The 54027-nt window shown below is 32.9% G+C and overlaps 2 protein-coding genes and 1 long non-coding RNA gene across 3 annotated transcripts; 2 read left to right on the forward strand and 1 right to left on the reverse strand.

Annotated features, from left to right (window-relative positions):
* Window positions 1-2829: 2829 nt before the first annotated feature.
* On the reverse strand, window positions 2830-53239 carry LOC139513672 (glycoprotein-N-acetylgalactosamine 3-beta-galactosyltransferase 1-like). The gene is made up of 5 exons (XM_071302366.1): window positions 53124-53239; window positions 26077-26121; window positions 20492-20755; window positions 18535-19193; window positions 2830-3415 (listed from the first exon to the last, which is right to left on the reverse strand). Coding segments are annotated over exons 2-5 (1065 nt in total). The 5' UTR covers window positions 26078-26121; window positions 53124-53239; the 3' UTR covers window positions 2830-3274.
* LOC139513669 (uncharacterized) lies at window positions 4294-9101 on the forward strand. The gene is made up of 3 exons (XR_011662496.1): window positions 4294-4513; window positions 5599-5825; window positions 8996-9101. It is a non-coding gene; the product is annotated as an uncharacterized lncRNA (long non-coding RNA).
* LOC139510387 (uncharacterized) lies at window positions 4512-5575 on the forward strand (the record flags this gene model as incomplete). The annotated part of the gene is made up of 1 exon (XM_071296969.1): window positions 4512-5575. A coding segment is annotated over exon 1 (1035 nt), but the record flags the coding sequence as incomplete, so codon positions are not given.
* Window positions 53240-54027: the final 788 nt, after the last annotated feature.

Here is a 54027-nt window from a genome sequence, read left to right on the forward strand (position 1 = left end):
TGATGAGTCTTTTGTAGACGACACGTGCGTCTGGCGTATATACAAAATTTAGTCCTGGTATCTATGATGAGTTTATACAAACCGAAAAAAGATATATCCTATAAATCAAGTAATCAATTAGTTCTTGGTAATCTTTAATTTGTAATACTTGTAATTATTGATTCTCCGATACCCATTTCCCCTTTCCGACAGCCCTGACCTACAAATTTAAGAAATAAACTTTGACGATCAGTACACTCTTTAACTATAGGTTTAAATTTATGAAATTCTATAAGAGGTAAAATTTCCGACCCTCTTCAAATCATGTCTACTAGCCTTGTGGTTAATGTTTTCTGAGACAGGTCAATTGCTGTTAATTTATTTGAGATCTCCAAATTTTTGTTTTGTTTTGCTGAGACTATAACTTTTTGTGAAGTGTTTTGAGTATTATTGTTGATCTTTTCTACACTTTTCTTTATGACTGTGGTTCTGTCGTGTTAATTTTCAAATGATGATTTTTTTAATTTCAAAATGGTATTTTCTGTCTCGTTTTTCTGGTAAGCTTGCCTTATAATAAGCTTTTTGTGCCATCAAGATACTATTAACCGCTGTTGAATATATGTTTCACAGATGTACACAATTACTGTCCAGTTGTCGTTACTTTCATCCTTTCTTCTTATAGTTATACAAAATATTGAAGTTTTTATAGAAGGGAGACAATATTTACATATGCATTTGCGTGTTATTTGATAAGCTTTATAAACTTATCACCATAAAAATAAGGATGTCATTTCCAACAGACATATATAAAGCTATTTCAAAACAAATTCAGATCATAACATTTTTTCCTGATTTAAATCAATTACAACAAGTATTATCAAATAGTTCGTTTCTATGTATTTTGCAGTTTAGATTTTCTGTTGTTCTGCTGTTTTCCTCATAGCTGATGTGTCCCACTGTTTGTTTGTAACCTGATTTGTTTTCTCTGAACCGATTTTCGACTAAAACATTTAAAACAGCAGTATACTACTGTGGTCCTTATTATACAACAACAGTTGTCCAGTTACACACAGATAATGTTCCTCCACTAGAAAAATAGACTTTAGCGAAACTACCGCTAAGAAAAGGTAAAATGGCAATCAGAATCGAAATATTTGGTTTTTTTTTCAATTCAGTACATATCGTATTTCATTTGATATCCATAATCCCGGAAACGACAAACTACATTGTCCATGTTGTATAAAACTTAAGTTAATCCTCATTTAACATTTTGTAGTATTATCACTGTTTACCGATAACAGCTGTTTACTTATGTCGTGTTGATACTTTTATACTTGTTTGCTTTCTGACTATTTTGATATAAGCGTCTCTGTTGAGTCTTATGTAGATGAAACGCGTAGTCTTGCGTATCAAATTATAAGCCTGGTACCTTTGATAACTAAGATAAACTGTTTAATATTTATTTCTCTGTCCTGAATTTTCTTGCACTTATTAGTACTGTAGTCCTGTCATATAATGTCGTCATTTAAGTGTTATATTTAACATTGCTATAAAAGCGCGAGGTTAGGCTAGCCACAAAATCAGTTTTCTTAAAATGTCCTGTACAAAGTAAGGAAAATGGCATTTGTTATCTTATAGTTCGTTTCTGTGTGTGTTACATTATCGTTTGGTTTATTGTCGTCTGGCGTACTAAATTATAATTCTGGTACCTTTGATAACTATTTACACCACTAGGTCGATGCCACTGCTGGTGGACGTCTCGTCCCCTAGGGTATCACCAGCCTAGTAGTCAACACTTTGGTGTTGACATGAATATCAATAATGTGGTCATTTTCATAAATTTCCTGTTTACAAAACTTTGAATTTTTCAAAAAAATTAAGGATTTTCTTATCCCAGGCATAGATTACCTTAGCCGTATTTGGCACAACTTTTTGGAATTTTGGATCCTCAATGCTCTTCAACTTTGTACTTGTTTGGTTTATAAATATTTTGAAATGAGCGTCACTGATGAGTCTTATGTAGACGAAACGCGCGTCTGGCGTACTAAATTATAATCCTGGTACCTTTGATAACTATTTAGTGTTTCTGTAATTTCGTTGTTTCCCTCTTAAAGGTGATGTGTTTCCCTCGGTTTTATTTTGTAACCTGGATTTATTTTCTCTCAATCGATTTAAGACTTTATTTGATAATAATCGACGATTAGTTTCTGAACCGTAAAAAGGAAATGGCTTAAATGGACAATTAACAGACGGATGACATAAATTGGTATTTGTTTTCAAATTATAATAGGATCTACAACATGGTAGAAAATGGGATTTCTTTGTGGGAAACTAAGATCTTTCCTGTTTCTGTTTGTGTAGTTCAGTTTTTAAGTTTCTATTTTGTGTTTCTTACATTGTTGTTTGCATTTTTGGTCGTTTTCGGTTTTTACCATGGAGTTGTCTGTTTGTAACAGAATTATAAGTTGAATATCCATTTGTTAACCACTCTAGTTTGTGTATATTCTACACAAAACATGACTCGATGTGTGTTCTCTGGGACTTATTCTGGAATTGTCTGATATTATTTTCACATTAATACTTGATTTTCTTCACATTTAAAAAAAAATGTTTGATGTATACACAGGGTGAATCATGAACTTCTTTTAAATATATCTTCTACAATAATTATGTATTATGAAACAGAAGAAAAAGAAAACATGGTTCTTGTTCAGATGTTTCTTTCTAGTTACAGTGAAACTACCTTATTTATGAACTTTCGTCTTTAATGCATATAAGTAAGTACGTAAATAATGTGCAACCAAATACACATTTAAATAAAGATGTCCAATTTACTTCTCAATACGAAACAACACGAAATTATATGTAATTTATTGATATTTGCTTTCGTCGAATTTTCATACGCTTAAAATAAATACGAATTATAAATAACAGTCCATGTATCGTACAAAAAAATCATATGATCGATTTCAGCATTTAACAAATGTGGAATAATATATCCACATTCGATTAGGTTCATTGCATTTGTCTGTATATAGTGTAAACAGTTTGATTTATTTAAGATTTGTGGTTAAACCCCAAAATCAAATCCCGAAACTTCGGTCATGGTCGGTGAAGTGAACACTAAAAGCGGCTGTAAATTACTTCTGTTTGGTAACTACTTCGTTGGTAGACTCAATTGTATTAACTGAATACGACATTTTTACTTGACCAATGTTAAACTTTATATTATATATACAATTCCAAAACTTTTTGATTCAGGTCCGTAAAATTAACTCAGCTTTATAAATCCATGTCAGTTGTGCACATTCAGATGTTGATGTCCTGATTCTACTCCGTATGGACGTAAATGGTATATGTAAAACTCTAATGCGTACATTTCTCGTGGACGCACATAATGAAAAGATATGGCATAGTCACTTATACTCTCTAATCCCTGTAAAAGACCAGATAGATTATTAAAACCTCGTATAATACATTTTTAGGTGACAATTCTTCACTGTGTCTAAACCACACCGGCAAAATTTGCTCGGACTCGATGGTATCTAACATCCGGCACAATGACGGAACACCAATAGACAAAAGAAAGGTAGGTTTCTCCTTATTTTTTTATTTTTTTTTATGATATCGAAGAATATATATACATATACAACTATTTCTATTGTGAGATGCAATATTTTCTACAACCGTTCTATATTAACGGAGAAATAAGTCAAAATGCATGTCAAAATGACGAATTGAGTGAACCTTGCCTAGAAATTGTTTAATTTCTCGTTAAATTGTTCACATTGTACGGAAAGAAAGGTACGGGAAGATAGATATTGACACGGAGATTGCAAATTTAGTTATTATGAGCATCTCCATAATTGTATTTCTGTGTATGGAACGAAAGAAATGGGTCATGTCAAAATGGAACTGGCCGGTTTCGTCAATGTATACAACCCGGTTTCGTCATAGATTTTAAAATGCATAACCCGGTTTGGTCAAATAAAAAAAATCATAATCGCATTACATTATAATTGATTATTTAACTTCAGCGTTCAAAAGGAGTTTTGTGGGTCGCTGGAAAACAAGTTCGTTCACCGGACAACGGCAGATTCAAATAAATAATAAGCAAAAACTTGAATTCCTACTCTTATAGAACACAAATATTTTAATTTACTTTGCATTCCGAAATTTTTAACAGCATATTGAGATTAAAGCTCTCTAAATATGCGTTTTCTATATGAGTTATGGGAAAATATGTTAAACATGTTTAAACTTGAAATTAAAGTTTACGGTCTTAAAAATCGAAACACACAATTGATATTTGATTATATTTCTAAGATTTTCGTGAGATATAATAATGCATTGACCTTCAATTCTAATCAAATAACAGCTCTTTAAAGTACACCCCTGAATAAAAAATGTTACAATCCAGGTAATACCTTACTGCGCATGCCCATAGGTAACATCGTATACCTCGGGCTACAATAGATTGACTTTCAATTTAGCTCTCTTTGAGTAAAGACGTTTTTTTCCAAATTATTTAAAGGTTAGTGGGTTTATTATTTTAGTTAGCATGGCTAACGCCCAACTCAATGACATTCCGTTAGGGATGGCTACACCGTCTCGAGAGAGCGGTGCACTTGATTCGGAAGACCATAGGGTCATTGATGAAAATGTAAGTTTTACCGCAGTGGCGGTAGAAACTGATAAGGTAGTCGAGTCTTTGGGCTCTTCTCACAAGGCGAGGAGAAATATCTCTTCTCGTCAAGATGATGAAATGTCGTTAGTCGACGGGACAGAAGAAGATGTCAGACAGAGCTGCTCTGACCTAGATACCAAAAACCCTAAACGGAAACGGGACGACTCCGTACCTAGCAGAAAAGGTAAGATTAAACACAGGAAAGTTGTAAATCATTCTAGCAGTTCCTCTGAAAATACTAGTAGCAGTGAATCATCTTCTAGTAACTCTGAATCAGAGAGTTCAGAAGACAATGAAGCGTTTGACCCAGAACCTTCTTTGTCTAAAGATAAAAAAGAAAAAGTACCATCTCATGTAACCAAATATATAGAGAAGTATGCTCTAAAGGGTATAAGTAAAAAGACGAGACAAGATATGTCTTTAAATTGGCCTATTCCTTCGTCTAAAGGATTAAAGGCTCTTGAAACAGATAGATTTTTTAAGAAAAATTATTTTCAAGGTAGAAAATGGAATGCTAGATTAGAGAGAAGTAAAATTAACACACAGCTACGCATTCTAGATGTTATGGGTCCTCTGTCCCGTTTATGGTCTGAAGCACATAGGATTAAGAAAGATAATCAAGGTATGGACCCTTCTGATGTAATTCAGTTAACACAGAGGGCTATTGTGCTAGCAGGTAATGCTCACTATGTTTATAACACTGACAGGAGAAAAGCAATGTTAGTTAAAACAATGCCAGATAGTCTAGATTTTTTAAATGAGAAGAAAGGCAAGAAAGCTTTGGCAAAATCTAAGGGTCAACTTTTTGGTAATAAGTTTCTAAAGTCTTTGGCTAAAGAAAACAAGGATAACAAAGAACTTAGAGAAATGTTGTTGTTTTCTAACAAGAAAAAACATGCTGGTAAACCTCTTTTTAATAGAAAAATGATCAGTTTTTTCAGCAGGGGCCCACAAACAACCTGCAGTCTGTGGGCGGCAGACAAGCTCTCCATCCACAAGTTTCAGGGAAGAGACCTTGGCAGGGAAACCAGTCACAGAGCAGACAGGGGAACAGTTATGGTCAGCGCCAGAATCAGCGCCAGAACCAGACCCAGAACCAAATCCAGACTCAACCTCAGAACAACCAAGTGTTCAAGAAACCTGCAAACCGATAGAACGGGTAGGTCAAGAGCAAACTTTCAGTCATATACAAAACTATTTCCAATTACCAATGAATTGCATAATCAATCAAAATTCTATTCCTGTAGGGGGAAGAGTAAGTCTTTTCCTACAGAATTGGAACTCAATTACAAAAGATCCTTGGGTTCTCCAGTGTGTAAAAGGAATAAAATTAGATTTCTTAGCAACACCTTTCCAAAATCAAATACCAAATCAAGCCTTTTTCAATCAAGAGAATCAAGATTTGATAAACAAAGAAATAACAGGACTTTTGAACAAGAAGGCCATAACACAGTCTTTCCTAACAAAGGATTCGTTCATAAGCAACATTTTTCTGGTACCAAAGAAGGGAGGGGGTCAAAGACCTGTTATAAATCTAAAAGGCCTAAATGTTTTTTTACGTTACGAACATTTCAAAATGGAGGGAATTCATTTGTTAAAAGATCTTCTTTTGAAGAACGATTGGATGGTAAAAATAGACCTAACCGATGCATATTTGACATTGCAAATAGCAAAAGAACACAGAAAATACCTCAGATTTTTTTGGCAGGGAAAAATAATGGAATTCAGGTCCCTCCCGTTTGGGATTGCAGTAGCCCCAAGAATATTCACAAAACTGATGAAGGTTCCCATGACTTTATTGAGACGTTTAGGTGTACGTCTGATAGTTTACCTAGACGATATTCTAATAATGAATCAGTCAAATCAGAAAATTTTGTCAGATCTCTCAACAGTTTTGTCAATATTAAGGGGCTTAGGTTTTCTGATCAATACAAACAAGTCAGTAATGGAACCTTCACAAACAATGGAGTTTCTGGGTTATACAGTAAACTCAAAGTTGTTGACTTTGTCTCTCCCGAAAGAGAAGGTAGAGAAAATAAAGAACAGTTCAAAATTAATGCTAGAACACAAGAAAGTGTCAGCAAGAGATTTAGCTCAGTTGATAGGTCAGTTAACAGCAACAAATCAAGCTGTCCTTCCAGGTCCTCTGCATTATCGCAGTTTACAAATATTGAAATCAAAAGCCCTGCATTTGGGGGGCCATTACGATCACCAAATCCAGTTAAACGAGGAAGTTCAGAACGAGTTGCATTGGTGGGTAACCAAGCTGGGGTCTTGGAACGGGAAAGCGTTAATAAGACCAGAACCCCATTTAACCATTCAGTCGGATGCAAGTCTGTCGGGATGGGGAGCAACATGTCAACAGATAAGTATAGGTGGGCTTTGGATGGACGAGGAAAAATCCCTCCATATAAATCAACTCGAACTAAAAGCAGCAATGTTCGCAGTACAATCTTATGCCAAAAATCTACAAAACAAGCATATTCCTATACAAATGGACAACACAACAGCAATTGTATATGTAAACAAAATGGGGGGAACGGTGTCAAAAAGACTAAATTCCCTAACAAATCAGTTTTGGGATTGGTGTCTTCAAAGGCAATTAACAATCACTGCGGACTATATCCCAGGAAAAAGCAATGTTATAGCAGACTGGGAAAGCAGGCATTATGCGGATTTCGGCAATTGGCGGTTAAGTCCGATACTTTTCAAAAGTCTCATGAAACGCATAGGTCCTTGCAATGTAGATCTGTTTGCAGACAGGTCAAATACTCACCTGAATCAATATTTCAGCTGGAAGCCAGATCCCCAAGCGAAAGCGGTAGATGCCCTTCTCCAATCCTGGAGAGAGATAAAGGGTTATGCTTTTCCCCCGTTCTGTCTAATAAGTACGTGTCTGGCGAAAGTTCGGGAGGAAAACAGTCAGATAATTCTGATAACTCCAGTTTGGCAATCCCAGGCTTGGTACCCTCTGTTACTTCAAATGTCAGTAGATTATCAAGTGTTACTTCCCATGAGTCACAACACTGTATTGTCTCCCATGAAAGAGCCACACCCACTGATTCTGAACAAAACATTAAAACTAGCAGGGTGGACGGTCTCCGGAGATCATTTAACTCAATTGGAATTTCAGAGGAAACTAAAGAATTACTCCTTGGGTCTTGGAAATCGGGAACAAGATCTTCTTACGACAGTGCCTGGAATAAGTGGTCTAGCTGGTGTAGCTCACGGGAAATTGATCCCTTTTCAGCACCTTTGGCCGCTATCTTAGATTTTTTGACTTGGATGTATAAAGAGGGGTATCAATACAGAACTTTAAATGTTCACCGTTCGGCCATATCTTCAGTCCTGCCATATATCGATGGTGTCCCAATTGGTCAATTACCTATAGTAAAACAATTAATGAAAGGTGTTCTACAAAATAATCCACCTTTACCAAAATACCAATTTTCATGGGATTTGGATATTGTTCTTAAATATTTATCCGCTTTACCAATAAACAAAAAACTTGATTTTTCAGTTTTAGGTAAAAAATTATCAATTTTATTGGCTTTGGCAGCGCCAAAAAGGATATCTGAAATTGCAAGGTTAGACAGAAGATTCATGTCCAGAAACAAAAGTAGTATAATTTTTCATTTACCGGGTCTGTCTAAAACACAAAAAGATTGCAATAACAGATCAGTGAAATACTGCAAATTTTCAAAGAAAAAATTATGTGTTATTTCTTGTATACATGAATATGAATTGAGAACGGAACATTTAAGGCCTGTTAGTAAACATGAACCTGATCCTTTATTAAGGTCAACTAAGAAACCTTTTAAAGGTCTATCTTCGCAGACAGTTGGAAATTGGATTAAATGTGTTATGAAGGAGGCAGGAATCGACATCTCATTGTTTCAAGCACATTCTTGTCGCATGGTCTCAACTAGCAAGGCAGCGATGAGTGGCATCAGTATGGATGATATTATGTCCATGGCAGATTGGTCCAACACTAGAACGTTTAATAAATTTTATTTTAGGACTAATGAAAAAGCGGGTTTTGCAGATAAAGTTTTAGAAATGGTAAGCTTGCTTTAAACGTGCATTATTATATCTCACGAAAATCTAAGATTAGAGTGAGATATAATAATGCATTTCCCACCCATCCCACCCAAATGCATTATTATAGAGAAATTAAATACATTGCAAATAGATGTGGTATGATAACAATAAGACGACTCTTGATCTAAGTATTTCTAAACAGTATTCAATAAAATATGAAATATTACACAGAATGTTTATTCTAGAATGCAAACTTGAAATATACATCTATATCATTAAATTTTTCAGAAAGGATAGAGTTGGATGGACTTGAATATGACTGGTATTCCAAACAATAATTGCAGTTTGTAGCAGTGTGGCGGAATATGATATAGAACATTCGTATGCAGTTTTTTCGTGGACTATAAAGAAATTACTGACTTTAACATTTATACTCTGTGAAATATTTTGATGTACATTTGATAATACAAATGATTATTTTCTGTAGTTATTTTTTTTTTTTAAGTAACCGCCTTATATCTATTCAGTCCAAACAGTTCAGTATTCAGATGTTTGGTCAGATGTTGGATTTTGCTTTTTGCTTAGTGGTCTGATAATTAGTATTTTGGGTGTCAATTTGTTTATAATTCATTATCCAGATGCATAGAAATATGTCTATGGTGAACTATATCCATTGTTTACTGAATCGGTTACTTTCGTATCAGATCTTTTGAACAAGAATATGATATTTTATTGGTTCAGGTATTGGTTTTGTTGTTTTATATCAAACATAATTGTTTGAGGTTTAAGGTTTGGCTTCATTGAAAGTCAATCTATTGTAGCCCGAGGTATACGATGTTACCTATGGGCATGCGCAGTAAGGTATTACCTGGATTGTAACATTTTTTATTCAGGGGTGTACTTTAAAGAGCTGTTATTTGATTAGAATTGAAGGTCAATGCATTATTATATCTCACTCTAATCTTATCATATAATCAATATTTCATTTCGGGCGCTTTGCGCCCTCATAAAATCTGAAATTTTCTCGCACAAAAGGATGGACACCTTTATAAGTAATCTAATCATTCTATGTATGTAATCTTTTCTACAATCGTTAAAAATAAATCTTCTTAAGGATATACGTTGATAATAAGACAACTGTATATGCATGCATAATCGACATAGAAAATGAATGTAGGATTACAACTACCATGCATTAAAATAAATTTTGTTATCCCTTATTGTAACTATACTGCTATGTACAAATTAGTATAATAGTCTCAGGTCATCGACAAAATTCAATAATAATTATTTTGTTAACATTACTAAAAAAAAACCGAGTCTGTACTGTCGCCGTTGTGTTATGATGACCGTACACTGACGTTGGTCAATATATTTTGACAATATATACGGACAGACGGATTCAGTTTATTTCAAAGTGGACGTAATTCGAACAACTTTTACATACCGCCGAGCGTAGCGAGTCGAACAATATTTTGATTATTTTTTGCTTTACAAAATCGTTAAATACAGGAATCAATATAGTTTTGGCAACCAAAGGTGGGGTCGGGGCGTGCAAATAGTTATCAAAAGTACCAGGATTATAATTTTATACGCCAGACGCGCGTTTCGTCTACATAAGACTCATCAGTGACGCTCAGATCAAAATAGTTAAAAAGCCAAACAAATACAAAGTTGAAGAGCATTGAGGATCCAAAATTCCAAAAAGTTGTGCCAAATACGGCTAAGGTAATCTACTCCTGGGGTAAGAAAATCCTTAGTTTTTTCGAAAATCCAAAGTCGGGGCGTGCAACTAATACGTCATCTAGATTCGCCACTTATCTTATAATAAAATTAACGGTACCAATTTTCTTGCACCAGATGCGCATTTCGACAATACATGTCTCTTTAGTGATGCTCGTGGTCAAAATATTTGAAATCCAAAGCTTATATAAAAGATGAAGAGCTATAATCCAAAAGGTCCAAAAAGTATAGCCAAATCCGTGAAAGGAATCAGAGCTTTGCATGAGGGAGATACATTCCTTAATTTATAATAATTTCTAATATTTTGTAACAGCAAATTTTAATAACACAAAAAATTATAAAGTGTATACCGAATTAAAATATTGTAAGAAATGAGAAAACAGGGACACCCGGGAAATCGGATTATGTGAGTTGGATTATGTTTATTATAATCAATGCCGAATATCAAGTTCTTTTTATCTATTTCTATACATTTTTTTCAAATATATTTAAAAGTTATATAGAAAAAATGATAAGGCAGACAAATATACAAATAAATCGACTTGGCCGATATCCTAATAAAACTTATTGACCTTTAATTACGAGTTTTTTTTCATTCCTTTGCGTTTTTACACGCCCGTCCCAATTTTGACAGGACATATTATTGTATACACCCGTCTGTCCGTCCGTCCTTCCATCCGTCCGTTTCTCCATCTATCAGTCATTCGGTCCGTCCGTCTGTCCGTCTATCTATCCGTCTGTCCAGCATAAACATGTCGCACCGTAACTTCAGGACAGCTTATCTTATTTTCTTAAAATTTAACATAGTTATTTCTTATAATGGTCAAACGATCTGCAAACCTTTGAGTGAAAATCAAATTAAATCTTTTTGAGTTACAGAAAACGTAAGTGAAACAGGAATGTGGGTTTTTTTTAACATGTCGCGCCATATCTCAAAAACGAAGTATTATAACGGCATTAAACTTTATACACTTCTTAGTTATATAAATATTTTAAACTTCTGTTTACTTTTTGGTGATGTTTAAAATTTTGGTTTAGAGTGATTGAATTTATTTTTGGTAAAACAAAAAGGGGGGGGGGTCACTTATAGCGAAGTATCTCAAAACCTATTTATGATTATTGTTTAAATTTTACTCACTTTTTATTAATATTAATCTTAAGATCTCTATACTTTTTGGTGATTATTCAAACTTTTATTTTGGAGTTATTGAGTTTTTTGTAAAAAAGAATAGCGGTTTTCACATGGTGCTCCCCATCTCAGAACTATTTCTGATTATTGCATATTACTTCACACATAAAACGACGGGCGTATCATGCAGTCATGGCGCAGCTAATTATTGCCAATTATGGTACAAAATTCCCCCCTTTAACAAATTTGATTAAACTTTGCCATACGAATTATTTGGGTATCTGGTCTGAAAACCAACATGATCGGCCATTTATAAACTTTGTTTTTGTTTCAGGGTACTGATGGATGTTGCTTTACTGCATCATTGCACTTATTGTAATGCCAGCTTTTCACAATATTCCATTTAAAATTAGTTTGAAGTTAAGTGAAATAAGGGATACACCTTTCATTAGGAAAATGTGTATTATCATAACTAACTATGTCCAAAGGTGCCCGTTTAAAATAGATTTTAACACGCCAAGTTTACTTTACAATAAATATATATTTAAATTCTCGAAAGACAATGTTCAGATCCGTGCCAAAGTTTCTTTTCATAAATTGTTTGTTAAAAAAAACCAAAAAAAACCGGGTGATATATATAGACGAAACCGGGTGATTTTGTAGTAACAACATTGACGAAACCGGTTTATTCTAATTTGACATGACACTTTTCTTTCGTTCCATACACAAAAATACAATTATTGAGATGCTCATAATAACTAAATTTGCAATCTCCGTGTCAATATCTATCTTCCCGTACCTTTCTTTCCGTACAATGTGAACAATTTAACGAGAAATTAAACAATTTCGAGGCAAGGTCCACTCAATTCGTCATTTTGACATGCATTTTGACTTATTTCTCCGTTAATATAGAACGGTTGTAGAAAATATTGCATCTCACAATAGAAAATAGTTGTATATGTATATATATTATTCGATATCATAAAAAAATAAAAAAATAAGAAGAAACCTACCTTTCTTTTGTCTATTGGTGTTCCGTCATTGTGCCGGATGTTAGATACCATCGAGTCCGAGCAAATTTTGCCGGTGTGGTTTAGACACAGTGTTCTTGTTAGTCAGTTTTATGTCATTACATTTTCCAAGGCTACTTACCACAGAGAAGGAATCAGGATACTTACATGTATTTGTCGATCGCTTATTAGTTGCTTTCCCTAGAGGAATGGACGAGATATTGATTGATACATAGTTTGTTGGTTGCTCCTGTAAATTCCGGAGAGAAGTGAATGATATACTTTAAACGACCGTGCTAGGCTCTTATATGAAGTCAAAGTCGTTAAACACCTACTTGTAGAAGCACTATACCTGATAGGTTATTGGTTTTCTACTGTTGAGTAATGAAAATAAAACTTATAACAAGATCGTTGGTTGGGTGCTCACTAATTACTTGATAGTTAGTTTGTAGGCTATAATGTTAAACATGTGTCTTAGTTGTTTTGTCTGATACGTTACCATTTGCCTTAACAATTTGGCCAACTAAACTAGGTATTTTTTTAGTAAGAATGATAAGAATCAATAACAGGAGAAATAATGTCGAACTTCGGTTATACTTTTAACTTTCGGGACACACACATCCGTCTTTTAACAATATCACTGTCTTACTAGCATAACAAATGTCAAAGTAATTACTATTTAGCATATTATTACAATAATATCAGTATTTGATAAAATCAACAATATGGTGCCCTTTCCATTAATCGAAGAAATGGAGAAATAGTTAGTTCTAATTTATATAACTGATGATGCGACTAATTGATGCGACTGTCATACAAGTGAGAGGTTTAGCGCTATAAAACCAGGTTCAATCCACCATTTTCTACATTTAAAAATGCCTATACCAAGTCAGAAATAAGGGAGTTGTTGTCCATTCGTTTGATGTGTTTTATCATTTGATTTTGCAGTTTGATTATGGACTTTCCGTTTTGAATTTTCCTTGGAGTTCAGTATTTTTGTGATTTTACTTTTTAGATACATGTTTAGGAAAAATGAAAACAGTTATTGAAGTGTGGAATTTCAGAAATAAGGCAACAGAAGTATACATCTGTTCAATAGTCATTATTCGATAAAGCAAATACAATTCCGGGGATCAAATCATAACCGTGGGAAATACATCAACTATAATAGGAAAACAACCGAACACCAGAAATACATCAACCATAATAGGAAAACAACCGAACACCAGAAATACATCAACCATAATAGGAAAACAACCGAACACCAGAAATACATCAACCATATTAGGAAAACAACCGAACACCAGAAATACATCAACCATAATAGGAAAACAACAGAACACCCAGAAATACATCAACCATAATAGGAAAACAACAGAACACCAGAAATACATCAACCATAATAGGAAAACAGCAGAACACCAGAAATACATCAACCATAATAGGAAGACAACCGAACACCAGAAATACATCAACCATAATAGGAAAACAACAGAACACCCAGAAATACATCAACCATAATAGGAAAACAACAGAACACCAGAAATACATCAACCATAATAGGAAAACAGCAGAACACCAGAAATACATCAACCATAATAGGAAAACAACCGAACACCAGAAATGCATCAACCATAATAGGAAAACAACCGAACACCAGAAATACATCAACCATAACAGGAAGACAACCGAACACCAGAAATACATCAACCATAATAGGAAAACAGCAGAACACCAGAAATACATCAACCATAATAGGAAGACAATCGAACACCAGAAATACATCAACCATAATAGGAAGACAACCGAACACCAGAAATACATCAACCATAATAGGAAAACAACCGAACACCAGAAATACATCAACCATAATAGGAAAACAACCGAACACCAGAAATGCATCAACCATAATAGGAAAACAACCGAACACCAGAAATACATCAACCATAACAGGAAGACAATCGAACACCAGAAATACATCAACCATAATAGGAAAACAACCGAACACCAGAAATACATCAACCATAATAGGAAAACAACAGAACACCCAGAAATACATCAACCATAATAGGAAAACAACAGAACACCAGAAATACATCAACCATAATAGGAAAACAGCAGAACACCAGAAATACATCAACCATAATAGGAAGACAACCGAACACCAGAAATACATCAACCATAATAGGAAAACAACAGAACACCCAGAAATACATCAACCATAAAAGGAAAACAACAGAACACCAGAAATACATCAACCATAATAGGAAAACAGCAGAACACCAGAAATACATCAACCATAATAGGAAGACAACCGAACACCAGAAATACATCAACCATAATAGGAAAACAACCGAACACCAGAAATACATCAACCATAATAGGAAAACAACCGAACACCAGAAATACATCAACCATAATAGGAAAACAACCGAACACCAGAAATGCACCAACCATAATAGGAAAACAACCGAACACCAGAAATACATCAACCATAATAGGAAAACAACCGAACACCAGAAATACATCAACCATAATAGGGACACAACCGAACACCAGAAATACATCAACCATAATAGGGACACAACCGAACACCAGAAATACATCAACCATAATAGGAAGACAACCGAACACCAGAAATACATCAACCATAATAGGAAAACAACCGAACACCAGAAATACATCAACCATAATAGGAAAACAATCGAACACCAGAAATACATCAACCATAATAGGAAAACAACCGAACACCAGAAATACACCAACCATAATAGAAAAACAACCGAACACCAGAAATACATTAACCATAATAGGAAAACAACCGAACACCAGAAATACATCAACCATAATAGGAAAACAGCAGAACACCAGAAATACATCAACCATAATAGGAAGACAATCGAACACCAGAAATACATCAACCATAATAGGAAGACAACCGAACACCAGAAATACATCAACCATAATAGGAAAACAACCGAACACCAGAAATACATCAACCATAATAGGAAAACAACCGAACACCAGAAATGCATCAACCATAATAGGAAAACAACCGAACACCAGAAATACATCAACCATAACAGGAAGACAATCGAACACCAGAAATACATCAACCATAATAGGAAAACAACCGAACACCAGAAATACATCAACCATAATAGGAAAACAACAGAACACCCAGAAATACATCAACCATAATAGGAAAACAACAGAACACCAGAAATACATCAACCATAATAGGAAAACAGCAGAACACCAGAAATACATCAACCATAATAGGAAGACAACCGAACACCAGAAATACATCAACCATAATAGGAAAACAACAGAACACCCAGAAATACATCAACCATAATAGGAAAACAACAGAACACCAGAAATACATCAACCATAATAGGAAAACAGCAGAACACCAGAAATACATCAACCATAATAGGAAGACAACCGAACACCAGAAATACATCAACCATAATAGGAAAACAACCGAACACCAGAAATACATCAACCATAATAGGAAAACAACCGAACACCAGAAATACATCAACCATAATAGGAAAACAACCGAACACCAGAAATGCATCAACCATAATAGGAAAACAACCGAACACCAGAAATACATCAACCATAATAGGAAAACAACCGAATACCAGAAATACATCAACCATAATAGGGACACAACCGAACACCAGAAATACATCAACCATAATAGGGACACAACCGAACACCAGAAATACATCAACCATAATAGGAAGACAACCGAACACCAGAAATACATCAACCATAATAGGAAAACAACCGAACACCAGAAATACATCAACCATAATAGTAAAACAATCGAACACCAGAAATACATCAACCATAATAGGAAAACAACCGAACACCAGAAATACACCAACCATAATAGAAAAACAACCGAACACCAGAAATACATTAACCATAATAGGAAAACAACCGAACACCAGAAATACATCAACCATAATAGGAAAACAACCGAATACCAGAAATGCTACAAGAAAAGCACACGCACACATACATAAAAACAGACTGTAGGTAACGACTGCCACATTCATGACTTGATGCAGGATATTTATTTAGAAAAATTGATGGGTTAAACTTGATTTTACGGCTAGCAAAACCTCCCGCTAAAAAGGCAATGTTAACATTACTGCTAAAATGACAACACTATCTGACAGGAATACAGTAAATACAAACACATGAACACTCGGCACACAGGAATACAAAAGTAAATAAAATAATAGTACATTACAACATGTAAACCGTAGAATATCAACGAACAAAATAACATTACAAACGAAATATAAACTGTGCGTCATATGAATTGATCAACGCCACAAAACTTGGCGTATTTTTCTGACCTTTTTAATTATCACAGGAAAATTTCTAAAAATAAAATAGATTTGCTTTATTTATAGTCACAATAATATTAAATTTGGATTTAGTTTGTAATGGTGTTATTAGATGTATTTTATATCCATGAGATGAAAATTAAAATGCAGCTGTGCTTGTTATGGTGATATTATTTATGTTTTATAACCTTGTTGGATTTTCATCTAAATCGAAACTGTGTATAAACAATAAAATCCTATGCTAAATTTGCTTTAAACATATAATCAGAAACCTTTCCTTGATTGGTAAAACTGTGATTCTAAAATAAATTGCAATATCTTATCTAATTAATGTCATTTCAAATTCCATGTACTAACATCACTATGTAAATCTATAACTCCAGACCCTTTTGTTTTCAGCATAATAAATATTGCCAATAATTAACAAGATCCGGGTCGAATCCGATACCGATACAAATAGTATATTCAGCTATTACCTTATCTGTACGTTCCGCATTTGACAGGCGCACAATCAAATTGTGTATTTAGGATTTTGCTATATACACGGGTCATAATCAAAGGACTGACACTACTAAATTCAATCATTGTCAAATTGTTCCCTATTGTAGTTTTATTCAGCAATCAGCAAGACTTTCTAAGATAACTAATATAGGACAATGCTGTTGATTAAAAAATACTTCATTCCTGGATAGCCGGACCTTTTGTTTTCCAAAAAATTAATATTTCCAATAATTGATAAGTTCCAGGTCGACGGGTTCAAACAGAAAGATTTGAAAGCAGAGAAAACTGTATCTTATAATCGACATGGTGGCTACTTAGTTACAAATGTCAACAGTCAACTGGGCGGCTACTTAGTTACAAAATGTCAACAGTCGAATTGACGGTAGCTTACAAGAAAAATTGTAAATTAGAAATGGCAAATGTTTGGTTTTTCTAGCAGTTATTTAAGAAATAGTTTATGCAAGCAACAGATTTTTAAGAATTTTTTAAGTCGTTTGTAAAATTTCCAAAAAATCTATGTTCCCTGGAAAAAGTCAAATGTACGGAAACTTTGCCATGGGATGTCCACAAAAAGTCATCTCTTAAAAATGTCTAAATAAAATAAGTAACCCGCAATCCTTTCTAAAAAATGAATAGTAAGCATGGATAAATGTCAAACTGATCTAAAATAAAACAAAAGATATGATATTAAATTTTTAAGGATGTGAATTTTAACATGGATGCTATTTGGGTACTCCTCATTACAGAATCATGGATCGTTTTGAGGTCTGTTCAAATTCATTTTTTTCTACGAGTCAATAAGGATTGAAAAAGAGCCATATAATTAATAATGATACATCTACAAAATAATCATAGAATGAAAACTTCTATCTAGATCATAGATAAACGTAGGTGAAAAAAAAATCGTCAAAATTGGTGAAATTAGGCTAATCTCACGTTATATGTAACTGTGAATTATTCAACATTGCATAACATCTGCTTTTGCTTCCTTCGTCAATATAGTACAAGATCAACGAAAAAAAGCGAACAACACAATTCGAATAAGTTAGGAATTGTATGTGTATGATAACTTACCTTTTTAGGGCCATTGGCGTCATATTGGTAATACCAATCAGGATATCCACCGAATAAATGAGTTTCCGGATCAAAGCAATGGAATCGGCTTCTTCCTAATGCATCCGTTGAATTGACAGTTTTAACACCAAGATACTCCATACATTTCCCAAGTTCTACGTCCTCTGATCCACCGTCTTGACGACATACGCGTGGGTTGTTGCCCTTAGCTACTAATCTTGTCAAAGCTTCTTTACTCAATACATAACCGGCACCGCCGCTATAATAACCTTGTTTTACAATTATTTTAAAATGATGCCCAAAAAAAACTGGTTCACTAGGTTTGTAATCTTTCAAAAAATATCTAAGATTTTCTAGTATGACATATGTATCATCGTCTGCTTTCATAAACCAGTCAGCCTGGTCTTTATAATGTTCATATACATATCGAAAAGCTTGCATAGTTTTACCAGTTAGATGTTCCCGTCCCTCTGATATATTTAAACCAACAGTAGGGAAACTAGTATTTGTTACAGAACTTATGAAAATAAGAATGTTGCATCTTTTAGCCCATGTTTTTTTTACATGAATGGCTCTTTTATCTAAATTTTGTGGACCCGTCATGATCCAGCACAAAACTCGAATATTCTTTTCAAGATCCTTTGCTACCGAGTTATTATCTGAAATACAATAAATGATGTCAGAAAATGATATATAATTACAGAATAGCATGCAACTGTCAGAGTACAATTGGTATTTACTTCCCTTAGATGATTTTAGTAAAAACAAAATGCGACCTGTTGGAAAGCGGTCCTCTTTTGAGTGTTTCGTGAGAAAGTTTATCGAGGTAATCTGACTATAGATGTCTTTGTTATCGTCCGTGGGATGTTGTGTCTAATTGAAATATTCCAACATCTTTAATTACTATTGAATGCACAAAATCGTAAGTTTTATATTGATTAAACGTGATTAAACTTCGGACGAAAATTCAGTGAACACTAACGATAGCTTTTTCTTCTTTTTCGGGACAATCTGATGAGTCAAGCCAAGTGATTTTAAGTGTATTCTTTAGTTGTGTGTTTACAAATTAGGGAAGGTTGAACTCTAACAAACTTAGCTAACCCTGACGTATTCTCATATCGATAACTTTAGACAGACATACAAAACGTTATTTGAATATGGCATAGTACAAAACATAAGTTCTGATGAGCTCATTTAAGAATATAGATATACATAACAATTAAAACAAAGCATAATGCACATATATAACATACATACAACTACATATAGCCACACGTCAATCAAAATAGACAGATTTCTATAGGAACAGCCGGGGCGGATACAGACATTATTAAAATGGGGGTTCCCAACCCAGGATAAAGGGGGTGGGGGTACAACAATATGTTCCAATACAAATGTATTGATCGTCCCAAAGAAAGGAGGTTCCAACCCCAAAATCCCCCTTCTGGATCCCCAAAGAGGAAACTTTTATAAATATAGTATTAAACAGCCTGACCATTTGCAATTACATCGGATATGGAAAGCACCTCACTATATTTAGCTATCTGAGACAACCGACTGAAGAGGTTAAATTCGAAAAGTTTTTAAAACGTTCTAGAAAAAAACCATTCACAGAAGCTAATTATTTTAGTTATTAGTAATAAATATATTCAGTAAACAACTTAAAATATGCATTACAATTTATAATTTGATTCTTGAAATTTTGCATTATAATCACGAAGGAAATAAGAGGAACTTGAATTTAATAATTGTTTTTAGTAAAATGCGTTTAATACTACGAACGACAGTCTTTCAAAATAACGTCTTCCTCTCATCAAAAGGTCTCTAAATAACACATCGTGTTGCAAAGCATATATCTGAATGATGGTATTCAAATCTATATAGTAAGAGAGGTAAACACAGAAAGCAACCTATTAAAACCTTGTCTTTTAGATCAGCAGAAATAATATATACTAACCGTGATGAAAATGGCTATCATCAACTAGTACTTGCTTTATAGGTCTTAAGTTTTTATCCATTATATCGTGCATATCCTTTTGGTTTGTCGTCACCTGCATTAACGATCGAGTATCTAGAAACGATCTGAATGTGTTTGATGTATGGTCTATTGTCTTCCTGAATGATGTTAAAGACGTGAAACAGGCCAACAAGAATGATATACCTAATCCAAAGGCAAGGCCAAAGACAAAGGTGAGTCTGGATGACTGTGTTCCTCCAAACACTGAAAATACAATAATAAGTATAGTTTTTATCAGATTAAAGACTGAATGGCTGTTGCCTAACATCAATTAGACATCAGTGTTTTGATGGCCTATTCACCGGAATGGACGTCAAATTCAATTCTACAAGATGTCGGTTACAAGAATAATAATGATAAAAGTCTAATCAAATAACACATTTAAATCAATATATCCGAATAGTGTAACATTTATACAATAAATACTCCTTTTTTTTTTTATCTAAAATTTGATTTATTGCACTATTGCTGTTATAATGAATACCATGTCTACAGCATTTGACAGGGCACCCCTGTAGTGTTAGTTTTACTGAACAAACAGGGAGATTGTTCAGTAAATTAATAATAATAATAGAAGGTTAGATTTACATGTAACAATATTATGTAAACAGATTACTACAGAAATTAATTTCCGGAAAAATTACATTCGTGAACCGCTTTGACTCTGTATATATGCTAGTTGACCTGGTCACACGATGGAGGCAAATTAACATTCGAAGCAGTTTGTTATATATATTAATTATGTAGGTGTACATACTTGGTTGCGAATTGAAGTACATTATATAAGTTTATTTATTTATGAATATGTGATATATTACATGAAGGATGCTTCAAGAATAGTAGGGATTAAATCTTTTATCACTGTCGCTGATCATGATCATGACGAAGTCCACAGCACGTGGTTTTAAGATTAAATAATATTGAGACACATATATTGCTGCATAAATATAGCATATAACATATATGCAAGAATAATAATTATATGTACAAGCTTACTTCTTATAATACTCCTATAGTATAGAAAATGTTATCATACATGTTCCTAAAATGTGAACACGCTTGAAGATGTGTTAACCATGTTTGCTTAACTCTGAGATGCTAAAAGTTTTCCCAATCATGTTTACTCAGAGATTTGTGTCACTCAACATGCTCAAAGTTTGAAAATCATCTGTGCTTAGATATTTGTCAATCATGTATGCTTAAACTAGTTAATCATGTATGCTTAAAAATGTGTCAATCATGTATGCTTAAAGCTTTGTTAGTCATGTATGCTCTAACTTGTCAATCTTGTATGCTCAAAGATTTATCGATAATGTATGCTCAAAGATTTGTCGATGATGTATGCTCAAAGATTTACCAATCATGTATGCTCAAAACTTGGTCAATCATGTATGCTAAGGGGTTTGTCAATCATGTATATTTACAGCTTTATCTATCGTGTCTGCTAAAATATTTGTCAATCATCTATGCTTAGATATTTGCTAATCATGTTTCCTCAAAGATTTTCCAATCATATATGCTTTGTCCATCATGATTGCTCAGATATTTGTCAAGCATGTAAGGAAATCACGAATTCACCAACATTCCAACTGACTTCATTTTCAGAAAACGACATCTGTAACAAACATAAACTTTTAGCTACTTCTTTACAAGCAGAACCAAACACAATGAAAGTCCCAACTATGTACTGGCTTCCGAAGCTGCACAAAAAACCTTACAAATATAGATTTATTTCATCTTCTAGCCACTGTTCAACTACTAAATTGTCTGTTTTACTTACTAGTACACTTGGTACAATAAAAAACCTGATAATAAATTGTTCAAATAAGGCCTTTGAAAATAGTGGAATTAATTACTTTTGGAGTGTCAAAAACTCGTTGGAAGTACTTGATAAATTGCATGCATATATTGGTGATTTTGAATCTGTTCAAAGTTTTGATTTTTCTACCCTATATACCACTTTGCCTCAAATTCTTATTATGAAAAAATTCACATCCCTAATTAACTGGGCATTTAAAAAGTCGGAATGCGAGTACATATGTTCAAACTCTTTTAGATCATTTTTTAGTAGCAATAAACAAAAGAACTATGTCAATTGGACATGCTTTGATACTATTTATGCACTTGAATTTTTACTTGATAACATTTTTGTTCGCTTTGGAGATTCCGTATATCGTCAAGTTATTGGAATTCCAATGGGGACTAACTGTGCACCACTTATTGCGGACCTGTTTTTGTATTGTTATGAGTTACAATTTATGACTAAAATTAGCAAAGACCCATCAAAACAACATTTGATACAAAAATTTAACAATACTTTTAGATATTTGGATGATATATTGGCTCTAAATAATGACGACTTCAGTATGTATACTAAAGAAATGTATCCTGTAGAACTTACTTTAAATAAAGCTAATGATAACAATGACCACTGCCCTTTCCTCGATCTTGATATCTATATCATAAACGGGAAGCTTAATACAAAAATTTATGATAAAAGAGATGATTTTTCATTTCCTATTGTTAATTATCCATTTTTAGATGGTGACGTTCCCTTGTCACCATCTTATGGTGTTTATATATCTCAACTTGTACGATTCGCTCGTGTATGTAACAATGTATTAGATTTTAGCGAGAGAAATTTATGTATTACTGAAAAATTATTACACCAGGGTTTTCGATATCACAAACTGGTCAAAACATTTACTAAATTTTATCACCGGTATAAGGAAATAATTCGTAAATATAACTCAACATGCAGACATCTTATACGTTCAGGTATTTCACATCCAAAATTTTATGGAAATATTCTTTATAAAGCACAAAAATGTCAGTATTCTCCTCAGAAACTAACAAAATCTTTAAATAGACTTATTAAAAGGGGATATAGTTACGATACTGTTGTCAGGTCATTAAAGATTGCATATTTTGGCTTTAACATTGATTCACTGATAGGGTCTTTGCATCAGAACTAAACACATTTATTTCTAAAAAAACAGTTGTTGGCATGACACGGGTTATGTTCTTCTCATATATTTTATGATAGTATGATACTAAACCCCTAAAGGGAGGGATTGTACCTGATATTCATATGATGAAGACATAATCTTTCAATCAGTTTAATTGAGGTCTGGAGCTGGCATGTCAGTTAACTGCTAGTAGTCTGTTGTTATTTATGTATTATTGTCATTTTATTTATTTTCTTTTGTTACATCTTTTGACATCGGACTCGGACTTCTCTTGAACTGAATTTTAATGTGCGTATTGTTATTCTTTTACTTTTCTACATTGGCTAGAGGTATAGGGGGAGGGTTGAGATCTCATAAACATGTTTAACACCGCCGCAATTTTGCGCCTGTCCCAAGTCAGGAGCCTCTGGCCTTTGTTAGTCTTGTATGATTTTAAATTTTAGTTTCTTGTGTATAATTCGGAGTTTAGTATGACGTCCATTATCACTGTACTATTATGCATATTTTAGGGGCCAGCTGAAGGACACCTACGGGTGCGGGAATTCTCGCTACATTGAAGACCCATTGGTTGCCTTCGGCTGTTGTTTGCTCTATGGTCGGGTGGTTGTCGCTTTGACATATTCACCATTTCCTTTCTCAATTTTATGCTCAACACTTTGTTTATTCTGTAAGCTAAAGATTTGTCAGTCCTACATGCTCAAAGCTTTGTTAATCCTATATTCTAAAGATTTATCAGTCCTGCATGCTCAAAGCTTTGTCAATCCTGTATTCTAAGGATTTGTCAGTCCTACATGCTCAAAGCTTTGTTAATCCTGTATTCTAAAGATTTGTCAGTCCTACATGCTCAAAGCTTTGTCAATCCTGTATTCTAAAGATTTGTCAGTTCTGCATGCTCAAAGCTTTGTTAATCCTGTATTCTAAAAATTTGTCAGTCATACATGCTAAAAGTTTTGTTAATCCTGTATTCTAAAGATTTTTCAGTCCTACATGCTCAAAGCTTTGTCAATCCTGTATTCTAAAGATTTGTCAGTCCTACATGCTCAAAGATTTGTCAGTCCTGCATGCTCAAAGCTTTGTCAATCCTGTATTCTAAAGATTTGTCAGTCCTGCATGCTCAAAGCTTTGTCAATCCTGTATTCTAAAGATTTGTCAGTCCTACATGCTCAAAGATTTGTCAGTCCTGCATGCTCAAAGCTTTGCCAATCCTTTACATTTACACATTACTTCTTAACCTCGAGATGTTGAAGAATACAAGAAGGTACATGCTAGGGAATATTTAGGAAAATCAGAACATATTTACAATTAATTTCAAAAAACATTTTTCTAATTTTCATTTTCTGATGTGAGCTCAAAATTTTTTCAAGTATCATAATAAATGCTTAAAAATTTGTCAATCTTGTATGATCAACACTTTGTTAAACATGTATACTCAAAGATTTTTAAATACGTATGCTCAAAGATTTGTCATTCATATTTTTTCAAAACTTAACCGAAAACATCTATGCAAATATTGCTGTATACTGGGTTATTTTATGCGATGGTCATAATCTTATAGTACTACTGCCAAACACAAATCGTTCGCTTTAAGCAAAATTTTACACATCTATAAGACTGTGTATAATTTTGTTTTCCCTTATAAAACGTCATTATTTTATAGAAAAATCAACAATAATGGGAGGTTCTCCTTTAAAGAATGAAATCGCAAACACTGGACCATGTCTGAATGCAAAAGGCAAAACAATCATTATAGCAATTTGAGGTGTCAATTATAATGAAACTGCCTACGAAATATCGTTTACATTTCACTATCGGCTCAATAACGAAAACAAGCAATTTATTGTCGCTTCCATCGTAGTAAAGTCTCGTAAAGAGATTCTAGTTCAAGGTAAATGATGTTCATTTAATCTTAATTTTTGACTTGTTATTTTTTCATGATATGGTTCAAGTCATTATCATTATCTATCAGGTCCGAGACCACTATTGTTGTCCCTTGATTTTCGTTGTTCTTTTCGTTGTTTCACAAATATAGTCCCTAGTGTTGACAGTGGGTTACTTGCTATTAATTTTTATACCCCTTCCAAATTTATTTCTCCATGTTTAATGCCTCAAATTGCAAGTAGGGGTGAAATTACACTGTAAAGAAATTTGGGTCCAGAATGTTAAAGGAAAGTAGTGATTTGGTACAGCTGAAAAAGGTTTAAAATTAGCACTACGGAAGCTGTCAAAAGATTTCAAGACACCCTAAACATGAAATTGTCCATATTTTGAGTTAGAGCCGATGAAGTTTTTTAGAATTTTGATATAATTTGTCCCATAAGTAGTACAACACACTGTAAAAGTTTCTTTGAGAGAGCGCAGGTGGGATTTTTTTAAATTTTCATTTATGTTCTAAAAGAAATGCAATACGAAATAATTGTGGTCTCGGACTATCATATTAATCACGTTATAAATTTCAACGAGCAGTTTACTTAAAAAAAAATTCATATCGGAAAAGTATTTAGTAAAATATAATGTAAACGTATTTGATTTTCCAATTATTTAGTTAAAAATACATACTTGTTTGATTTACCAGGTCGAATGGTTGTTACGGTGTCAAGTCATCTGAAAAATAGGAATTGCTCATTAACATGGTCGGTTCTATGTTCATCTCATTTATCTTAATAATGATTAACAATAATTGTGTAATTTTAATAAAATAATGACATTTTATAGTTGAAAAGTCAATACGAACACAGTCTGTTGTCTTAGTTATATGTTTTTTTTTGTAACGTTTTATTAATTTCAACTTGTAAAATACTTCAAACATTGCCAGAACAGTAATTTTTCAATAAATCAATCGCTAGATTATCTTAAGTGGCTGAACCAAAAGAACAAATTTTAATGTTTGATTTATTGAAACAGTTCATGCATATTTTGACGAGAACTTTTATATTGAAAATGGTATACATTCATGGAAGAATGAATTGGTACTCGAATATATGAATGAACTTAATATATAACCTGGATTGTTTTTCTTACACAGAGATTTATGTAAAATTATTTTTTCGATTTTTATTCTCTTGTGCATCTTATTTTCTCAATGGTTAATTTAATCAAACAACTTTATTTCATATTTCAAAAAGAAAAAAATGGTCCATTACCATCTCAGTTAGGAGAAAGGAGTCCACAGCAGACAATCAATACACCAACAAAACATCGCTAAATTGTACAGGATAGAAAAAAAAATATAAATGGAAAAAAGAGCGGTATGTTTATAAAAAAATTAATTGGAAGTTTGATATGGTTATATTTATAAATTAACTGTTTACAAATTTTTTCAATTTTTGAAATACTAAGGCTTTTCTACCTCAGGCATAGATTACCTTAGCTGTATTTGGCAAAACTTTTATGAATTTTGGTCCTCAATGCCCTTCAACTTCGTACTTTATTTGGCCTTTTTAACTTTTTGCATGAACCCCCTGAGGGGTTCATGCTTATATATTGGCGAGTTTTGGATGTGTCTATGGGCCACTCGATATCTCTCGGCCGGAAGTCAGAATAAAATTCTAGGAACGTCTCTAGAGTTTTCGGTCATTTATACAGGTCTTAAGAGGTTGTTATCTACATCTTTGATATGGTCCCTTGATGGCCCTTGACGACGTAGTTATATTTGTTTTAAAACGACCACTGTGCACTGTGTGTATCTGGGTCAATTATAACGTGGTATTGTCTGTTGTCTCGATAACATGTAAACTAATTATGTTTGAAGATTTAACCACGGCTACTGTGTATTTCATCATACTTACTAGACTTACGGGAGATAACATTCTGGTTAAAATAATAATATTAGATCGGAAAACTGAAAGACAATATTAGATCGGAAAACAGAAAGATAATATTCTTAACAAAAGTATTGAATTCAATCGGAATCAAACAAATATATACAAAATAAATATTGTATTTATATTTCTGGAGAAACTAACAATGATTGTCTGAAATCAGAATATTTTCAGAGTTGCATTTAAAATATTTTATATGGCAAGATACTCTGCTTTGGTATTTTTAAATATTCATTTGTAAAGGAAACTTGCATCCTACAAAAAAAAATGTGTATAAACAATAATCATTATATTTCTACATTAATTATTTCATACCATTTTAGTTTTTATGTTTTTTGAGTTATTATTATTTATTTTTTTGTATTGTAATATATCCATAAAACGGAAAGTAAGATCAATTTATTAAATATTTAAATTTTAAACGGTCGTGAATAAAAATACTTGTGTGTTTTCAATTCATAAAGCATGATTTTAAATCCTTGCAGCTCACAACAACCGTACAAATAATTTACAATAATTACAACAAAATTTATTTACAACCCCAATGTTTATTATTTCATACTGTTTGTATGGATTTAGAAGTCTTTGCTTATATTTTGTATAGTAATATATTCAATAGTGGAATGTTAGAATTTAAAAATAGATTCATTCGATAAATAAAAAGTCCATCCGTAAATACTTGACGTTCGTGTTTATTGATATTATATATATATATTAAAAAGAATTTGAAAAAAAATACTAACAGGAACGTTAGTTTATTATAAAAATTTAATTCAATTTTTGTTTGTTTTACCTTATAGCATCTAAATATTTGTACTATGGTACGGTTTTGAAAATTGTATTAATTGTGTTGACCAACTATCCTACACGTCTTGATTCATTCACATTTCAAAAGCACACTATATATATCGGTTTGCGTCCTCAAAAATTCCGGATAAAATGTCAATTAATCCGGAGTCAAAACATTTAATGTAGGCCGTTTGACATTCGATTTCAACTATTAGATTAGGATATGTGATGACGCAAATGCGTATTCTTTTCCTGAGTATCAGTGAGATGCTTTCTGTTTACTATTTCGTGCGCTAAGATACTGCTTGCATGCAATACTATTAAATTCACTCGTGGAAGCTTATTTTCGTTTTTGTTATCTAAATTTAGGACACGTCAGAAAGAGCTTCACATGTGACTTTCAAGCATGGTCATCATTACTAACGGTATTCTGACCTCGAGTTGTTTCTCTTTTGTTTCATTTATGAGTCACTGTCCTATTAAAAACTTTGACCTTTTCAAAAAGCTGAGGATTTTCTAACCAAGGAATAGATTCCTTAACTTTGTAATGTATTTAGCCTTTTATTTTTTTTTCATTCGAGCGCCACTGATGCTGTTTTTGTAGACTTAACTCGTGTCTCGTGTTTTTTATTTCTACATACCTTTTTATATAAATTGGTTATTTTGAAAGTGTGTACAGGTATTCATAAACTTCTGAATTAAGAAATTCTTTGGCAAAACTAAGTTTCTTTTGACATCGGACTCGGACTTCTCTTGAACTGAATTTTAATGTGCGTATTGATATGCGTTTACTTTTCTACATTGGCTAGAGGTATAGGGGGAGGGTCGAGATCTCATAAACATGTTTAACCCCGCCGCAATTTTGCGCCTGTCCCAAGTCAGGAGCCTCTGGCCTTTGTTCGTCTTGTATGATTTTTAATTTTAGTTTCTTGTGTATAATTCGGAGTTTAGAATGACGTCCATTATGACTGTACTAGTATACATATTTTTGGGGGCCAGCTGAAGGACACCTACGGGTGCGGGAATTCTCGCTACATTGAAGACCCATTGGTGGCCTTCGGCTGTTGTCTGCTCTATGGGCGGGTTGTTGTCACTTTGACACATTCCCCATTTCCTTTCTCAATTTTATTCTCTGTATAATGTTTGAATTGATTTAAGTAAAATCAGGAAATCCTTAAAATTTAAGATGTTTTATGGGACTAAAATAAGTCTCTTCATAAGAGGTCCCAATCAATTGCATGCCACAGGTTTAACCGCATTCAACATCTACCATGAGTAAAGACAGCTTCAAATACGAGTTGAGAATATAAAGGCATTCATTTAGGAAACAAAATATAAAGATATGATAGATAAAATAAATGCATCCAGAATTCCAGATTATAAAGCAAACTGAGTACATACATTTGTATTGTGATAGGTTTGTGCAATTTGCAAAAGTCACCCGGTTAGTAGAAATTAGAATTTGCCAATGGGTTATAATCGGAAAAAATATGTACATTCCCAAGTAATATATAAAATAGTCGAGCTTTAAAATAACTGTTCAAATAGAAGCTTTAAAATAACTATTCAAATAGAAGCTGTAAATATATACGTTCAACTGGGTTCTTCTATTCACAGTTAATTATTTCAATTCAAAAGCAAACACAAATTCAGCAACAATCTTTTGGTGACCCGGCAGTCAGCGGTCTTAGGTTCATGTATTGCTTTTCTTTTTTTTTAAAGAAAGCAACTTGTTTGCATTCGAACGTCACTGATGAGTCTTTTGTAGACGAAACGCACGTCTGGCGTGTGCATAAAATTTAGTCCTGGTATCTATGAGGAGTTTATTTAAAGGTATGTTGGTACCAATCTGTCTTTTGTGATTGACCAACACCAATTCAAAGGATTAAATACAAAATTTAGTCCTGGTATCTATGATGAGTTTATTGACTGTGAAACTCTTTCAACCATTTTGAGAGAAAGAACATCACAGGCACTTGTCTCTGAAATTTTTTTTTATCTGTATATTTCAATATAACTAGGAATGTGTATCCTGTTAACTGAGATATAGGACCCAATAATGTTAACAGATTCTCTTGGGCAGATAAGAAGTTAAAGGAGATGTCAACTTCCCACAACAATCTTAAATATACATGAATATACTGCCAATCTGATGCTTAGTATAACATAATTAATACATGTAGCAAATAAAACTACAGTGAAAGGGCAATATGTGGTCTAAATGATATACATCTTTATCATATATTTAGTAAAAAAAAATTAGTGCACATCTTTCTTATCATGCTAATGACGAAAAACATGCATATAGATGAAAAAGATTAAGTATATTTAATATTTAAATAATTATGATGTAAATTTCATAAATTCAAAGATAATAACTATAAAACAATCTTAAACACGATTCGTGATTTCCCAGCTTTAGAGATTAAAACAGATTTATAATTTTAATTCTTAAATTAAATTCTGAAACACAGACATGGCTCTAAGCCTTGGCAGTTCAGCGAACATTATAATATGAAATACACGATGATATTGATCGAAAACGAAGGTGAGCGATTCAAATTGTAAAATCAGCCGCTGATTCAATTATATTACTTTTGAATGGAAAAGTATGATAGAAATAACTTTAATCCATTGTAATTACATATATTTTTTTATCAAATGATATTTTTGTTAAACTGCACCAGACATGGTTATTTCATAGCTCTTTTACAAATTCCGAAAAAAATAATAAAGGAAAAATTAATATTCCCTTGAAAAAATATATCTTCCTATGGGAAGAATTAGTGTCCCTATGGGAAGAATAAATGTTCCCAAGGGAAAAATGTGTTCCCATGGGAAGAAAAAGAAGTTCCCTTGGGAGCAAAAATTCCCATGGGAAGAAATTATCTACTTATGTTCCCATGGACTTACAAAAATGTAAAGATTAGTACATAACTTAACATTTTAAAAGTGGTACGAATTATACATCATTATGTAAAAACAGTAATGTCTCCAACATCGAATGTTAATTTAAAGTCATAAGAAACCAGTGAGTGGTGAAAACTAATGTTTATCCAATTCTTGAACCAATGCATGCATATATTATAAACTTAGTCCTCATAGCTAGGTTCACACTGCCGATCAGACCAACTCGATCCACTCGATCAAGAGATCGAGAATTCGACGAGTAGCGGTCGACCTGATCGGGAAAGGATCGTGTAAAGATCGGTTTTGGTCGGAATTCAAGTAGTTTACCGATCAGTACTCGATCATTTCGATCTTTGCTCGAATCATATCCGATAATTTCTCGATCAACGACAACCTGTACGATATATGTGGTCAAGATTAACTCGACCAATGTCCGATCGCTTCATGATCACTGCGACTTCTATATGTTTTTTTTTATTCCAGACCAACCAGTGGCGTAGCTTGGTCATATTTACGTGTACGCCCGAACCTGGGCGAGGGGTCTGAGGGGGTGACAAACCGCTCAATGCCAACCCCCCTGCTGGTAGTGGGTTCGAGGGGACGAAGCCCCCGAAAGCGATCGAGTTATCTAGAATGACTTACCATTCCTGTCAGTAAAAAATCATTGATAGTAACATACTTTTGAATCTAAATGGTATATTTTTATGTTTAATTTTGAGAACTTATTCATCGTGTTAATCGGAAGCTGACGGACATTGGTTTTTAGAGAAAACGTTCAAACCAATATTACTTTCAAAAAGTCGTAAGTGAGCATACAATCGACAAAAGCACCTTTTAATGAACACAAAAAAAAATTTCTTAGAGTTGCAATATAAAAAAATTCTGGAACACGATTTCTTTCCACAAGAATTGAATCAATTAACCAGTCTTTTCCAGGAATTTAAAAAAAATCAAAAATTTTCATTATTATATTTTCTTGATTGGAATTTAACGTGTGCCGATGTATCACATTTTATGAAGGTTTATAAATTGAGCATGTAAAACAATTAATTGTGCAAAAAAAAGTCCAGATATCAGTAAAGAACAGAAAAATGAACGAAAACAGATGCTTTCAAAATTTTGCTTTAGACATTAATCATAGAAAAAACTTCTTCCAAATTTTCATAAAATTCGATGAAGGTTCGACAAGTAGTTAATGTAATTAAGAAATAAAAAAATTAAGCCCAAACTGTGACCACTTATTAATTGCAGAAAGAAATATTTTTTATCCGTAAAATGTTGGGAAAATCATTGCATTATTATATTGCACTGGATACTCTTTTGATCATAGTTTTTTTTAACAGAGAGTCATTCAAAAAAAAAAATTGTCCACATTCGGAACCTAAATATCGACAGCGCTGACGACGCTATGTCTCGCTTTTGCGACATAAGTCACATGTTCGACAACAATGCAAACCGCATATCGAATCTCAGCAGATAATGAATTACTTTAGATATAAGAAAAGTACGCAGAATTCACAGTAGGTTCAGACTTTTATAGAAAATTGGAACAAATATATGAAATGAACGATTTGATTAAAGTAAATTTAGTCCCTTTTTATTGAAAATTACAATCCATTGAAGAGAGAAGAACAAGGCTGATGTGCTTTTGACCAGTTTTTCTTATTATATTTAAATTAAAAAAAAAAAAATCAAAATTCAAGTGTACGCCCGGGCGTTTTGACGTAAACGTAGCTGAACAGCGTTTATTAGAGGAGACGTCTGACCTCACAAATAAGTCTTTTAGACTTGCTGATCTCCGAAAATCTAAGACAGGAGGTTTAGGAAAGATCTTGGATAATTTTGGGTGGTTAGCAATAAATTGCCAATCGGCATGGAACAAAGTGAAAAGTTAGTAAGGCGGGATTGTATGTTAAACAAACTGAATTATTTTGCTGCGCCTCTTCTATTTGTACTGTAACAGGTCATTGCGGCTGTTATTGTTAGCTCACGCAAACCCCTTATCTATGTCCCATTTCTTATAACCTCGTTTAGTCAAAATAAAATTCCTGACAGCCTCCTCAGAGGAGCAAATTCGCTTCGAACTGAGAGCTTAACTGTACGTGATAATTTTGGTACATTGTTTGGGGGCAGCTTTGAGGACAAATGTACAGATGTTTATCTGTAGGTTTCAGTAGAGGTCTGTTGATATGACACCGTCCTTTATAGATATAGATATAGTTGTGTCTACGAAAGATATTTTAGAGTCGGAAATTTCATATGTAAATTTAATTGACTCGTGTGCGTTGTTTGCATGTCTGATAAAATTATTCATTTTTTTGTTAGGATTCAATCTATTTCATGTCAACATCTTCGATGAAACGGACTCTAAAATATCTTTTGTATAAACTCCCAAAAACTGTCACCCGAACACTGTACAAAAAGTGTCCCGTACAGTTAAGCTCTCATAGAAGAGCGGGTTTGCTCCTCTGAGGAGGCTTTAACTAAACGATTACAGGAACTTCGCGGATTTTTTTTTTATTAAACGATGTTATAAGAAACGGGACATAGATAAAGGGTTTGCGCATGCTAACAATAACAGCCGAAATGACCTTCTATACAGTACAAATAGTAGAGTCGCATCAAAATAGTTCATTTTTTAACATACAATCCCGCCTTTACTAACCTTTCAGTTTGATCCGTGCCAATCGGCAATGTATTGCCAACCACCCAAAATTATCGAATAAACGATTTCTAACTGCAGAATGGTGAAAGTCGTGTGGTAACAGACGATGTCTGACTTGCCAACAAATACTTAATACTCAAACATTTACTTGCCACTTCACTGGGTCTGTGTACACTTATTTTACAATGTAACTTGCAAAACCGAGTATGGTGTATACCTTCTTCAGTATCGATGTGGCATGCAGTATGTTGGCGAGACAGAACAAATGCATGAATTGTCATCGTAGTGACTACATCTGAAAGCCCGACCTCCCCGTAAGTCGTCATTATAATCACCTGGGCACGACCAAGCTGAATTCAAAAATCTTGTCATAACAATCATAGACCACAACGAGGGTTGGTCAAGGACCGACCGACTTGCTCTGGAAAAGTTTTAGATACAAAAAAAAGATAAGGACAGTTTCCCCAGAGGGCATACATGAAAAACATAGAACAAGTCACTAATTTTCCTATAATCACTTTTTTTTCCAGTAAATCAGGCTTCCGTACTGGACTCTTACAGTTTTAAGAAATTGTTGAACTATACCAGTTTAAATTACTATTTATTTGGCAGCGATGTACAAGTACGCAGTCACGTCCACTATTTAACCTTAGTTAAAATTTATTATGTTTTTTAGAATTATTATCGAACTGCTAGTTATTCGGGATGTTTAAATACGCAGCCTCTGTTTACATAACTTTCCTGTTGTCAAATTTGAAATATTATAACGGCTTTGATCGGTCAGTCCTGTTTATTAGGGATGTATTTCCACGCAATCGTTGTTGTAACATCTTAACCGTCGTCACCTATGAAATTTAAGAGCTGTACCAGGTCATAACGCACATTACTATTTTTATTTAAATCATTAATTTGCAGTCGCTATATAACCTATGTCATTTTTGAAATCTATTTGTGTTCGGTTTTAACTTTTTTATTGTATAAATTTCAAGATTTAATTAGAACAGATTGATATGATTAATTTTACATCATAATCATACTGATAAAGGATATCTGTTATCCGAAAAATTTAAGATTTGTTCATTTTATTATTATTTTTTGGTGATGTTGTACCCTTTTAGACTTGTTATCTATACTATTAAACGAGAAGACCTCATTTTTGGTGTCGCTTCTCTTCTTTCCAGAATAAATTAATCAACACGCCTCTGTGTCCTATAGGTACAGTGCATAGTCGCATTTGTCATCCATTCATATGATTATTCAGATTGAGTTATTTTAGGAGAAAAACGAGAAAAAAGGCATCCGGATATTGTCCCGTCATTGTACGAAATTTTAAGTCAGATTATACTTCCGGTTTGCGTTTTTCTGTATACTTTGAACATACATATACTACGAATAAAGTGTATTTATAGAATTTTATCTGCTATCATTTTCAAGTTTACTATCCACCGCGGTCACAGAGTTTATTAAATAGAGAGGGTCTGTATACTATATCAATGATCACCATGGATCGATTAGTAAACTTAGAATTGAAAGTAAATACGCTTTATTTATATAGTAATGCCGGAATGTTCATAATATACAGATAAGCGCTAAAATTATTCATGTGAACTTTTGATACTTTTTCTGAAATTCTCCAGTCATTAAATCTTTTACAAAATTCATTGATTAACAACTATAGGTCACCGTACGGCCTTCAACAAAGAGCAAAGCCCATACCGCCTACTCAGCTTCAAAAGGCCCGAAATGACAATGTAAAACAATGCAAACGAGAAAACTAGCGGCCTTATTTATGTACAAAAAATGAACGAAAAACAAATATGTAACACATAAACAAACGACAACCACTGAATTACAGGCTCCTTACTTAAATTTTAGTATGTTATGAACATTTATTAAATAAATGTTCATAACATACTAAATGTATGTTCATATTGAAATTGATAGAAAACCAAAAATTGGGAACTTTGGAAATAAAGGTGGAGGGTAAAAAACATTTTCCTGTCCCCAATAACCTATGACTTATGATACGTTTGCTGAAATTCTCCAGTCATTCTGTATTTTACAAAATACAAAAAAACATTTTACATACTTTAAACTACGCTCTGAATGCCCGCGATTTCGCGGGTGTGTTCTAGTATATTATATTTTGTAGTGTACTGTATCATAATTATACGGTCCACCGCGCCGTAAGATTTATCAGTGGATATTATTCAGTCATTTTATTTTGTACAAAAATGTATACATATATCAATAAATATGTTAAACTTTTACTCAGATTTTGTGTAGTTTAAGCTTCAAAAAAAGCTTTACCCGAATACGTAGAAAAAATAAAAACACAAAAATACTGAACTCCGAGGAAAATTCAAAACGGAAAGTCCAAAATCAAATGGCAAATCAATGGTACAAACATATCAAACGAATGGATAACCACTGTCATATTCCTGACTTTGTACAGGCATTTTCTTATTATGTAGAAAATGGTGGATTGAACCTGGTTTTATAGCTAGCTAAACCTCTCACTTGTATGACAGTCGCATCAAATTCCATTACATTGTCAACGATGTGGGAATAAAACAAGCAGACACAATAAGTAATCAAAGAGCTGAAAGCTCTGAGGAAAAATGACGCCACTGTCTCTAATATTGGGATATTTTTTATGCAAGTCTTGATTTTCACATACCGTAATTAGTTTAACAATGCAACATGTCTCGTAAGCATATAATTGATATTCGTATATATGTGTGTGTGAAGTGAAGATGACAACTGGCTATTTTTTAAAGACAAATGAATAGGTCAAGACTAAAATTGAGAATGGAAATGGGGAATGTGCCAAAGAGACAACAACCCGACCATAGAAAAAAACAACAACAGAAGGTCACCAACAGGTCTTCAATGCAGTGAGAAATTCCCGCACTCGGAGGCGTCCCCCAACTGGCCCCCAAACAAATATATACTAGTTCAGTGATAATACCTGAATTGTACAAATAAATACCGTAGAAAGGCTTGTATATTTCTCACTGGTACATAGTACGAACCCTCTTCTCCCAGAAAATTTTAGGTAATTTTAAATAATCTTTTTGTTACTGTTATCAAAGGTCTAATGAAACTCGGGTAATTTCAAAGAATTCTAGTCAGACCGGCACCTGGTTAAATTGGCACCTGTTCAAATCGGCACCCGGTATAGTCAAATCGGCATCTGGTTAAATCGACACCCGATATATTCAATTCGTCACCCATGTTAAATATATATTTTTAACAGTATTTTAAGCAAAAAGAGTAAAAATAAGAAAGGGGTTGCCAGATTTGTTTTCAGTATTTAAGCAAAAAGAGTTAAATACCTAAGGAAAGGATTGTCCAAAAATATTAACTTTCACATTTTTGGGGGTTCATGTACATTTTGTATATATTTATATTTCTCAACTAAATGTGTATGTTCCGGACCATATGAATATTTGGACCGTACGTGTACGGTCTGGACCGTATGCGTACTTTTAAAAAATACTCATACGGTCGAACTGTACGCGTACGGTCTGATTAATATCGTTAAGAAGTTGCTTAAGTTTATAAGTTACAAATGCATGTAAAGTTCATATACAGATCAACATAACTTTACTCTCAAATTAATATGGAAAAGTTCCAATTGTAATTGGAATAAAACTTTATTTTTTAACTAATACAAAAATTCACGCTTATTAAACATGTTAAATCTGTTAATATCTTGTATTTAGCATGTCGATCAGTAATACATTAATTGAATTATAATCATAGAAATTTACGATATCGGAAATTAACATGATGTGGGATGACAATTTTGGAATATTAGAAACTTACAAAATAATGCAAATGCAAAGGAACATGAATGAACTGCAAACATGTAAATGTAAAAAATATATCATTATTGTGGTATTAAGTGTCACCGTGGGCGAGAGTACCATAATAGGATTCAAATATGCAATTAAACAAATATTTAATTTCAATTGTTCAATTTATCCATCTAAAAGTAATTGTAATGAACACAATTTATAAAACTAAAAATAAAGATTGTGATAAATGGTTAGCTCGTACTGGACCATACGCGTATACTCATATGGTCCGACCATACGCGTATGGTGGGACCGTACGAGTATACGTATACAGTCCGGACCGTACGCGTACGGTCCAAATACTCATACGGTCTGGAACATGTATTTTTAATTATATATATGAGGTATATTTAGGAATTAAAGGTATTGGATATTTTTTATGCATTTTTTAACCAGTTGCGCATTTTACAGGAGTGTTGGCTTAATGCTGTTTAAACTTTCCTGAAAAAGAACACCTTAAATTTGCTATTATTTGGCATGAAAGTTTGATTTATTGAAAGGGACTCCATTTTTTTCCAGTTTTCCATTTTATTTTTCTAATTGTCTCATTGTTAAAACAACAGCTTGGGTAAGGGCTTCGTTGTTTACCTTTATACACAACAACATTATTATTGCTTTAAAATGATTCTAGAACGCTTCATGATTGTTAAAATAAGTTTAATTCACCTAAAAAACAATTTTGAACTTTGCGATGTTTTGAAAGGAAGTTTAAAAAACACGTGTAAAAGAAGAAATTAACCGGTGAGAGTCGAAATCCGTACATGACAGATATCACTATAATACGACTTTAAAAATAAAACAGTTCCATCCTTTTGTAAAACAGTCTTTAATATTCCTATCACATTAATGTTTGAAGGGTCTTAAGCTTATACAGACCATTTAAGTCGGTACGAAACACCAAAACGGAATGAACAATAACCGATTACGTTTTGTAGTTTACAAATTCTAAATGCATTGAACCGAAAAGAGAAATTTGTAATGGAAGGTTTAGTTATTATATTTATCACTTTTAATTTGATATTAAATAGAAATAACTTATTAATATGGATGAGTTAAAATTATAAGTTTGAAAAATCATGAGAGCGCCCTCTACAATATCAATAACAAAGATGGCGGAACGTAAACAAACCACCTCGCCGCGAATATTCAACTTGTTCTCTTATTTCTTGCTAATTGTACTATATAGTCCGCATCCCCACTGGAAGGTCCAATTTCGGAGAATAAAAGTGCGGACTATACAAGCCTTCCGATGGACAGGTCAACATTTGTGTTGTAAATACAATAAAGTATGTAAACTGGTTCCCGTCCGACTACAACACTTTGTTCGAGTGTAGCGGAATACAAGCAGATACCAGTTAGTTTGTAAAATAGTAAAAATGAAAACGAGTGCGGTAGGCGGAGGCAATAATCGACTTCCTGTTGTTCTGGTCAATGGTATTGGAACAATGCCGCTGACGCGTCATTTTTCAAAAATGTCAAAAATAGGGGTACAACAGTCAACATTGTGTTATCATCTAAGACCCTGTTCACACTAGCATTTTTTTTATCGATCTAATTTGAATAGATCTAAATAAAACCAGTTACCGTTCACATTATCTTTAATCATAACGATCTGTATCGGTCTAATGTGAACCACTGCGTTCACACTACAATTAAAAACGCAATCGATCTAACCTTTTTGCCCGTAAAACTGTAAACACTGTGTATAAATAGAACTGATTTATCAAATTCATGTGTGATACACTGATACACACACTTGGAAAAACTTTTGATACTGGTGTTATTGCAGTTTTCTTTAATTTTGAAAAAAATAACTGTAGCAACGAAGTTACAACACGACGCCGGAAATACTGCGGTTCCTGCAAAGAAAGAAAATCAAGATACGAAAAGAAGACACAGATTTCGCAAATATATGCAATGGCGAAGACAACATGTTTATAGTTTGTTTTAAAGGTCTTTTAACGGAGAAATATGGGTTAAACAACGAACCTCTGAGATAGTTTTGCCGCTATACATGCGCATACGTTATTTTCGATTCAATCGTACTAGTTTAAACCGATCTCTGCGTTCACATCTAAAGTGAGATCGGTTTACTTTAGATCGATTCAAACTAAACTACCTCTTTTGGTGTTTTAGTTTAGACCGATTGAAGATCGATCCAATGCGTTCACATTAGCCCTTAAATCGATCTAAAGTGAACCGGTCTAGTTTAAATCGATAAAAATGTCCTCTATAAAACAACAAATGTAAAGAAGAAGCACAAAAAGGCATACATCAAATTTAACATCCTCATTTTGCTTACATTATACGATACAGAAGGGGTCATTAACCTTATACATACACGGTCATACACATAACTGAATTTATAAATGAACTGAGTAATTGATTGAAATAAAATTGGCAAATCAAACACACCTACAACATGCTTGTGAATTAGCTTATACTTATAAATAAATTTTAAATTTAGATTGAAAACTTATTTTTAAATTGACTTGTAAAACAAGTTTTACAATGTTTATATTCTGTCACTAGTTCTGATTGGTTCTCTGTTTAACTATTGACTCCACCCAAAGGCATGTGTACCTTACCTAATAATGATTTCATGGTTGAGCTAGCAAGGAAGCTAACCAAAGAAACTACATTTAGCTTCATACTCGTTGGAATCTGCTGTAATTAATTGAATAGAAAATATTATAACAAATATTATTGGATGCCGAATTGACTTCAAATAGGTGCCGAATTGACTTCAAATAGGTGCCGATTTGACTAAATGCCGATTTAACCAGGTGCCGATTTGAGTTGTACATTTCAAATCCTCTGCGATCGTTTGCGGTATTTTCTTGAGAAACCCTGTTTTCGATCATCAAACAGAAGTAGAAACTGCTTTAAAATGATTCTAGAACGCTTCATGATTGTTAAAATAAGTTTAATTCACCTAAAAAACAATTTTGAACTTTGCGATGTTTTGAAAGGAAGTTTAAAAAACACGTGTAAAAGAAGAAATTAACCGGTGAGAGTCGAAATCCGTACATGACAGATATCACTATAATACGACTTTAAAAATAAAACAGTTCCATCCTTTTGTAAAACAGTCTTTAATATTCCTATCACATTAATGTTTGAAGGGTCTTAAGCTTATACAGACCATTTAAGTCGGTACGAAACACCAAAACGGAATGAACAATAACCGATTACGTTTTGTAGTTTACAAATTCTAAATGCATTGAACCGAAAAGAGAAATTTGTAATGGAAGGTTTAGTTATTATATTTATCACTTTTAATTTGATATTAAATAGAAATAACTTATTAATATGGATGAGTTAAAATTATAAGTTTGAAAAATCATGAGAGCGCCCTCTACAATATCAATAACAAAGATGGCGGAACGTAAACAAACCACCTCGCCGCGAATATTCAACTTGTTCTCTTATTTCTTGCTAATTGTACTATATAGTCCGCATCCCCACTGGAAGGTCCAATTTCGGAGAATAAAAGTGCGGACTATACAAGCCTTCCGATGGACAGGTCAACATTTGTGTTGTAAATACAATAAAGTATGTAAACTGGTTCCCGTCCGACTACAACACTTTGTTCGAGTGTAGCGGAATACAAGCAGATACCAGTTAGTTTGTAAAATAGTAAAAATGAAAACGAGTGCGGTAGGCGGAGGCAATAATCGACTTCCTGTTGTTCTGGTCAATGGTATTGGAACAATGCCGCTGACGCGTCATTTTTCAAAAATGTCAAAAATAGGGGTACAACAGTCAACATTGTGTTATCATCTAAGACCCTGTTCACACTAGCATTTTTTTTATCGATCTAATTTGAATAGATCTAAATAAAACCAGTTACCGTTCACATTATCTTTAATCATAACGATCTGTATCGGTCTAATGTGAACCACTGCGTTCACACTACAATTAAAAACGCAATCGATCTAACCTTTTTGCCCGTAAAACTGTAAACACTGTGTATAAATAGAACTGATTTATCAAATTCATGTGTGATACACTGATACACACACTTGGAAAAACTTTTGATACTGGTGTTATTGCAGTTTTCTTTAATTTTGAAAAAAATAACTGTAGCAACGAAGTTACAACACGACGCCGGAAATACTGCGGTTCCTGCAAAGAAAGAAAATCAAGATACGAAAAGAAGACACAGATTTCGCAAATATATGCAATGGCGAAGACAACATGTTTATAGTTTGTTTTAAAGGTCTTTTAACGGAGAAATATGGGTTAAACAACGAACCTCTGAGATAGTTTTGCCGCTATACATGCGCATACGTTATTTTCGATTCAATCGTACTAGTTTAAACCGATCTCTGCGTTCACATCTAAAGTGAGATCGGTTTACTTTAGATCGATTCAAACTAAACTACCTCTTTTGGTGTTTTAGTTTAGACCGATTGAAGATCGATCCAATGCGTTCACATTAGCCCTTAAATCGATCTAAAGTGAACCGGTCTAGTTTAAATCGATAAAAATGTCCTCTATAAAACAACAAATGTAAAGAAGAAGCACAAAAAGGCATACATCAAATTTAACATCCTCATTTTGCTTACATTATACGATGTTATTTATCGATGTAAAATCTACCCATAAAGAATGGGAGGTTTTCAGTACTGGTGTAAAAGTGCGCGTTTGAAATTCGCACAGGTAGACATAAAATAATTTTGTCGATCAAAGTATGACGGCATACATAAATGCAGAGTCACGTAAAGTAGATATAACAAAAAAAACAGACTTAACAGTAAAAGTAATAATAAGAAATAGAATAATTGTGTGGTTCAATGTATGACGTGATAAATAAATACAGAGTCACGTCAAATGTATATCACAAAAAACAAACTTAACAGAAAAAGTAGTATTAATAAATAAAACAGTTTTGTCATTCAAAGTATGATAAAATACATAAGTAAAAGTAATATTAATAAATAATATAATTTTGTCGTTCAAAGTATGATAGTATAGATAAGCACAGAGTCACGTCAAATGAATATCTCTACAAGCTGACTTAACAGTAAAAGTATTATTAATAAAGACAAATAAAAGAGTACTATGACACGTTATTAAGATGATATTAAACCAATGTCAGTACGCAAAATCTATACTTCAATACCATCCTGTATTATTTGTGATGTTGATACGGAATATTTATCAACAAGTTCTTGGTACCTTCCGATGAACTTTTTTTAGTAAAAGGACGATACGTTCTTTGACATACCCCTGGTTCATCAACTTTCTGCTCAGACACTGGTGACGTTTTACAAAGTCTGAGTAGGAGCTGCAAGCTCTTGAATACCGAATAAGTTGGGAAATGTATATTCTATATGCAGGTGAAGTTGGTCTGAGACTACTAAGGTGGGGGAAATTGATAATAAATTAGTTCAGTCTCAAAATGTCGTCTTCAATGCGATAATAAGAATTTTTTCTTAAATGTCTGTGTATATAAGATATATGGATTCACTGTATGCATTTCCATCGACATTTGCATTGGTATGTGTATAAAAATGGCTTTATTATTATTATTTTTTTTTTTTTTTAAATAAAAGCACTGTTAGGCTAAATTCAAGTTTTTTAACGAAAAATAACGACGGATTGATGATATCTTTTGATCTCAAATACAAACACACCTTGTATATCCTTGTTTATTAAACTCAAGTCTTGTCAGAAAAGAAGCCTGTTTGTTTTACATTTTTGATCCTATTTACTCGAATAATAGTGGTCACACTCGAAGAAAAACGATCAAATCATTCGAAAAACCACGATCCAAGCCGGACACTATACATACCGTGTATTTTGTCTATTTCTATTTAAAATTGAACAAAACTTTTTAATTTATCAAATAGCGTGTTTTACAGGGAGCTAGTAAGAAACGTTATACAGTCTATACCTTTTTCAATTACAATGGAACCCTGATGATGATTACGCAAATTACCATCAATTTTATTATTTTTATTCTTCAATCATCCTAAGCATTAGATACATTTAAACACGTTAATTTAGGAAATAATGAAGCTACGAATTCAACATGTTGGAGTCATATTCAAATTCTTAAAAATCGGTGACATTGGCGATTTACGTTCTGGTTAATGAGTTCCAAATATCCCTTTGTAGACTAATGAATAAAAACTGTTAAATGAATGAAAATCAAGTTGAGATAAAATTATCGAGTTACGTATGTTCCTACCTTGTGTACATGTATGTGTATACTGACTAGGAAGTGTATAGATAGTTATTAAGACATCAGGAAGGTTTCAGTACATTATGAAACATGCAAATACATGTTATTCTATAACCAGTACGTATAAAGACTGCTGAGGACCCCTTAGTGTACTAAAGACTTATATGTGTCACTAATGATCAGAAGGGTGCTGTGACATAAACATGTTTTTATATAATTGTACAGATTGATATTTGATGCATAAATTCCAAATGTTATGGAGAAAAAACCACAAATAAATGAGTAACTGCACAATGTTTTTGCACGTGTCGGTTTTTCTTTGATATTGCCGAAAATCAGTGTACCGGCGTTTTTCATTTGCGCCGATTTTTTCTTTCATTTGTGCCTATTTTTCTTTTCATTTGCGCCGATTTTTTTACAGGTAAATTACAGGTGAATGTTATATTATTTATCATCATTGAGCGCTTTCATTAGCCAGTTGTACAAATGCTATATAAATTGTCAATCATAACATGTATATCACTGTTGACATGTGTTAAACTGTAAACGCAATTAGTAGCAAATATAAAATCGTCTTATTTATCAGTAGAGTACAGATTTTAAAAAAATTCTTTGTATTTAGATTCTTTTTCTTGGTTTTGAAGATTACATTCTGTTCAAGTTACGTAACAATCCATGAATGTCTACAAATTATGAGTTGGTTGCCCGTTATGAAATAACTGTTTCACAAATGATATCGGATATGTTCCTTCCGTCGTAACTACAGTCCCCTTCCCTTTCATGAATGTGACCTATCGAATTGGACTATTTCCCGGTTTGTTATAACATATGCAACACGACGAGTGCAACATGTGGAGCAGGATCTTCTTACCCTTCCGGAGCACACGATATCACCCCTAGTTTTTAGTGGGGTTCGTGTTGCTTTTTCTTTAGTTTTCTATGTTGTGTCATGTGTTCTATTGTTTGTTTGCTTGTCTTCTTTCATTTTTAGCCAGGCGTTGTAAGTTTATTTTCGATTAATGAGTTTGACTGTCCCTCTGGTATCTTTCGTCCCTCTTTTATCATGTCAAACAAATAAAATCCCAGACTGTTTCTAAATATAATTGTAAAAAAGTCCATCTATTCGAAAAATACTAAAAATAGAAAAAAAAACCATTTTGATTTGAATGTGATTTTTTGTTTTTTACCGCCACTTTTAAGCACCGCATGTAGGCTATTTCGTGGCGGTAACTTTTTATTGGTGGAGGAAGCCGGAGTGCCCGGCAAAAACCACCAACCTTTGGTAGGAAAACTGACAATCCTAATCAAATTAAAACACTTTTTGAAAAGTTTGCTTCAGACATTATCTATAATTAATCATCAAAACTCTTCTTCCAAAGTTTCATAACACTCTGTGATAGTTTGAAAAACGTACTATACTGCATATACTTGTTAACTGTAAACAAACCACTCAGACCATGTATTAGTAAATAGCAGATCAATGAAGATTGAATGAAATATTGCTCTCTCAAAATTCATTAAATTCCATGAAGTATGACAAAATTAATGATAACTGAAAAAATTTAACCTCAGACTAGATCTGAATGTTCATACTATAAAATTAAAACTAAAACACAATAATAATATAGGATATCTTTTACCATTAAATAGTACACTTGAAATCCTATAATGTGTCCTCTCACAGTCTCATCTTATAACTAAGTATTCAATCGTTCTTAACTGATAACTGACTTCGTCCACATATTCTGACACGAAGTACTGACATACAGTCTCCTTGGCTTTCATGTAGAATGTATGTACACACGGTGTGTAATAATTAATCAATAGTCCAAATTGTCTTCTCTGGTCTCCTTCACCTTTACACTTTTTTCATACCATGTTCTAACAGTTCTTTTAATATGGTGATTAGCAATCACCCCAGGGGTTTGTGTTTCAATCGTCTTCCTGGCAGGAACAGTAGGCAGTAGTCTTCAGTATTTTAATTGGTATCACACTATGTGCCAGGCGTTTCATCAACTGCCTCTTCTTGGTCGAGCCAAACACTGACAGAGGTTTGGTTGGCTTTCTCTTATTACATATTGAACAACCAGCAATGGAACTCCAAGTACTAGTATCACATCTTACACCTGGCAAATAAAAAAAATCCTTAATCCTAGCCAAAGTTTTTGTAATGCCCAAATGACCAGCTGTCAGATTGTCATGATCTTTCTTTCTTATCCAAACTATCCCGGAGGACCATGGTCCTTCCGAAGGCTCAATAATGTTTCTGTCCAACATATCGTAAATATGATGACCTACCTCTTCACTAATACCTGATAATAATTGGGGTGCGCCGTGGTGGGTGCTTTATTGGCCGTGTAGCACCAGTGTCAATCTTGTGTTTCACAATATTTGTTTGTCCAAGATCCAAATCCGAAGCGGCAAAAAGAAGCTTAAATTCCAATAACAACTCTGTGACCTTGTCCATTTGTCCATGTCCAAGATTCTCACCAGATCTATCTAATAACTTTTCTAATTCATTATTAAGACCATTAACATTGTCATTGTCTTCCTGACTAACCACTTCAGCTCCGATGAGATTTTCGACCATAGTACCGACATGTAGTACTTGGACACTATCACTTATATTCAACAGCCTACCAGGAACTGTTTTATCAAACTTTACAATAGACTTCCCTACAAGAACCTTTCCTCAATCAAGACATTCTTTACTTAGTTCAATAATGCCAGTAACCTTCACAGATGAATCATAGTTCAGTACTTCACCTTGAATTAATACCTCGGACCTTGGGGCCATGCTTACTTTATCTTTGACTGTCACCCGATAAACGCATAACTTTCCCTGTAGTAACAAAGGCATCTGTTGATTATCCATTTCCCTTTTACTTTATAGCCTAACTCAACTTTACAACCGTTTGTTTGCAGAAAATCTAGTCCAAAAATACATTCCCTTGACAAACCTGTTATTACACCTTCAATGACAGTGTGAAAACTAGCAAGCTTAACAGAAAACAGTGCCTTACCAATGATTTTAAAGACTCCCAATTAGCTGCTCTTATTTCCTGAGTGACCTGGCGAACATTTGACCTATTACGGGACTTAAAGGAGAAGGTTCAGTAAGCCCCCTTTTTGGCCCCAAAATATGTAGTCGTAAAGATATTTATTGAAAAGTAAAATGCTTCTGTTACATAAATATGGGCTGTTTTTGACAATACAATGCATACCGTAAGCCAACTTATTTTCGCGAGCGATTAATTTTCGAGACTTTCGCGAGTAGAAAATTAACGCGAATATAAATAGTTGCGAATATGTAAAACTTAGATCTTTCCTTATTAAACTATATACAGAAATTAGAAAATCGCGAAATTAAATAGCCGTGAAATAGTTTACAAAGGGTAAAACGCGAAATGAAGTATCCGCGAAAATAAGTTGGTTTACAGTATATATCGAGTATTAGCATCATTAAGTCATGCTAAATTACTGAAATCTTCAAAATTTTAGCATTTTAGTTAAATTTTAGACGGTTTTCTTTTTAAATGAAAGTGGCCGCATTCGTGTTCATCCATAATATTGAAATATAAGTTGTATTTGATGATAATACAGCATATATATAAAGGTTGAGGATGAACACGGATGCGGCCATTTTCATTTTTGACAAAAACTATCTGAAAAGTGACGATTTTTGGCACATTTGATAGATTTTTCATATTGAAGCTTCAATCGGAGCGTAAAAACTCAAAAATGACTTAATCACTTAAAATCTTTCACATAAACTAATTGAATCAATTGAAATAGACACTAAAGTGTTTAAAACGTGTCTAAAATCTTTCGTTAGATGAACTTGAAAATTGAGACAGAAATCAGCCCTTATCGGCCCTACTCCTTTCTCAAAAAGAGTACCCGACACCTAACTAACTGTAGCTCCTGTATCAATAAGAAACTTGGCAGGGATTTCATTTATAAATAACTCTACATAGAGCCCTGCATCATTGTTAAGTGTATTTGGGTTGAGTTACAAATATTTCCGTTTCCGTTTACCACTACGGTTACCCGTACGCCTAACCGAAGGTCCAGGCGATACTTGGTTATTCTGTATCCAATTTTTAGGAGCATTACAATTTCTAGCAATGTGTCCGGGTTAACCACAACTATAGTAAAGAAATTACGACCTATCAACTTCATCTAACACTTTACGCATATTTGCCATTTGATCATTGAATGCTGCTGACATGCCCTCTCTTACCACCTGTTCATTATTGTCTGCAACTCTTAAATTCCCTACTGGGCTTTCCCTACTTCAAATTGCTTTTCTGCCTGTAACAAGTTTCTTACTCTACAGTAAAACAAATAGCGGAATTAGGTCAAGGGGCCGTGATTGTTAGATTTTTATACGCATTTCGCAACAGCATAGTGTATTGCACAAAAGCATAAAATTAAAAAAGGATTCAAATCATATATCTAATTACCAGTTCTTTGACTACAGTTTTTCTGTGTCAGAAACCTATTATGTGTCATATATTTAATAACAATCTGAGTTCAGACCTGTATCAAGTGCGAATATTGCGTCCATTTTTGCCCTAACTGTTTAGGGTTTGACCTCTGCGGTAGTATCCAGCTGCGCCCGGCGAAGCGTATTCTTTACATCATTAAACCTTTTTTCTTAAGGTGGTACCTAACACTACAAGGAGATAACTCTGTAAAGTCAGCTAAACGTTTTAATTATGTTGTGTTGTAAAAGGAATATTAAGATTCTCAATGATCAAAATTGATGTTTGTCAAATTGCTATATAACCAGTGTAATTTTTCTGACAAAACGGTTGGTTCAAAATTTTTTATATTTTAATATTTTTGTTACAGGATTTACTTTGACAAAATTTTATGAAAATTAAACGAGCCAAATTAATTTTAGTGAAAGTGTTGGGTACCACCTTAACTGTATATATTTTAAAATCTAGCTGTAATGATATTCATTATTATCTATTTTTTATTTATATTTTAATCCAGTCTCTCGTTATCTTTTTAGAATGGCATTAATAATTTATATTATTTTATGTATGCGTGTATTTTGATATGTTTTGTACTATTAATGGTGAGACGTAAATGAACTACTAGTATCTAACCTAACACTTGTACACTTTACATTTCGTGGACCTTTTCTTGTCGATGTTCATATATTGGTCACAGTTATATAAGGCAAATATCTATTTTCAATTTAAGTGCAGATTTATAAATAGATAGTTCTTTGCATATCTGGTTGGATTTCTATAGATGTGCAATGGGAGCAAAACGTACAAAATTATTATTGTTAATGAATGGGTATACAAATACATTTTTTATCACCAACATTTGCTGGAGAAAAAGTTGTACTTTCCAAAAAAAAAATGAGGAGGATTCATTTGATAGAACACCAGATGTTTATTCTCACGTGTGTATGTGCAATTTATGTAAATATAGTGTCAACAAAGAAAAATGATGATTTTTTTTCTTTCCCGGGATTATAGTAATTCACAAGGAAGACAGGGACTCGGTTAGCAAATAAAAACATTGTTTTTCAATTATTTTACAATAATATTATAAACGTTTTAAACGTTGATATCAATATTTCTTCGTTTTCTATCCATATCCGTTTACTGAAGAAGAAAAAACGACACATTTGCCAGTTACGTTGCTTTCGCCGGGAAATTTGAATCTTTTGAATAAAACGCTAGCCGAGTAAGATGTTTGATGTTTGATGATCGGAAAATCACTGCATGCATCTGATAGAAGAATTAATTAGGACGAACATGAGTTAGTTATTTAAAAATAGTTTTTATTATTTTTTATTCAAAGTAGGGAAGGCAATTCAAAATGGTGACTTTGATCCCTTTAGAATTTTACCAGTATACGGATAGCGATAGAAAACTGCACATTGATAGAAAACGAAGAAATATGGATGCCAACGTTAAAAAAACGTTGTTGATAAAGTAAAACAAATAAACAGGAACTACGAAAAAGGATTTGAATAAATAAATAAATAAATATTCTTTTTTTCAAGAGGATGATCCCATTAGTTAAAACTAATCTTCCTGAGAGTCCTCAAAAATATTGATAAACAAAATTTTAATCTACTAACCGAGTCCCTGTAACATGGTTACATTCATGATGTCTGCGTAAGTAAATTATGCTATATAAAATCACAATATACGATGCATGTATTTTTTTAAAATTATGGTTACATTAATCAAAATATAGTATCGGATATAGTTCTATGTACATTTAGATTTCATGAGTTTTTTTTATCTACAAATGACCGATTATATCATTTTCATTTGAAGTTTGTTTATTTATAAATCTCTAGTACTTTATAGGTAGTTGTGAAATTAATATATAATATTTAAATTAAATTGAGAATGGAAACTCTTTAGATACTTTGAAAATTGTTAATATATAGACTTTGAAAAGAGAATACATGAAACTAAATGTATAATATCTAACAAATTATAAGCATAAAAGAAGAAAAAATAGCATTCAGCATGCTTTACTACATGTGTTTTTTTCAAATGAGTTCCGACAACAGTTTATTAGTATAAAGATTAATTTCTACATATTGCGGAGAACCTACTTTACTCCCTCCAAGATGATATTGTTTTTTACTTGAACCTATCTTTGCTGTACCAGATGGCGGTGTACATGAGGATGTAATAGTAATGTTAGATGCATCTATTTCTTTTAGATAGTCAAGTATTCCTGATTTTATTCCGTAGTGTCAGTCGTCATCGTACCCATCGTGTATGTGTCCGTCTGTGTCCGTAGATCTATATACAAATGTGTTGTATATGCATGCTGATACTGGGTCCTAAATTATTTGCCGGGCAGCTTCACGAACTTCTGAATATTTTGTGGTGACACAATACGTGTGACCATTGGCATGAATTCATTGGAATTAGTTTGTTAAAATAGACCAAATTTAGACTTGTTAGCATTGCAAATACTTTTACTTTTGGTGTTGACACCCACATATTTGATTCCACTTTTACTGAACAATAGACTGTTTCTTTTAACTTTTGTGTCTACGTCTATTTCCTTTTACTCTTTTTGTTTTTGTACCAGCCTTTTTCTGTTTTGTGCATATCTCTTTGTGTCTACGTCTATTTCCTTTTACTCTTTTTGTTTTTGTACCAGCCTTTTTCTGTTTTCATGCATATCTTTTTGTGTCTACTCTCTTACTAAATTCGTTTACAAAAATACTTTAGACTACAACATTGTTTGTTGTTTGAAAACACATTATAACTTGAGAAAACCAAGTATCGTGATTAGATAATCCGACAAATAATATTTACTATCAGTGATTTTATATCCAAGTACAAGATGTTGTTCATTAAAAATGCTAAACAAAAATTACAATTATCAGTATTAGTTTTTTTCCCACTGCACTAAAAGTATTTTTGTTGGACCAATATACTGATTACTGTACACTGCAATAATTTAAATATTTTCCAACAGATATTTCAAAATTAATAGGTACAATGAAAAATAATGTTAATCCAATTCTTGAACCAATGCATACATATTAGTCCAGTCAAACTAAGTTTTAACCTTAAACTAATTGCAACAGATAATATGTTAGTTTTAAATTATAGCATCAATCCCTAAATATACACAGAAAAAAGTCCCATAAATTTAACTTGGGGAAAACTCAAAAATCAGCATTTTGTATTTCCTATGGAAATTAACATTGGAAGGGGAGATAACGCCTCAAAAATAAGTCTTTTTTTGTGTCAGTTTTTGGTTGATTTTCTTTAAATTTATTTCAAGTATGATATTTTGATGGGTTTTAAAATTCGTATTTTACTATTTTATATAATCTCCTGCTCATGAAATGTACAAAGCCGAGTTTTTTATGGGTATTTTTAATTTTTGTGCATTTTTCATCAAAGAAATTGCAAATTTGTGGCCATGTGACCATTTTGAAAAAATAATGTAAAAATTTGGTATTGTTTATGTCTGTATATTATATTTGTTCAGCATCTACCTTCTTTAAAGAAACTTTAAACCACAAAAAGAAGAATATATGCTTAATTGTTTTTATTAGATTTGAGATTCTTTACCTTGACATGTTGAAAACTCAATAAATGGTCAACTAATAAATTACGAAATCTATATTGTAGCCTGATAAAAGATATGAAAATATCTTTAGAGTTGTTTGTTACACTCTAAAGATGGCTAAAATATCAAGAATCAAGACATTCCGTTGAATAGAAGCGGTAAAGTTATAATTTTGCATCAATTTTTATTGATATTTCTGGCTTTTTTGTAGAGTTAGCTCCCATTTTCAATGCAAATATCCGTAGGAATTTTAAATTGTGATTTTTTTTTAGTTTTCCTCAAGTAAGATATTATGGGTTTTTTCTGTGTATATTTGGGGTATAATGCTAAAGATTAAAACTTTAAAATCTTCTGAAGCAATTACTTCAGGTTAGGGTGAAATGTATGCTAGATTGACTGGACTATATATCATAAACTTAATCTTCTGTGCATGATTTTATAATTTTTTTCGCATAAATTCGTATAATCCTCGAAAATATTTCAATCGGTCAGTGTTGTTGTGAAAATATGGCAGCTAATTTATGATCGTGTTTTGAAGTCGAAGTTTAACGGTTGTCACCCGTTTATAAAGAATCAACAAAGAAGCATGGATATTCAGATAGCACGTGTATGACAGGTACAATAAGATATAGTTTAGTTTAATGACGGAACGATGTTAACGTTTGGTTTTCCATTCGCACTTGCGTATTGCGATCACCGGATTTTTACGGGAAGGTCACGCTGCATACGGATAACATGTCGGCGAATTGTTTTCTGGAAGCAAGCAATTGAATAAAAGTAAATTTCTTCTAAATTTGGATAAATTATAGAATTTTCTTGAGAAAAAAGTATATGTACATAAGTTTTATAATAACAACTAGCCATTTTTGCATATTTTTTTTTTAATTTGAAGTTTCATATGACTTAAGTCTCATGTCTCAATAATATATATTTAGAATAAACATATATAAATATAAAAAGCGTAACATTCTTTACAGAACTATAAGAGACTCTAACATTAAATAAATTATAGAGAATATGTCTATTATAAAACATTTTATAAGAACATGATTTCCATATAAAATTGTCTACGTCTATTTAAATTCAGGTAACAGGCTTTGACATAACTACGAATCATATTGATATCTTTAAATAAAATCACGAATTTTCTGTTTATCATTAAAAGTTACAAACGTTATTAATAATGTAAAATAAAATAAACAGGAAATACGCAAAAAATACTATTTACTGAAAAAAAATTATGTTGTTTATATAATGCGTGAAAAAAACAATTGTCTTACCTAATCATTTAAGACTCCTATTCACAATTACACGGAGTAAACTAACAAAAATTTCGAAATTCTACTGTCGGCTGAAAAGTCATGCTGTCAGTATCAAGGATCATCATCAATTTCACGGTTCAGTGAAGCTTCAATAAATAAATCATATACAGTTTGGGTTAAGAAACGTACCGTATTCTGGTATGAAATTGAAATTGTACTCTGTAGAACTTTATAGATATACTTATTGAATATTTTTCCCTAAATATTCAATGACTAATTTAAGGGATACTTAATTGAAGCTGTAGATTGAATAAATTGTTAACAGCAAAAGTGCAATAAAACTTTGATTAATTAAAAAAAAAAAAAAAAGGAAATACGAAAAAGGATTTGAAAAATATACAATCTGCTAACCAAGGATTTTTCAGTATACGGATATGGATAGAAAACTGCACATTGCTAGAAAACGAAGAAATACTGATGCCAACGTTAAAAACGTTATTAATAATGTAAAACAAATAAACAGGAAATACAGAAAAAGATCTGAAAAATATTGATCACAAAAATTTAATCCGCTAACCGAGTCCCTGTGAAGGAAGATGGTTACATTCATGATGTCTGCGTACCGATACCGAAAGCATGGTAAGTAAACTATGTTATATACATTCGCAATATACGCTGCATGTATTTCATTGACTTTTTTTAATCATGGTGACATTATTAAAAATATAGTTTCAGATATAGTTCTATGTAATTTAGAATTCATAAAATGTAGTTTTATCTACAAATGACCGAAATAATTTTCATTTGAAGTTTGTTGATTTATAAATCTGTAGTACGAATATGGGTGACACTGAGTTCTGCAAAGGAAAATATGTATTTTTAAATGTGGATTGCATTTGTTATTAATTACAAACACGTGTTG

This window comes from Mytilus edulis, chromosome 2 (assembly GCF_963676685.1).
Source record: "Mytilus edulis chromosome 2, xbMytEdul2.2, whole genome shotgun sequence".
NCBI classification, from domain to species: Eukaryota; Metazoa; Mollusca; class Bivalvia; order Mytilida; family Mytilidae; genus Mytilus; species Mytilus edulis.

Bases quoted from the DNA above. Each gene is read 5' to 3' on its own strand.
- LOC139513672 (XM_071302366.1), bottom strand. The intron at 19,194-20,491 runs GTTAGTATATAT...ATTGTATTTCAG, and splicing joins TGATAGCCATTTTCATCACG to ATAATAACTCGGTAGCAAAG. The intron at 3,416-18,534 runs GTAAGTTATCAT...GGTCTTTTACAG, and splicing joins ACGCCAATGGCCCTAAAAAG to GGATTAGAGAGTATAAGTGA.